The sequence below is a fragment of the Coloeus monedula genome (genome assembly GCF_965178545.1).
Source record: "Coloeus monedula genome assembly, contig: HAP1_SCAFFOLD_80, whole genome shotgun sequence".
Lineage (NCBI taxonomy): Eukaryota > Metazoa > Chordata > Aves > Passeriformes > Corvidae > Coloeus > Coloeus monedula.
The window spans coordinates 103,491-173,574 of record NW_028120818.1 but is presented as its reverse complement, the minus strand read 5'-3'; the positions used below and the strand labels follow the sequence as shown (position 1 = coordinate 173,574).

Genomic DNA, 70,084 nt, shown 5'->3' with positions numbered 1-70,084 from the left:
GGGTAAAACCAGCGAGCACACATTAAACACAGCAGAAACAAGACTGACTGACACCGTGGGGTTTGGGGTTTTACATAAATCCTATTGTTTTAGGTATTGAATCTGATTTTCTAAGGGGATACTATTTATTGGATCTAGATGGAGATGATCAATAATTGTGTATCTATAATAATAATCGAAATGATGTTCCTGACTTCTGGGAAGGGAAATGCGGTTTTCAAAGTCACTGCAAGATGTTGGCAGATGACAGAATGTAACCCCTGTAACAGCTTGTTTGCCAACACCAACCTCTGCAGAAAATCCAGTGCCATGGGGAGCTTCAGTCAGCAATTTGACAAAAATCTGGGAACACGTGTGGGAAGGAAAGAGCACCCAGGGCACCTGGACAGGGATGGAAGGAGAATATTCCTTACCATGGACACATCAGAACAATAGTGCTGAGAATTGTAACATTTCCAAAGCGGATCTGGAAATTACCTCAGGAAATATTGATCAGCTGACAGATTGCACTGATACCCCCTGGGGCTGTCAAATTCCAGCAGTATGGAATGGCCCTCAGACAGGACACTGGGAATGTTTCCAGCCAGTTCAGGGGTGTCTGGGCTGGGCAGGGAGCCCAGGCCTCCCACAGGACCCCTTAGAGGTGGGTATAAAATATCCAGATTTAACAAGGTCAAGGCCAAAGGATCCCAGGACCAAGGAAAAGTGGGATTGCCCTGGGACAGACACTTGAGCTGTTTGGAATGCTGAGGTCCAGCGGCTCCTGGCTGTGGCCCAGGCTCTGAGGCTGGGCTGTGTTTGTAGAAATGATTCTGCCTTTCTCAGGGACACGTGGGCTGAGCCAACAAACAAGGAGCCTTGGAGAGGCACAGAGTGTCAGCAGGACACGGTCAGATCCTTAGGAGCCCCAGGATGGGTGGGAAGGGATGGAATTTGGAGCACACGTTTGCCCCTGGGAGAATCAGGAGCACCACGGACACTGGGGGTATGAACGTTCCGTCCCTCGTGCAAGGAGTCACCACCGGGAACCCGACTGTGGGGAAAGGTTAAAGGGGATGGAACTGGGAAACATCCCAGTGTGGGAACTCCAGCGGGATGGATTTTAGAATCCATCTCTGCTCCGCAAAGATCTGCCTTTAGGAACAGACCAGCCCCACACCATTGGGCTCTGCAAATGGGAACTTCAGTGAATGCAGCTCCTTTGGGGTTTGCTGAAATAAAGGAACAATTGCCAGCCCCAGCTAAAATGACCTTCCAGAGCAGATTGGCTTTAGCCCTATTGCTGCTACATGGACAGGGAGTGTGTGGATTCTTGAACTGAAACAGCAACACTTGTTGTGTGCACATTCCAAATGTGATGCTGGATTGGATGATCAGGTAGAGAGGATAAAATCGGCTGCTGCATCCAGCAGGGAATTAAGGGGAGGGTTAGGCAGTAACTGGATAAAATATTTAGAGGACTTGGATTTTCCCTGACTGATGGTTGGTGTCACTTTTGCAAAGTCTAACTGGGATCACAGCACTACTTGTGCTTATGACACTTGCTTTGAGCTGTGTAAAGAACATGGTTGTGAAAGCAGCTGAGAAACTCGTGGGATGTGAGTAAAGGAGCAGAGTGAGGCTTCTGAAGGCTTGAAGGGAAGAGAAGCTTCACAGCCCTCCAAGGGGGGGAAATTTGCCAGATGAAAAACCGTTTGCACCTGGTGGGTTCATACAATGCTTCTTCTCCAAAAGCCACTGGCCATGGACCCGCCCAAGGCTGATTCTGTGGGCAGCAACCAGCCCAGGTGTGCCAACTTTCACCAGTTCACCGGGCAGTCAGGGCTGGCTTTGGGGTCAGCGACCACCAGGGACCCCCAAGGAGACCCCCAGGGCAGAAGAAGGGATGTGCAAAGGGGTGGGGGAAATCTGCAATGATTTTGGGGCAATGATGATCGTGTGTGTGTTTCTGGTGGGACAATCTGGGAATGTGTCTGTGAAGCACAGTCTGCAAACAGGAACATTCCTGAACTCGGCACCCACGGCTTTGGGAGGGGCTCTCCCCTCGTGCATCCGGCCCAATAAAGAATGCTGCTGCTTCGTGCTGCGCTGGTGCTGAGGAGGTTTTGTTTCACTGAAGTTTTGGGAACACCTCTGTGCCTGTGTCACAGACCCCCAGAGCAGCTGTGATGTCAGGAAGGGGCTGTGTGACATCACAGAGTGGGCTGTGACATCACAGGGTATTGGTGTGTCATCACAGAGAGGGCTGGGCCATCCCAGAACAGGCTGTGACATCACAGGGTGGGTTGTGACATCACAGGGTATTTGTGTGACATCACAGAGTGGGCTGGGCCATCCCAGAACAGGCTGTGACATCACAGAGTGGGTTGTGACATCCCAGGGTGGCTGTATGACATCATAGAGTCTACTGTGACATCATGGAGCAGCTCTGTGACATCACAGAGTGGTGCTGTGACATCACAGATTGGGTCCTGACATCACAGGTCTGAGGTCAGACATCATCTAGCAGACTATGACATCACAGAACAATTGTGACATCACAGAGGAGGCTGTGACATCACAGGGTGCTGGTGTGACATCACAGTGCAGAGTTGTGATGTCATACATGAAATCCCTATTTGTGCTTGGTCTTTGCATATTAAGTGCTTTAATTAATTAATTTTGAGTTAAATATTTTTAGATTGAATCTTAAAATTAACCCATTAGCCCAGGTACAAAAATCCAGTTCCAGTATCAGTGTTTTCAATTGTTCAGGGTGGTTTATTGGGAGAGTTCACCCTTCCCAGTTGGAAATTCCCCAGTTAGAGATCACCAGCTTGCTCCCTTTTCAGGCTTCGGGCCACTTGTGCATTGTGGGAGTTGTCTTTCCTGTGTTTGCTGTGTACTTTTGCAGGTGTTTTGAGATGTGTTGGATGTATTTTAATACTTTTTTTAGGTGTTTTTACTTGCATTTGGTTCCAAGGCCAAAAATCCCAGTTCTAACAGCCAGCAGCTATTTTTAGCCCATAGCTGTTGCCCTGGGGGCAAGCTCCACGGCAACCTGGGTTTTGGTGGGGGCATTTTAGCCCCCTTGTCTCAACTAGTACCACCCCTCTGGCAGCAATGAGCCATTGGTGGATGGAGATGATCCATCAAAGGGAAAGCACCAATCGCTTTGGACCAAAGGGGCGGGCTGTGGGCGGGCTGTGGGTGGATAGGGGCGGAGCAAAGACACTATAAAAACAGCGAGGCAGGGAGGTGGGGCCTCTTTCCTCTCTTTTTCTCTGCGGGTTGTCTGTGGTAGATGTCGGTGCTGGGCATTCAAAGCCTTACTCCTTTTAAGGAGCCTTTAGTAATTTTTTTACTTTTGGACCAGCCAAAAGCCAGTCCAGCACTGCAAGTTCTTTTTCTCTACCTGAGGTCTAGTGCTGTCTCAGCCAGAAGATCTCAAATCCCTGCGCTCCTGGGGCATACCATCTACCGAGCCATAGGATCTCAAATTTTTATATTTTTCTAATTTCTGTAATTTTTCAATTTTTCTGTTTTCAATGAATTAATCTTTTTAAGAGTTGTCTCATTTCTCACATGTGACATCACAGATAGTTCTGTGACATCACAGGGTGCTTGTGTGACATCACAGAGGGGTCGGGTGACATCCCAGAAGAGGCTGTGACATCACAGAGTGGGTTGTGACATCACAGGGTGGCTGTATGACATCAGAGAGCCTACTGTGACATCATGGAACAGCTCCATGACATCACAGAATGATGCTGTGACATCAGAGAGTGGTGCTGTGACATCAGAGAGTGGCTATGACATCACAGGGTTGCTATGTGACATCACAGAGTGAGCTGTGACATCGCAGACATGGCTGTGATATCAGAGGGCAGAGGTCTGACATCATAGAGTGGACTATGACATCACTGAGTGGTTGTGACACCCCAGGGTGGCTGTGTGACATCCCAGGGTGGCTGTGTGACATCCCAGGGGGTTGGATGCCATGGCAACCCTCAGCAGTTCCAGTGCCCTTGGAAACCCCCCCAGGCCCCATTGCTGCAGTCAGGCTCCGTGGCCACTTGCCCGCAGAGCTGTGGCTGCCCTCGGCTGCCATGGCAGCCCTCAGGACAGAGCGGTGCCGGGCTGGTGCCAGCTACAATTGCAGTGACACTCGCTGATGCCCTCAGGTGCCACGGCAGCGGCCACAGGGACCCGTTCCTCACTTTGGTGCCACGGACACCAACGCTTGGCCCCGCTGCCATGGGCATTGGCACGGTCACCTGCACTCAGGGCCCGTGGCCGGGCACTGCTGCCATGGACACGGGCACGCAGCCCTGGGCCACAGGCGGCTGCCGTGGCCACCAGCCCAAGGTCCCGTGGCCAGGGCCGGGGCCATGGAAAGGAACCCGTGGAGCCGTGGTGATGCTGGGTGGCCATGGGGTGCTGCTGTGGGCTGGGCCACAGGGAATTTCCTTGCCAGCCCTTTCTCTGGGGCTGTGTTTGGCTCTGTGCTGAGCACAGCGTTGCTCGCACTGAGATGGTTTTGTTCTTGCTCAGCTTGCACAGAGCCAAGGCCTTTCCTGCCCCTCGTCCGGCCATGCTGGGGAGGGGCTGGGGTGCGGGGCAGCTTGGCAGGGGTCACAGCCAGGACAGCTGACCCCAACTGACCCCAGGCATATCCCAGGCCACAGGACATCATGGCCAGGGTATAAAGTGGGGGGAACAAGGAGCAAGGGGGGACATTTGGAGTGAGGGTTTTTGTCTTCCCAGGTAACACTCAGGCAGGATGGGGCCCTGTTTTGCTGGTGGGCAGGGTCAGCACCAAAGACACAGACACCAACTGAAGGGGTTGTGTAATTTATAAAATGCAAATCTGCAAAAAGTCACAGAAGCATAAGCTCAGCAAACACATATCATTAGCAAAGAATCACAGCAGGAGCAGCTCAGCAATGCCCCCAATCATCCCTGCCAAAGATTGCCTGCAGTGATTAACCAAGATGCAGCCCCAGTTCCCCTCAGACTTTACCAGCACCCAGAGCCACCCATCAGCTGGGGGAAGCTGTCCCAGCCAAGGACTGGAGAGCCACTCGCGGACACTGGGAATTCCTGCAGCTGCCTCCAGCCACAGCTGAGGCTCCAACCCCGCTGGGAGAGGGCCCAGCTTTGACAGTGTTGGAGAAACAAACTGACAGCACTTCTAGAGCAGGAACATCTGCTTTCATCCTCCTCTTGGCTTCCTCCTAAGCCTGGCCAGGGCTCAAGGAGGAGCCAAGGCAGCTGACTTTGACCATACAGCCCCAAACAAGGCCAGATGTGGGATTTCATGGCCTTGTCCCAGCCGCCCGCAGTGCCCAGGCCGTGCTGGCCGTGCTCAGAGCTGGGCCCAAAGCTGCTGTGGCCTCCTCTGTGCCCTTCACGCCTTTCAGCGCTTTGAAACAGCCAAGAGCTTTCTCCAAGAGTGCAATGAAGCAGCTGTTCCTGCTCCCAGCTCTCGCCCTTCCCAGTCTCTGCCCTTGGCTGCTTTTGTCCCTCTTGCTGTGCCCTCTGTGCCCCCGGGGCTCGGTGGCTGCTGCCCAGGGCTGTGGCACTGGCACAGATCCAGTGCTCGAGAACCTCCTTTCTCTGCCCTTGGAGCCGCCTGCTCAGAGCAGCCTTTTCCACCTGGAAGCTCCACATGGACAGGGAGTGCCCACCTCATTGATCATTGAAGAGCTCTTCCAAGGACGGCCTGGCCAAGGCTGCTTCCCACACAGGATTCCTCTGCAGGACTGCGGAAAGCTGAGAGGCAGCTCTGGCTTCTCCACTTTTCCTGTGCTAAAGCTGCCTGGCAGAAGAAATGGAGGGACAGCTGTGGTGGCACAATCCCTCCTGGCCCAGGGCCCAGCGCTGGGAAGGTCTTTCCGTGCCGAGGCTTTGCTGCGGCCAAGGAAAGCTCCTGGCTCAGGGTCACCTTTCCTGCTGGGCCAGAGCCCCCGAGTGGCCCAGCAGCAGCAGAGAATTCCAGCACAGCCCCGGCATGGGCAGGGCGGCCCTGGGCGGGCTGCGGGAGCCGGCAGCGCCTGAGCTCAGAGCAGCTGAGCCCGGGGGCTCTTGGCCAAGGCCGAGGCCCAGCGAGCATTTCTCAGCTCGCAGGGCGGCCTGGAAAGGTGCTGGGGGGGATCATTCACCCCCCAGGGCGGTCCCAGTGGCTCCCAGGATTTCCATGTCCGTGCTCCCAGCGCTGCTCCCAGCCCTGATCCGTGGGGATGGCAATGTCCCGCTCCCTTCCCGGGGCAGGCTCACACCTGAGCCAGGTGTGCAGGGCAGGACCTTGCCCTGAGCCCAAGCCCTGTCCCCCCTGCAAGATCTGCTTCCCATCGGCCTCTTCCTCCTGCGGCCCCAAGCCCAGCTCGGTGCTGAACGAAGGGCGCTGGGCCGGGGTCATCCCCCGGCGGGGGCTGCGCACCCCCTCTGCCCCCTCCCCAAATTCCCTCCCGGGGCAGCAGGGGCTGCCTCAGGAGCCCTGGGGCTCCTGGGGCTCCGTGCTTTCCTTCCTAAAGAAGAGAACCATCCTTCCCATCCAGGCTCCCATGGCCAAAACTGAGATTTACCTCCCAAATTCTGTCTGTCCAAGGATTGCTCCCAGACAAAAGCTGCCATGAGAGACAGGTCTGGCTGCCCTCGCCCATGGTGGCCACCTCTCATCTTCTCCAAAACTCTTGTACTTTGTGCTTTTCTTTCATGTGGAATAAACCCATCCTTCTCAACAAGGTGCCCATGGCCAAAATTGGGATTCCACCTCCCAGATTCCCAATATCCAAGGGCTGCTCCCAGAGAAACCTGCCAGGACAGACAGATGTGGCTGGCCTTGGCCTCTGGTGGCTGTGTCTCATCTGCCCCTGAAACCCTGGGGCTCGGGGCTGCCCTTCCTCTGGAGACCACTGTGACCCTGCGTGGCCTCGTGGAACCCAGGGGCCGTTGTGACCCTGCAGGGCTGGTGGCACCAAGGGGACCATTGTGACCCTGTGGCTTTCCATGGAACCAAGGGGCCACTGTGGCACTGCTGGCCCCAAAGAACCGAGGGGCCTTTGTGAGAGGGCAGCTGAGGAGGCCCAGAGTGGACACCAGGAGAAAGGAATTTCCCTCCCAGGCAGGGCTGGGGTGCAACACGTCCCCCAGAAGGAGTCTGGAGCAGCCCAAGGCTTTGTGTGCCCAGGCAGAGGCAGGCAGGACGCAGAGCTGCCAGCAAAGGAAGGGGCCAGCCAGGTGGGGCAGCCGGGGGGATGAGGACAGCCTGCAGGGACAGAGGCGCAGGGCAGGGACACCGTGGGACAGCGTGGGCTGCAGAGGGCAGAGGGATGGGCAGCAGCTGCAAGGCCCTGACAGAGCCAACTTGTGCAGCCCTTTGGCCACGGCTGCTGGCCCTGGCCTGAGGCCAGGAGGGGACAAGTGACCCTTGCAGCCCTGGGGCCTCAGTGCCTCCTTGTCCCTGCCCAGCAGCCTGGCAGGGGCCGCCCCATGGTGCTGCCCTGGGCACTGCACATCCCCACATCCCAGTGCCCTGGGAAGAGCCCTGAGCACTGAGGGAGGGACAGGATCTGCCTTGCCAGGGGCTGGGGCTCAGGCCTTGGCCCTTTGCACTCATGGAACACAGCCAGCTTTGCTCAGCACCAGAGACACCTTTCCCTTGCTTGTCCCCTCCTGCCATCGCTGCCTCCAGAGTTCTGCTCTCACTGGAACCTGGGGACACTTTCACGTGAGTTGTGTCCCTCACTGGGACCCATTAAAAGTTAAAGAAACTTTGGACTTCGAATCTGACTTTGAGTTCTTGGGAAGTTTTTTGAAGACACTCTGAGGGACTGAGTCTGATGTGAACAACACCAAAGCCCCGAGAGGGTCATTAAAATCCTTGTGCTGCTGCTGTGCTGCTGAGCTGGGCTGGGCTCCTGGCACAGAGGGAACTCTCAAGCTCCTGGCAACCAAGGAGAGCTTCAAAGAGGCAGCTCTGCTGAGGAGCAGCTCCTCTGCCAGCCCAGCAGGGCTGAGGGCACTGCCTGCAGGTACCTGGGAGGAGTGAGCAGAGAGCTGGCTAAAGCAGCTGGGAGGGCAGCTCTGAACTCATTCCTGGAGAAACCTTCCCAGCGTGGGACACAGTGAGTCTCTGGCTGCAGGGATCCTCTAGAGCTGGCCCATGGCACGGCTGCCATGGCTGTGAGGATGGCTCTGCTGCCGTTCCTGCCTTGGGGGAGGATGTGCTGCAGAGCGGGGCTGCCCTGGGCACCGTCAGAGGGACAGGGCAGGACGGCTCCTGCTGCCAGGGCCGGCTGCAGGCTGTGAAGGTGGGCAGCAGCCAGGGGTGCCCAGGGCTGTCCTGCAGAGCAGCTCCTGCAGCCCTGAGGGCTCTTTGCCAGGCCAGGGCATCTGCCACCTGCCAGGGGCAGCTCTCAGCCTGCCTGGCAGCTCCCCATGGGCGGTGCAGGGGAGCTGTGGCTGCAAGGAGTGACTCCTGCAGGGCAGGTCCTGCTGCTGTGGAGAGGCTGCTGTGGGGGCCAGGGCTGCTCAGAGCTCCAGCTCATGCCCAGCTCATTCCTGAGGGGATTTTCATGAGCACATTCAGGGCAGGAGATTCCTGCTTGAGTCTCTGCTTTCCTCAGTTTGTGCTCCCACTTTTCCCAGGCTCAGCTTGGTGGGAATGGAAACTCAGCTGTGCAGGTGGAGCAGGGGCTGAGGCTCTTAAACCATCCCACTGAGGATTCCTGGGAGCCTCAGCAAGTGCCTGCACCTCCGCGGCCTCCAGATCCAGCCAGCATCACCTTTCCATGGTGCCCAGGCCCGGGGGAGCTGCTCTTTAATCCCCTCAGCCCCGAGCGGCTGCCGGGCAGGGCTGGCCCAGGGGCTGGGCTGGGCTCCGGCAGCAGCGGCAGGGACGGAGCCCGGGCCGCAGGAGCAGCTCCCGGCTGGGACAGCTCCAGCAGCAGAGCCGTGGGCAGGGAGGGAGGGAGGCAGCGCTGAGGGCAGCCCTGCTGAGGGGAGCTGTGGCAGCTGCCGGGCCTGCCCTGCAGTGCAGACACCGCCCTGAGCAGCGCAGCCCCGGTGTCCCCTCGCAGCCAGCACAGCCCTCAGCCCGGGGGCTCGGGGCCCTCAGCCCGGGGGCTCGGGGCCCTCAGCCCGGGGGCTCGGGGCCCTCGGTGCCCTCCTGGGCCGGCAGAGCAGCACCAGAGATGAAGGGCATCTCTGCGGCCGCGGGCCCGTTCCTGCTGCCCGGGGCCTGAGGGCGACTGTCCTGCCCTGGTGCTGCCCGGGAGGGGCTGGGCAGCGCTGCGCAGGGAAAGGCTTTTCCTCAGGGCCCGGCTCTCTCTCCTTGCCCTGCTCAGCTGCTCCTGGCGCTGCTCAGGGGCTCTCTGGGAATGGCAGCTCGAGCTGCAGGCTCAGGCCCAGCCCTGGGGCTCCTCCTGTGCAGGCTGAGCACAGCAATGGGGTGTCCCAGCTCCCTGTGCCCCGGGAGCTCTGGGCACGCCGGGCTGGGAGGCTGGCAATGAGCCGGCTCTCCTCCAGCAGGGCCATGGACAGGACCCTCGCTGTGCCCTCGGGATGCCATCCCAGCTGTGAGCTGCCTTCCAGGGGACACTGGGGCCGGGAGTGTCCTTGGCCAGCAGTGGGGCTGAGACTCTGAGAAAGGCTGAGCCACTTTGCTCTGCTGTGGGTCCCTCTGCTCTCAGCTGTGCCAGGCTGATTTTCAGGGGAACACAGTGACTGCCCTCGATCTCAGGAGGGGCAGCTGGGGACAGATGGAGCGACAGAGCAGCTTCCCTCACCCTTCTCTGAGTTACAGCCAATGCTCTTGCCTTGCACAGCTCTCTCTGCTCTCCCTGGGCACGGCAGGAAACCCTCTCAAAGTGCCTTTGGCCGTCACCGTTCCTTAGCCCTGGCACAGGAGATGCTGCCCAGCTCCTCTGCCTCAGGAGCACTTTGGGCTGATGGAGTCCAGCCCCAGGACCGGCCCCTGTCCCCATTCCCATGTCCCCGCTGAAGCAGAGCAGAGCTGACTCCTCGCTGTCCATGGGCACAGCCCCTGCTCGTCACAGCAACGGGGCCAGATCCCAGCAGAGCTCCAGGCACGGGGCTGAGGGAAGGGCTCTGAGAAAAGGAAAACTGGGGGGCAGGGCCAGGAGAAAGGGCTTGGACATTGCTCAGCAAAGTCTCCCCTGACTCCTCACTGTCTCGTCCTTCAACAGCACTCCATGGCCAGAGGCTCAAAATGTGCAACAGCAGCTCCATCAGCCCCTTCCTCCTGCTGGCATTGGCAGACACGCGGCAGCTGCAGCTCCTGCACTTCTGCCTCTTCCTGGGCATCTCCCTGGCTGCCCTCCTGGGCAGCGGCCTCATCATCAGCGCCGGAGCCTGCGGCCAGCACCTGCACAGCCCCATGTTCTTCTTCCTGCTCAGCCTGGCCCTCACCGACCTGGGCTCCATCTGCACCACTGTCCCCAAGGCCATGCACAATTCCCTCTGGGGCACCAGCCACATCTCCTACTCAGCATGTGCTGCTCACGTGTTTTTCTTTCTGTTCTTCCTCTCAGCAGAGGATTTCCTCCTCACCATCATGTGCTACGAGCGCTACGTGTCCATCTGCAAAGCCCTGCACTACGGGACCCTCCTGGGCAGCAGAGCTTGTGCCCACATGGCAGCAGCTGCCTGGGCCAGTGCCTTTCTCTACGCTCTCATGCACACGGCCAATACATTTTCCCTGCCCCTGGGCCAGGGCAATGCCCTGGGCCAGTTCTTCTGTGAAATCCCACACATCCTCAAGCTCTCCTGCTCCAAATCCCACCTCAGGGAACTTGGGCTCATCACTGTCAGTGCCTGTTTGCTCTTTGGCTGTTTTGTGTTCATTGTTTTCTCCTATGTGCAGATCTTCAGGGCTGTGCTGAGGATCCCCTCTGAGCAGGGCCGGCACAAAGCCTTTTCCACGTGCCTCCCTCACCTGGCCGTGCTCTCTCTGTTCCTCAGCACTGTTATGTTTGCCCACCTGAAGCCCCCCTCCATCTCCTCCCATCCCTGGATGTGGCCCTGTCAGTTCTGTACTTGGTGGTGCCTCCAGCCCTGAACCCCCTCATCTACAGCCTGAGGAACCAGGAGCTCAGGGATGCCCTGAGGAAAGTGAGGACTGGATACTTTTCACAAGTTAAAATCTTTCTATTTCCTTCTGCCATGCGAGGAAAATTATGACTAGGATGCTTCTCAGAAGCAATAAACTCTCTCTTTTCTGCTCCAGAACCTTCAGAATGTAACTCTTTACAATCTTGGCCTCTTTTTCCTCTTTGTCCATATTTTCATTGGTGCTTTTTCTTATTCTTTTTCTGGTGTTATTCTGCTTTTTATAAAGTACTGTAGTACTACTCCTTGCATTTCTGCATGAACATCTACCTTTCTTTTGAAACACAAAGACTTTCAGGAGGCTTCTTCCCTGTGCATTTGAATCAAAACAAGGGGCTGTCCTGACCTTTGTGTCCAAGGTTTGTTCCTCAGCCCTTCTCTGGCTCTGCAGGGGCAGTGCCTGTGGGCAGAGCTGGAGGGAAGAGACTCCCAGCACAGCAGCACGGCCAGGGACAATGGCCCAGCCTCTTCCCACCTCTGCTCTTCCCAGCTCCACACTCCCTTTCCCAGCCCTTCTGAGGGTGCAAGGCTGGAGTGCTCGGGCAGCTCGGTCACTGTCCTGCTGCGTGTCCGTGCTGTGAGCACAGGCAGGGACAGGCCACGGGCACTGCTGGGACACAGCCGGGCTCCAGCACAGCAGCTCCATCAGCAAAGGGCATCTCCTGGGGCCAGGGCAGGAAGGCTTTGCTCTCCTCCAGAGCTGCTGTCAGGAATGTGCCCCAGGAATGCCCTGGCAAAGCAAACCCCAGTGCCCAGGGGCAGGGGGGAGTGTGCAGGGGGGGCAGGCAGCAGTGTCCTGGCACTGCCAGAGCTCCTGGGATGGACCTGAGGGAGCAGCAGAGCAGGGCCTGGGCTGTGCCTTTGTTCCGGGCACAGCCTGGGAAGGTGCCCAGGGCAAGTGTCCCACACCAGCCCCTGCCACCAGCAATCCCAGCACTGGCCTCTGCCCTCCCCTGCAGGAGGTTGTTTGTCCCTGCACAGAGGGACACCAAGTGACCAGGCCAGCAGTCCGTGTTTGCTGTGTCCTGAGGAGCCTTCAGCAGTGCATCGAGTGGGTGTGGGGAGATGAACCCGAGTGAGCACAAACACCATCAGCAGCACTCGGGGCTGGCACAATTCCAGGGGCACAAACTGTGCCCTGAGGCCACTTCACTCCCAGAGTAATGTCCTCTGGGAAAGCACCTGTTATAAACATATAGTATTGGCTTCTCGCAAAGTATTAAAGTAGATATTATATAATGTTAGAAATGCTTTTTGCTGTGTGGATGTAGTTTTCTCTCGTTTTAGCAAGAATGTTAGCAAGTGTGAGCAAGTAAGATAACCTCCAAGGGAGCAGAGGATGAGGCCCAAGGAGCTGCTAATCAACACTTTGTCCAGAGAACAAAAGGGCCCAAAGGCTGCTCCGCCTGGAGAACGGGCAGCCGGGAGGATCCGAGAGCCGCTATCACCGCTCTGCCCGGGGGGCAAAGAGGCCCAAAGCTGCAATCAGCCCTGACTGTCTGGAGAATTAAGAGATCCACCCCACCATCGACTCTTACCTAGCGGGCCCAACCCCAAGAATCAAAAGAAATAAAACCACAAGGCAGAAGACTACGCATGCTCTAAAAAGGCGGACCCAAGGAGTGGCCATGCAGATCAATTCCTGGAAAAGTTTTAATAGGAATAGAGAACAGACAGTAAAAATGGTATAAAAGAGACTCACCTCGGGCATCAGGTGTGCTCTTGGCAGAGCGCCAAGGCACCTGGCCGTTATCCCTTTGCTTTATTTTAAGTGTCTCTTATTGTCTTTATATTAAACTCTTTAAATTCTAACAGGAGAGTGAACCTCGCTTTTCACAGCACCTGAATTCTTTGCTGGGCTGTGCTGAGAACTGCATGGAGAGAAGTGTCCAGGGCAGGGAGGCTCCAGGGAAAGTGCTCAGGACAGCCAAGGGCTGCACAGAGAGACACCGGAGTGGTGGGTCTGTGGGGAGAAATCACAGCTGCCTCCCTTGGGAATCGCCCCCAGGACCTGGACAGGCCTGTGCTGTGTTCTGGGCACTGACCTGGAACCGAGGGATGTGGAAAAGGCCTCTGGTGTCAGGGACGTTGGGAAGGCTGGGCAGGCACTGGCATTTGTCCCTCAGGGATTCCATGAGGGTCCTGCCAAGATGAGCTCTGCTCCTCCTTGGAGCCCTTCATGGGCACAGAGGGCTGAGAGACCTTTCCAGGACAGGCTCAGGCCAAGGAGCCCTTGAGTCTCTCAGCCCCCCGTCGGTGCCTGCTGGAATTCAATCCCCCTCCCCATCCCGCAGCAGCCCCGCATTTCCCTCCTCCAGCCTTGCTCTCCAGCACAGCCACGGGGGCTCTTCGGGCTCTCGGCTTTTCCTGCAGCCACCGAGGCCAGCTGAGCTCTGCCTTCCCCACACTCAGCCCTGCCCAGCGCAGGCAATGCCCAGAAATTCCCTGTGTGTCCCTGGCCTTGCTGTCAGCCCCGGCAGCGGCTCCGTGGCCCCTCTGTGCCCCGCTGCCCCAGCCATGGTGCCCCAGCCCCTGTGCAGGCCCAGCCCAGGACAGGAGCGCTGCGGGTGGGAACGGCCCCTGGGCCCTGCTGCCCACAGCAGCCTTGGGGCTCTGCGCTGTTGAGCTTTGGACGGGGTACCCTTCCTTCCCGGACCAGGGTGAGAGAGCAGAGGAGGCTGCTGTTCTGCTGAGTTCTGTATTTCATAGTCTCACAGCTTTCTTGAAGGCAGAGTTCAAAGGGGGTTACATGATAAAGGCAAGCAGCAACAGCAACAACAGGCAAAACAGCTTCTTCTTCTTCTTCTGTATGCTCTATATGCTTTATATGCTCTATATGCTCTATACTCTATATGCTCTAGACTCTATATTTTTTCTTGCAGAAGTGTGGATTATATTTGTTAATTGACCAATAAGATTAACACACGATTCCAGTTTTCCTTTTCTTAACCGATCCTGGTCTAATTCTAACAGTCGTAAGCCTCACACCAGTGTTACACAGGTATTACACAGATTTGTGGATGCAGTTTCTATCAGCTCTTACTGTTTACGTGAACGCTCTATCTAAAAAATGTGAACAGTGTCATTCTATCCATATTTTGTCTAAAGTAAAGAATTCTGTGAAAAGGTAACCCTGCTGCAGTAAGAACTGTGTTTAAGGTCTCTGCTGCAGCTTTTCAATGTTTAAGGCACTTAGCATATATTTCTACTAAAGGTTAAAAAATCTGTATTTCTATTTCACTTTGGTGTGACTTCATGTATCTCAGCTTGTCCAAAGGTTTTAATTCAACCCCTGTGCTTTGGCTTCCCTCTGGGCCTGAGTCCAGAGGAGCTTTCACTTCAACAAAACAGAACACTTACAGGAAAAGTAAATGGAGTGGGAACTCATGAGAGATTGAATTTTCTCTGATTCAACTCAAGGATTGATGCCATAGACTTCTGAGTGGAAGAATAATTAATTCATTCTCCTTGAGACAATAAATCAAGAGAATAAATTAGACTTTTGTATCAGGTATGAGTGAAGAGATTGCATCCAACACAAGTTTTTCCTGTAGGATTTTTATTTTATTTTTTATTTTCTCAGGAGATTGTATCAAGGCAGAAGAATTAAATTCAAGATATTTGTAGCAAAGAGATCTCTGCTGAACTGATTGTTCCAAATAAACATATCCCTTACCCCATATTTCCATGACCAGAAGTTTTTCTAATTTTGGACTCTAGTATATTGTACTGTATGTGTATTCAGAATACTTTGCAACAGTTAAATTTGCTTAAATTTCATTTCAGACATTTACTTAATTTTAAGAATTTGCCTCATTTCAGCCATCTTTTAAAAAGTATTTTCACACTTTCATTTTTTTTGTCTGTTACCTTTTCAGTGAGGAGGACCATCATTTGGGTTTTCTCTTGGTACCTCACTAATGCACTCTGAGAGCCATGTTCTGTGTTATTAATGTAGTAGTGATCCGGGGTTCATGGATGGCTACTGCAGGAAACTTGATGGCCAGTAGTGAAAACAGCAAAAATAATGATGAGAGGAGCCACAGACGTTCTGCTGTCTGAGAACTGTGAACTGCCAAAATCAAAAAGGTCAGTGCTCTTCTGGTTCAGAATGCCCTTCAGTTGGAGCTGGAACATACTTTGGGCTAAGAGCCTGAGCACAAGAGGCTGTAGCACCTATTTGGTTCAGCAGTTCCCTATTGCCCTACTCCATACTCCACTGCATTCCAGCATGTGATTTGCTGAGCTGTAGACTGTCCCTGAGTGGTGTGATTGCCTGGAATGCTTGAAAATTTGGCTTCACATTCCTCCGTTTCTTTTCAGCATTTTCTCTGTTGCCCTCGTTGCCTCACACCAGCCCCTGTTTTACTTCTAGATGGAGAACAAGGTTACAAACTACAACTTCTCTTCCTATGTACTTAGAGGGGTTCTCACCTGTAATAATAAATGAAATAGGTTTCATTCCTTTTGATTCCTCCTGGTATGATGCAAAGAAAGGAAAGGTAGCTGGAACTATGGCTTTTTCGGGTGGCTGTTATACCAGAGCCCTGCATCTGTATTAGGGATATTCGTGTTGGCCAGACTGTCTCAGCAGAAAGAGGGAGGAGTGCAATATTAATGTCAGGAGCTCATCCCTGTCCGTGATTTATTAAAAGAAGCCTAGCTTCATGTCTTAGGCCCTGAATGAAATACCTGCAGTTTGGCTGCCTGAGTTTGTATCTATGGATCCCACTTCTGTGCAATGTCTGAAGGCCAGGGAACTGCCTTTGTTACCTCTCCTACTGGCACTGCTACAGGAGAAGGAAAGAAATCCAACTAATTTTGAATCAGCTAACGTGTCCCTTTTGGATACAGAATTCACTGAGAGCCATAAATACAGTGTGTGGCTTTAATAAAGCACAAATGTGAATTTTAAACCACACCTGGCATTGATGTTGCTTGGACTGAATGTGTGCACAGCCCAATGTTTCTCCTCATTGTCCCTGTTATGAATTTCTGCCATTTTTCCTCTTCATTCCTGTCTGAACAAAAGCAGACTTTGTGCCACTGAGTTGAGAACGTTATAAATAAGGTATGTAATTCGTGCTATTATGTATAAAATTGGAGTGTAATCAGACCCTACAGAGACCGAGTTTCAAAATCCCTTCAGCAGCCTGGCTGAGAGAAAAATTTCACAACACTAAAAGAAGTTCTCTCACAATAAGTGAGGATTCCACCCAGGTGGGGTTAGATCTTATCACCGGGACATTTGCACCATAACGACTTGATTGCCACCTTCTGATATCTACATCTCATCTGATAAGGAATCGGACATCCCGGGAACTAAAAATAACTGTTCCAGGAAGAAGAGATGGCCCATTCATCAGCAGAAATGGCCCACTCATCACCCAGGATGGACAATTCCTGGGATCCAGGAAAGGCTTTGTGCAGCCCAACTCCGGGACAAGAAAACTTCATGAATATGCTAAAATGACGAGAAGAATAGAATTAATTCGGACTCTGCCCAAAAAATGTATAAGAAGGGACCAACCAAAGCAGCATCCGTGAACTTGGGAGGTCTGGTGCGACTGAGATCAGATCTATGCGTGTTCACCCAGCTCCGACCCCGGGCTCGGAGCTGCTTTTCTCCATCGTGGCTTTTAAAACCGATATTTCGGTCACATAATAAATGTCATTTCTTTATAAATTTTGATTGGGCAATTTTGTTTATCTTAAGAACATCCTTCTCAGGCATCAGGAAACTGCCCCATCTCTTTGTTCACCATCTCGAGTGCTTTTCTCACTCAGAGAGGATGGTAACACCACAGGGATTTGTGTACTGACTCTGAGCAGCAAGCTTTGGCCCTGGTGAAGCTGAAGGACCATAAGGCAAGGCAGGAATTTGTTAAGAAGTTCTCACTAATCCCTGGATTTGAAGGAATGATGGAATAAATGGCAAACCTTTTGCTTCAGGCACTGGAGCAGATGATTTTTCTAACAAATAATATTGGTTTGAGCGTTACTGAGCTCATTCACCTTGTGAGGGATTTTTTCTTTAAAAAAACATTGATTTCTTTGTACCTTAACTGCACAGCTTTTGAACAGCTGGGTGCTTTTGTGTTCCTTCTCCCGTTTATGATGTCAGTGTGCTTTTTACTGCATATCCAAGAACAGCTTTTAATTTTTCTCATTTTTAGCTTCACTTCCTAGTTTTTACAGTTAAGTGCATTTTTTATGTTGTAGGTCACCTGTCACATTTCCCTCGGGCAGTATCTGTACACTGCAAGTGATTCAACCTCTCTCTTTCTGTTCCATCTCATGCTAATGGCTGGGAGATGTTATCTGGGTTAGCCAGGCTAAGGAACATCCTGTTCTTGCTTGATTTTCTTGAGCTGAGAACCTTCTGGCTATCTCACTGCTCCTTGGAGTATTATGTTGCTCTGGGTTCTGCAGATAGTTATCTGAGGTGTGAACTGGCCAGATGAGTTGCTGCCCTTTGTAAATGGCTCTGTTTAAATTTCTGTGCTATCTTGGACACCGCTTAAGGTGTTGGGTCCCTCTTGCCTCAGGTGCTGTAAATGGGAAGATGAGAAATTCCTTCCCATCACTGATGAAAGTCCTGGCCAACCTCTGTATAAGGGGAGATCTGTAATGTGATGAATTTCCTTTGCTGCAGTGTCTGTGCCAGGCTTTTCTCCCTTGTGTTTGATCGTTTATAACATACACAGATACATGTTTTACTTAGGGAAAATCTGGGAGCATGGTGTGTTCATAGCTACTCGGTAACATATTTTCAGTATATATAACACGTGAATGGAAAAGGGGAAGTGCAGCACAATGAGTGTGTTTTGGGTATCTCCTGCAGATGTTGAATCTGGCCATAAGAAGAGATTTCTAAGAAAGTTTTATTAATGAACGTTGCATCATTGCTTTTTTTATGCTTGCAGCTGCTCAGAGGGAAGGAAAGTCCCACGTCTCTCTTACACTTGTTGAAACACAGCATGATTTGTTGGTGTATATAAATTTAAGCTAGCTATTTCTCATTTGACTTCATTTTGCTTTGTGCCAAGGTCCTCTGGAGTAACTGAAACAAAAGTAAAATGCCTGTTCTGATGGAATGATTGAATAAAATGTAAAAGGATAGCAACAGTCAAATTAGATCCCCTTGCTGCTCATTGCCAGGAAGAGCTGGTTCATTAAACCAAAGCAGGATGGAAGTGATGAGCAATGTGCTTGCTTAAAGGATTCCTCCCTTGAGAGGGTGATGGTGTCACCTGGATCCTTGAGATCATCATCTGCTGCTTGCTGACTGCCTCTGAGGAACAAGCCTCAATGTCATCTTACCTGTCTGTGACCCATCGGCCTCGGGAAACAGCTGCTTTCTCTCATGCTGCACTGGTTTGGAAAGGAAGGAAGAGGCAGGAAAATTGTGACTTTCACCTGTGTGAGTACTTTGGTGGGAACAAGATTGTGTCTTTCTATGTAAGAAAGTGTGTGTGTGTCTCTCTTAAAAAGTCTGGTGCTTGTTATCTTTGCTAAGCAATTGCAAAGAACCAATGAAATAGAGAGACAGTGTTGTGGTGGATATTAACTTTTAATGAGCTTACAGAATAGAGCCTTTCATAATCGGAATTCCTTAGCTCTACAGAGATAATGAAAATAAGAATGTAGTGAAGTTGCTATATACACTAGCAGATGATTTCCAAACACTGAAACCCAAAGGATTTAAAATTTATTCTGCTAAGAAATTGCTTGGGACATGCAACTCTTGGACAGGAACTACATTTCATACTAAGTAGACATCATCTGGTTATGTTGAAATGTAAAGACTCAATTGGGGTCTTGCAGAAAGCAGTGGTAGAAGTACTGTTGGCTTTGCTAAACGCAGACCTGGGGCAGTGGGAACTATCCTGGTGCTGGCAGACAACAAGGTCTGCATGGAGGCGGGGGTGGGGGAAATCACGGGTAGGGCTTGGCCCCAGTATTTTCAGAACTATAAAGGACTTGGAATGGCCTGGGAAATTCTGTTCCGGGTAGAGCTGATGATGGGATGGGTCAGCATTTAGGAAATGCTGATTAAATGAAGGGCACGCAGGGAGTTGAAGACATTGTGTTAAGGTGAGGAACAAGACCGGGACACCGCGCTGGGGCCCCGCGCACTTTTCCAGCCCGGCCGCCCCCACGGGCCGGGCCCCGCGGCTCCCGCTGCCGCCCCCCAGCACGGGGCTGTGTCCCAGACCCCACGGTCCAGCCCGAGGGTTGGGGGCGGCAGCGGAGCTGCTGGACGGAGCTTCCAGCCCCGCCAGCCGCAGCTCCGATCCCTTGGGCCGTGACGCCGGGGACGGGTGTCCGTCGGCACTCGGGGTCTGTCAGCTTTTGCAATGCAGAGGGAGAAACTGAGTCCCAAGGGGTGTCGGTTTCCATCAATCGCTATTTCTCCTCTCTTTTCCATGACGGATTTCACAGCGCTTCCTTTCGCCCCAGAGATTTGGAAAACAAAATTCCCGGCTGCCCCGGATCCCTGCAGCTCTCCACAGCTCCAGCCTCGTCCCTCCTCTCCGTTTCCTTCTCTCCAGTCTCTCCCGCCTGGCCCTGCCGGCTCGGAGGAAGGAGATTCCCCCGGCACCCCCTGCCTCCTCCTCCTGTCCCGTGGGGCGCAGTTGGTGCTTCTGGAGCCGCCTGCCCGCGCAGCCGGACCCGCCCTGCGGCCGCTCAGCGCTGCAGCCGAGGGAATGAATTGCAGGCACCGCTGCGCTGGGCTGGCCCTGGCCGGGTGCCCGGGGCCACCAAAGCCGCTCTGGCACTCTGCTCACAGCTGCAGCACACAGAGCACTGAAGGAAAGGCTCGTGGGCTGGGATCGGGGCAGGGAGAGTACACTCATTGCTCACTGCCAGGGCCACAACAGACCCAAGCTGGGGAAATTAATGGAATTTATTTCCAAACCAATCACACCAGGACAAGGAGAACTAAAACAAATCCTAAAGAAACACCTTCCCCACCCCTCCCTCCTTCCCGGGCTCCCAGTCTCCGCCCGCAGTCCCTCCTCTGCCCTCCCTGCACGGCAATCGTGTCACCAGCCATGAACTTGGCTTTTGCCTCATCCCGGGATCTCTTCCCGGACAGGAAGAACTTTCCCCAGCACAGATTCAGGCTGTGGCAGCCTTTGAGGCTCAGGGTGTTTCTCCTGCAGCTCCTTGCAGGTCTCCTCTCCCCGTGCCGGCTCTCCTGCGCCACAGAACTCTGCCGGCTGCAGCTTTGCAAATGTCAGGTCCAGGTCTGGATGTTCCTGCACGATTTGCTCGAGGTCCTTGGGGGCTGCATCCGATCCACTGTTGTTGTGTTCCCCCTCGGCACGGAGCCCATGGATCTGATGGCCCCTGGCCAGGGCCTGGCACAGGAGGTGGAACCTGGGTGCTGCTGCAGCGGCGCCGGGGGAGCCCCAGGACTCGCTGTGGCCGCTGTGGCAGCCGCAGCACAGCCCGTTCCCAGCGAGGAGCCCAGGGCTCCGTGGGGCTCTGCAGGACCTCGGCCCTGGGGCTCGTCTGCATCAGCCCGGGCAGCTGGGCTGGACTTGGCTTCCTTTGTGTCTCTGGCTGCCCTGGCACAGCAGCTGCCCAGCGCCCAGGGGACAGCAATGGGAGCGGGGCAGGTCGGGGTGAGCTTCAGTGTCTGTGCCCGGCAGAAATGCCAAAGCCTTCCCTAAGGAGCAGCGAGTGCTGCCAGAGCACAGGATGCTGCTGCTGCTGCTGCTGCTGCTGAGCACGGGACGGCCCCAGGGCTGATGCCAGACAAAGCCGGGATGGGAGCCACAAACAACGGGAGGAGGGGGGGAGGGGCAGGAGAGGACGAGGAAGAGCGAGGGGGGAGGGCGGATGGAGGAGCAGGAGCGGGAGGAAGAGGAGAGATAAAAGGGGAGGGGCGGGAGGAAGAGGAGAGATAAAAGGGGAGGAGCGGGAGGAAGAGGCAGGACAGAGGAGGCAGGAAGAGGAGCCTCCACGTGCATCCATCGCTCTCTGTGTCCGCAGCTCTCGGCCTCGCTCCCCCCATCCCGCAGGTGACCGGGTAGGGACAGCTCGCCCCAAATATCTTGGGCAGTCACTGGGGTTATTTTTGGGAGAGGGGATTTTTGGAGCTTGGAGGACTCCAGCACCGAGCCCCAAATATCTTTGTTGGTTCCTGGGGGAAGGGGGTTTGGTGGGGCGGGGGGGGGAGGCGGATGTTTGGATCTTACAGGGCTCCAAATGTGAGTCGGAAATGCCCCTTGGGGGATATTGGGGAGCCCCCGGCACGCGGGGTTTTTGGGGTCCCGGTGGCGGCTGCCGGGAGAAATGGGATGGGGCGGGATGGGGCCCGGGAAGGGTGGGGTGTGGATTGGGGGGTGGGATGAAGTGTGGCGGAGGGGGATGGGCGGGATGGGGCCTGGGCTGAGGCAGCCGAAGGTTGGGGATGATGAGGCCGGGGGGACCCCACTCCTGAGGGGCGTGCGGGGTATCCGGCAGCTCGGAGGGAGTTTTGGGGCACCCCTAATCCTGAGGGGGTGGTGCCGGCAGCGGGGGACACGTGGCTCCGGCAGCTCTGGCCCCAGCTGAGCCCCCCCCGCCGCCAGCGCCCCCCGGAGCGGAATTTGGGGAGGGGGAGGTGGGGGCGGCCAGGCCGGGCCCCCCCGCGCTGTCCCGGCGGGGGCCGAGTGCGGGCGGGAGCCCCGCGGGGCCCGGCCCTGCCCGGGCACGGCTGATGCCGCCCGCCCGCGCTCCGCACTGGTCCGGACTGGTGCTCCCAGTGCCGTGCGGGGCGGGGCCGCTCTGGGGACCCCCCAGGGCACAGCGCGGCTGCTTTGGGGCTGTGGGCAGCGCCCGGCGCTGGGCATGGGGCGTGTGGGGGCAGCTGGGGCCGCACTGGTGGCACTGGTGGTGCTGGGAGCCCCCCCGGCCGCGGGCGAGGAGCTCTGGGATGGGGGGGGGGGGGGGGGGGGGGGGGAAGGGAGACCCGTTTTAAAGAGGGGGAGAGCAGTGAAAAGGGGATCGGACTCCCCAGACTGAGTGGGAGAGGGAACTGAGAGCCCCAAACCAGGTACGTGGGACACGGAGGCTTTGGGGGAAGATGAGAAAGGAGAGGGGGATATCGGAGAGAGGGAGGAAAAAGGGAGTGGGACCCTTCCCCTTCGTGGGGTCCGTTGGTGGATGAGGATTGGGGGATGATGGGAAAAGGGTGGAGGAGGGGAAAGATGGGGGGTGGGACCTCCAGAGGAGTGGGAGGGGTTCTGGAGAAGCCCAAAGTTGCCATCATTGCAGGGGACTGATCTCCTGTGGGAAGAGCTTTGGCCGGAGCACGGAGCTGATCTCCCAGCACAGGATCCAAGTGGGGGAGAAGTCCTGTGTCTGCCCAAGCTTTGCCCAGAGGTGCCATCTCAGAGGAGAGAGACCCTACAGGGGCCAGGAGGGCAGGAAAAGCTTTCATAGGAGCTCCAGCCTCCCCAGACACCAGGGGATCCACACTGGGGAGCCCCTATGGATGCCCAGACTCTGGGAAGGGCTTCACCGTGAGCTCCAAGCCCCTGGAACACCCGTAGGAGCCACCTGGAGGAGGGTCCCTACAAGTTCTCGGCTGCAGGAAGAGCCCCAAGGAGCCCAGGTCCCTCCAGAACCACCACCTGAAGCAGAAGGTGGTGACAACTCTCCATCCCAGGGCCCTGGGAACACTCTGGGGTCTCCGGGCTGACCTCTCCCAACAAGAACTCACAGCAGCCCTCGTCCTGCCCCTAAAATCCCTTGGGATCTCCCATCAGTCTCTGCATTCCCCGCTCCCCTCTCCATCCTGACATGAGACCAGAGGGGTGGAAGTCTCCACCCAGGGTGACCACAACACCCAAGTTTTTATCTCCACCCACCAATTTTGCATCTTTTCCCTTGGCCAGGTTACCCCAGGGCGTGGGAGCAGCCCAGAGCCCTGCACTGCCCATCCCGACCTGTCCTGGCTCCATTCCCATTCCTCCCGTGGGATGTGAGGGGCTTGGGGAACAGGGGAGGAGGGATGGAAGAGAAGAAGGGGGGAAGAAGAAGCAGGAGAAAGGATGGAGAGAGGAGGAGCAGGAGGTGGGATTAGGGAGAAGGAGGAGGACAGATGAAGGAAGACGAGAAGAAGGTGGAGGAAGAGGAGGGAGCTCGTGGGTCCAGCGGTCCCAGAATTTGCAGGCCCCTCACCCCAAGGAGCATCGACCCCCCCATCCCACAGGTGATGGGGAGGGGGAGCTTGGCCCAAATATCCTGGGGAGTCCCTGGGCCAGTGTTTGTGGGGGGGATGTTTGGATCTTGCAGGAGTCCAGAGCTGAGCTGTAGGTGCCCCTTGAGGGGATACTGGGGGGTCCCCAGGCGGTGTTTTTGGGGGGTCCCTGTGCTGGCTGCTGGCAGAGCCTCAGTGGGGGGTGATGGGATGTCAGGTCCACCCCATGCTGGTGGGTCAGGCACGGCCACCTCCAGCCCGGAGCCAGGGGGCTGCGGGACCCCTTGGGAGAGCCGGAGGGGGAACCTCGGGAGCCCCAGAGTGGGACGAGCAGAGAGGGGCAGTACCGGGAGCAGGGGAGCCCCGGCAGTCTGGAGGAGCGAACCCCTGTGACCCCCAGGGCCCCAAAGTGGGGAGCCCAGAGAGGGGGGAGCGCCGCCATTCGCGGGACCCTCAACAGCCTGGAGAGGGACAGGGGGGACTCCTTGGACCCCCTGCACCCCGAAGCAGAGAATAAGGGGAGAAGGGACCTGGGGACCCCATAACCCCCAGCATCCCTAAGTGGGGAGACCAAAGAGGGGAGCTGTTGGATTCCTGGGACTCCCAGCAGCCTGGGGAGGGTGGAGACCAAGGAGAGAGGGGGACCCCAATAAAAGAGGGACCCCAGCAGCTGGGACAGGGGGGAACCCGCAAACACCAAAGGGGAGAGACCAGAGACAGGGAACTGCTGAGAGGCTTTTTCAGAGCAGATTTTTATGGACACACAGTGCCCAGTGACTTCTAGAGATGGACTTGGGCAGAGGGACCTTCAAACTCAATGTGCTCATCTCTTGTTTTCCTCCAAACCAGGATTTCCCATTCCCAACCCTTGGCCAGATGAAGGAGGAGGCTGTGAGGAAGAGGAAGATGCCCTGGGAGCCCCAGGCAGGTGAGGAGGAAGTCAGTGCCCCTTTCCCCTCTCTCCTGCTCCATCTCCCAGCCCAGCATCGCCCCCGGCTGCAGGACAACCCCGCTGCCGACGCCGTCCTGCCGGGGACGGACTGGGGGGATCTCCTTGCCCTTCTCTGTGGCACGGAGGCAAATCCCATCCTCTCCTTGTCCTTCCTCCCCAGACAAGGAGCTGAGCACGGAGCCCAGGGAGGACAAATCCCCGCGGCAGAACCTGGTGGAAGAGGCCATTTTGAGCGGCTCCACGGCGCAGGAATCCAACGGGGAGGAAAAGCCCCGGAGATCCCGCAGGAGGAGGGGCTGCAAACGCAGCCCAGGGTGCTCTGAGGAGGAAAGACCCACCCTGTGCCGGGAAGGCGGCCGGAGATGCAGCCAGAGGTCAGAGCTGGTGGTTCATGAGCAGCTTCACGATGGGGAGAAGCCCCACAAGTGTGGGGAATGTGGGAAGAGCTTCAGGTGGAGCTCCCACCTGATCATCCACCAGCGCATCCACACCGGGGAGAGGCCCTACGAGTGCTCTGAGTGTGGGAAGAGGTTTCACACCAGCTCCAATCTCCTCCAGCACCAGCGGATTCACACGGATGCGAGGCCCTTCCGCTGCCCTGAATGCAGGAAGGGCTTCAAGCAAAACTCCGCCCTCGTCAGGCACCGGCGCATCCACACCGGGGAGAGGCCCTACGAGTGTCCCGAGTGTGGGAAGAGGTTTCACACCAGCTCCAGTCTTCTCTTGCACCAGCGGATTCACACGGATGACAGACCCTTCTGCTGCCCCGACTGCAGGAAGGGATTCAAGCAAAACTCCCACCTCATCACCCACCGGCGCATCCACACCGGGGAGAGGCCCTACGAGTGTCCCAAGTGTGGGAAGAGCTTCTCACAGAGCTCTACCTTGACCCAACACCAACGGAGGCACCGCTAAGGGAAGCCCTGCGAGTGCCCCGACTGTGGCAAGAGCTTTGTCCTCTGCTCCAACTCCATCTCCCATCAGAGGAGCCACGTTTGGCAGAGCCCTGGTGACCCACATTCCCTGTGATCCAGGTTGGGAAGAGCCCTGGCTGGTGCTCTCCACGTTCTCCTGGATCCCTGTAGGCACCTGGGTGAACGCAGGGGCAGGAACATCCATCGGGACTCAGATCAACATTGGAGATTCATTGGGAAGAGCTGATTTTTTACCTTTACACCCTAAATTTTCATCCGCTCTGTCCAATTGTTTTCTCTGGTGGTATCAAGCAACCCTGGATGATCTTGGAGATCTTCTGCAGACTAAGTAACTTCTGTGTTAATCCTACTGAAACAACCAAAATTGGGGTAAAAATAAAGAAATTAAACAAAGAGATCTAAAGTTCCACCATTTTACCAGAATTTGGGGGTGAATTTGGGGTTCAGGGGAATATTTGGGAGGATCTGAGTGTTGTGGGGTCTGAAGCTGGGCAGATTGGGGCCACAATCTTGTAGTTGGGCTGACAAAACATGTTCACCTGAGCCCATCTGTTCTCCAGGAATTCCAGTTGTCTGTTCCAGTCCCTGGCCTGGGTCTCCCCCTTTGGGTTGTGACCTCCCAAGTGCCCAAATCGCTGCTGAAGTGCCTGAGCTGCTCTGGGCTGTGGATGTTCCTGTGCCCCAGCCTGTCCTGGTCAGTGCCATGGTGGGTGGAAGGGTGTCTGGGGGCTCCTTGGGGGACTGGGAGGGGCTTTTGTGTCTCTTGAGGGCATTGGTGGTGCTTGGAGGGGCCTTTTGGGGTGGTCTCTGAGAGAGTTTTGGTGATCTTGGCTGGGCTGTGTGGCTTGGAGAGAATTTTGTGGTTCTTGGGGTCATTTATGATGCAGGGAGTGGTTGGGGGAGTTCCTGGCCAGGAGCTGTGGGGTGGTTTGAGGGGTCTGGGAGTGGCTGTGGGGCTGGGAGGGGGTTTTAGGGCAGTTGTGCTCTCTCCCCCAGACCCCCAAAGCTGCCACCAGACCCCACCCCCAAGATGCTGCTGGGGGTCGGGGGCTTCATGTTGGGGTTCATCTTCCTGGTGCTGCGGGAGAAGGTGGGGGAGCGTCCCCAGGGGCCGTGTGTGTCCCCCCAGAGCAGGTGTGACCCCCCCATCCCGGTGTCATCCCCGTTTCCCTGCCCACAGGGCTCCTGAGCCAGCCCCTGCTGCCCCGGGAGGGAATTTGGGGAGGGAGCAGAGGGGGTGCGCAGCCCCCGCCGGGGGATGACCCCGGCCCAGCGCCCTTCGTTCAGCACCGAGCTGGGCTTGGGGCCGCAGGAGGAAGAGGCCGATGGGAAGCAGATCCTGCAGGGGGGACAGGGCTTGGGCTCAGGGCAAGGTCCTGCCCTGCACACCTGGCTCACGTGTGAGCCTGCCCCGGGAAGGGAGCGGGACATTGCCATCCCCACGGATCAGGGCTGGGAGCAGCGCTGGGAGCACGGACATGGAAATCCTGGGAGCCACTGGGACCGCCCTGGGGGGTGAATGATCCCCCCCAGCACCTTTCCAGGCCGCCCTGCGAGCTGAGAAATGCTCGCTGGGCCTCGGCCTTGGCCAAGAGCCCCCGGGCTCAGCTGCTCTGAGCTCAGGCGCTGCCGGCTCCCGCAGCCCGCCCAGGGCCGCCCTGCCCGTGCCGGGGCTGTGCTGGAATTCTCTGCTGCTGCTGGGCCACTCGGGGGCTCTGGCCCAGCAGGAAAGGTGACCCTGAGCCAGGAGCTTTCCTTGGCCGCAGCAAAGCCTCGGCACGGAAAGACCTTCCCAGCGCTGGGCCCTGGGCCGGGAGGGATTGTGCCACCAGAGCTGTCCCTCCATTTCTTCTGCCAGGCAGCTTTAGCACAGGAAAAGTGGAGAAGCCAGAGCTGCCTCTCAGCTTTCCGCAGTCCTGCAGAGGAATCCTGTGTGGGAAGCAGCCTGGGAACAGGGTTGAGGTGCCAGGGCAGGGGAATTGAGAGCCCTTTCCTCCGCCGTGGGCCCAGGCTCTGGCCCTTGCCCTTTGCAATGGCCCTGCAGCTGCCAGAGGGGCCTTTTTGGCTCAGCTGAGAGCAGTCCTGCTGCAAGGCTGTCCTCGAGCTGCTTGGGCTGCACATGTGCCCAGGGAATGCTCATTGCTTGCAGTCTCAGGCGCTGTGGGTGTGCAGGTGTAACTACTGCAGGAGGGAACAGCTCTGCTGGGGGCAGTTCTCTTTTTCTTGGTGGTTTTTCTGTTGAAGGAACGTTCCCTGCCAGCTGTGGGCAGAGCTGTGTAGCTGTATGTGCCACTTGTGTGTGGCACTGTGGCTCAGGAGGTGGCCAAGGGGAGCTTGGCCGAGGTGTGGGCAGAGGAATGGCCATCAGGCCAGGCTGGGGGGTCAGCGGCCGGTCAGTTGCGTTGCGTGGCCGCGGCTCTGGAGGCTTGTGTGGGAGCGTGTGCAGGGCTGGAAGGCTGGGGCTGCCGCCGCTGTGTCCCAGAGCCGGGAAGGCCGGGGCTGGCCCGGCCCTGGCCCGGCCCCGCCAGCTCTGGCAGCTGCCGGCGGGGACACAAAGGGCAGCTCCGAGCTGCGGCCGCTGCGCTGCGGCCGCACAAAGGCAGCGCCCGCAGAGCTCCAGGGCAAGGTCCTGGCCCTGGCTCGGGGCTGGGCCGGGGCCAGCGGCAGAAAATCAACTTGCAGCTTGGGCCCCGCAGCAGGGAGGAGCAGCAATTGCTGGCTGAGAGAGACTCTTGCCAAGGGCCTGCGGGGCCGGGCCCCAGGGAACGGCTTCCCGCTGCCCGAGGGCAGGCTGAGATGGGATGTGGGGCAGCAATGGTTCCCTGGCAGGGCGCTCAGGGCCTGGCACAGGCTGGCCCCAGAAGCTGCGGCTGCCCCCGCATCCCTGCAAGTGTCCCAGGCCGGCTCGGCCATTGGGGCTTCCTGCCCAGGAGGGCTGGGCTGGGCTGGGGCTGCTGAGGGCGGGATGGGCTCTGCCTGAGACAGCTGAAGGCTGCGCATGATGAGGCCGGGGGGACCCCGTTCCTCAGTGGGTTCTGGGGTATCCCACATTCCTGAAGGGATGTCAGGGTATGTCCCGTTCCTGAGGCAGTTTTGGGGTCCCCCCAATGCTTCGGGAGAGGTTCTGAGAGGGGGGCTCTGGTACTTGGAAGGGGGACCTATTGTCAGGGATGTGGGGAGCCCATTTTGGGAAGGATGCTGCTGTTTCTGGCAATGTTGAGAGGTTCTGAATGGGCTGTGGGGCCCTGGCTCTCATTTTGGGACTTGAGGTGAGCCCATGGACACAGCAAGGGCTGAGGAGAGGTTCCAAGCTCCCATTTGGGATGGAGGGATTGAGCGGGTGCCTGCAATCAACTCAATGCCAGCCCCAATGTGTCGATGGCAGCCCCAAATGGCTCGATCCGTCAGCCCCAAGGCCCGGCTGTGGGGAGTCAGGAAGCACAGAAGGGGAATTGGTGTCCAGGAGGGGTGGGATGGGATGGGATGGGATGGGATGGGATGGGATGGGATGGGATGGGGTGGGATGGGGATGGGATGGGATGGGATGGGATGGGATGGGATGGGATGGGATGGGATGGGATGGGATGGGGTGGGATGGGGATGGGATTGGATGGGATGGGATGGGATGGGATGGGATGGGATGGGATGGGATGGGATGGGGTGGGATGGGGATGGGATGGGATGGGATGGGATGGGATGGGATGGGATGGGATGGGATGGGATGGGATGGGATGGGATGGGGATGGGATGGGGATGGGATGGGATGGGATGGGATGGGATGGGATGGGATGGGATGGGGTGGGATGGGGATGGGATGGGATGGGATGGGATGGGATGGGATGGGATGGGATGGGATGGGATGGGATGGGATGGGATGGGATGGGATGGGGGTGGCATTGTGGGGGTGGGATGAAGTTTGGGATTGATGGGGTGGTTTGGGCACTTGGAGTGGGGCATTTCAGGAAGGGAAAGAAGGAGCTGCTTTTGGGGAGGCTCCTGCTGCTTTTTGACAATTTTGGGGCCTCTAGGTGGCTTCTGGGAGGTTGCAGTGAATTTGGGGAAGGTGCCAAAACCCCCTGCAATTTGGGGGGCTGAGGTGAAGTCCCCACATTTTGGGAGGGTGAGGGGATCCCAATTGGGAGGGGGTCCTGCTGCTTTGCACCCCTTAAGTGGGGTGAGAATTGGGCAAGGAAGGAAGGAAGGAAGGAACAAGGAAAGGAAGGAAGAAAAGAAAAATAGAAGAAAGAAAAAAAGAAAGAAGGAAAGAGAGCAACAAGAAATAATAAAAAAGAAAAAAAAAGAAAAAAATTAAAAATGAAGGAAGGAAGCAAGAAAGATATAATAAAAATGAAAAAAAAGAAAAGAAGAAAGGAAGAAGATCAAAAGACATATAAAAAAGGAAATGAAAGTGATTAAAAAAGAAAAGAATTAGAAAGAAAGCAAGACTAAATAACATGAAACCAACAAGGAAAAATTATTTAAAAAGAAAAGAAAAATCATTAAAAAGATGAAGCAAGGAAGCAAAAAGATAATAAAAATGAAAGAAAGGAAGAAAAGAGGAAAGAAAGAAAGTGAAAGAAAAGAAAAATTAACAAGAAAATGAAAAAAGTGAAGAAATTAGAAAAGAAGAAAGAAACAAAGAAATGAACAAAGAAAGCAAGAGTACATAACATGAAACCAACAGAAAAATAAAAGGAAAAGAAAAAAAAAGAAGAAAGAAAGAAGCAAGGAAGAAAGAAAAAAAGAACAGAAAGACACAAGAAAAAAACAAAAGAAGAACAGAAAGAAAGCCAAAAGAGAATGAAGGAAAACACAAAGCAACAAAAAAAATTTAAAAGAAAGAAAAAAAGATAAAAGAGTGAAGTATGAAGAAAGCAAGCTAAAAGAAATCAACACGAAAATTTAAAAAGCAAAGGAAAGTAAAAGATAAAGGAAAGACTCAATAATGTGAGACCAAGAAGAAAAATGAAAAAATAAAATGAAGAAAGCAGCAAGAAACAATTAAAGAACCAAGAGAAATATTGAAAAATGAAGAAATAAAGAAAAAAGCAAGAAGGTAATAAAAATGAAAGAAGGAAAGGAAGAAAAAAAGAAAGACTGAAAACATGAAACCAACAAGAAAATAAATGTTAAGAAAAGTCAAAAAAAGAAGAAAGAAACAAGGAAGAAAGAAAATGACAGAAAGAAAGACATGAGAAAAAATAAAAGAACAAGAGAACCAAAGAAAGCAGAAAAAGAAAGAAAGATGAAAAACAGAAAGCAACAAAGACAAGAAAAAGAAAAAAGGTAAAAAAATGAAGGAAAGAAAAAAGAAGGAAAGAAAATGAAAAGAAATCCACAAGAAAATTTAAAAAGTTAAGAAAAAGAGAAGAAGAAAGAAAGACTAAGTAATGTGAAACAAAAAAACTTTAAAAAAAAAAGAGGAAAGAACCAAAAAAGAAGGAGAAAAGAAAAAAAAGAAAGAAAGACACAAGAAAAAATAAAAGAAAGAAGAAAGAAAGAAAGAAGAAAGCAACAAAAAAATAGGAAAAAGAAAGAAAAAAGATGAAAGAATGAAGAAAGAAAGCAAGCTAAAAGAAATCCAGGAGAAAATGAAACCCTTGTGCCACTGCGGGACCTTGTGCAGCCAAGGAGAGCATTGTGAGAGTGCGGGGCCACGGAACCAAGGGACCATTGGGACCTTGTGGGGCCTCCTGGACTCAAGGGACCATTGCCACACTGTGGGGCCTCATGGAATGAAGGGTCCATTGTGCCACTGCAGAGCCAAGGACACCATGGTTACACTGCGGGGCCATGGAACCAAGGCACCATTGGGACACCCCGTGGCCTCATCCTCTGGAATTCCAACACATCTGAGGGATGGCAGCACCTGCAGGCAGCATGGAAGGATTCTGGGGAGAGCCTTTGATCCCTGCTCCAAAGGAAATCAGAGAAAGAGCCCTGCTCAGATCAAGGCACCTTTTCCTTTTCCTTTTCCTTTTCCTTTTCCTTTTCCTTTTCCTTTTCCTTTTCCTTTTCCTTTCCCTTTCCCTTTCCCTTTCCCTTTCCCTTTTCCTTTTCCTTTCAAGGTGTAAACTGTTGACCTGCCTGTAAGGTGCAGCAAAAGCTTTGCAGGGTTTGGTTCAAGGTCCCCAAGGCTGGAACAGGGAAGTGTTGGAGTCCCTTCTAAGAGAAGGCTTGGAGTCTTTGTGCCATGACTGCCTGGGATGCATGGAACAAGTGTGTTCTGGCAGACTCTGGGACCTCGAGAGCAATCCCATGCAGGAGCCAGCACTGGCCCTGCACCCTGGTGGGAGCAGCGTGGTGCGGATGGGAAACGGGCAGCTGGGTGTGCAGTGGCAACCTCGAGCCAGGTCCTAGAAGGCCAGGCTTTAGCTTTGAACAGAGCAGCACAAAAAGCAGAATGAATGACCTTGCCTAGAAATCCCTGAAGGACAAAGGGTGACCATATGGACTGATTTGAACTCTGGGTTTGCAATAATACACGCCCAGGGAGCCACATGGAAGGAAAGGGCACAGAGGTCTCCAGTGAGCACAAAAAGAAATCAGTCCCCTACTGCAGAGTGTGCCAAAGCCAAAAGAAGTGGCCCTGGTGCCCTTGTAAAGCCCATGGGTTTGGAGACTCCCCAGGTAATCCAGGGAATCCATTGGCTGACCAAACAGCTCAAGAGGGGGCTGCAAAAGCTCTCCTTGCACTAATACCTAGCAAAAACTGGAATGTTCTGCAACACAAACCAGATTCCAGTGATCAGGACAGGCAGTCAGCCCCAGCAGCAGCAGCAGCTACGGAAAATCCCAGCAGGTGATTGGTAACCCCGTGTGGGCAGGTAATTGTAGCTCCACAATTAATGTAGAACGGAACTAAAACATCAGCAAACACAGGAGGAAATGGAGAATCTGGTGGCCAGCTTACAAAGGCATCTAGTAAGCACCAAAATGGCAAAAAATGATAGATCAGTTGTTGAGAAAGATGGGATTGGTTTTGAAGGAAGAAGGCTGCCTGCAGGGCTGGTTAAATGGGAATCACCAGGTGATTTTGGCCAACTGATTTTGCAGAAGTGCCCAGGCAGAAGGGGACTGACACATTTTGGCATTGATGGATCCTTTTTCTGGATGGCCAGAAGCTTTCCCATGTGGCACCAACAAGACAAGGGAAGGCTCAGAAGTTTTGCAGAAATGAATATTTAATAGCACTGGGACTAACTCTTGTAAGCCTTAAAAGGTGCATGGTTCTCAACAGATCATTGGGGCTGGACTCGCCTGTACATCCTTTCCAACCAGGAGATGCGGTGTGCACCAGAACCTGGAATTTTGGAACAATCCAGCCAAAGTGGAAGGGACCATCTCAAGTCCTCCTGGTAACCTACCCTGCACTCAAGGTAGAAGGAATCCAACTCGGGCTTCATCACATGTGGGTAAAACCAGCGAGCACACATTAAACACAGCAGAAACAAGACTGACTGACACCGTGGGGTTTGGGGTTTTACATAAATCCTATTGTTTTAGGTATTGAATATGATTTTCTAAGGGGATACTATTTATTGGATCTGGATAAAGATGATCAATAATTGTGTATTTATAATAATAATAGAAACAATGTTCCTGACTTCTGGGAAGGGAAATGCGGTTTTCAAAGTCAGTTCAAGGTGTTGGCAGATGACAGAATGTAACCCCTGTAACAGCTTGTTTGCCAACACCAGCCTCTGCAGAAAATCCAGTGCCATGGGGAGCTTCAGTCAACAATTTGACAAAAATCTGGGAACACGTGTGGGAAGGAAATAGCACCCAGGGCACCTGGACAGGGATGGAAGGAGAATATTCCTTACCATGGACACATCAGAACAATAGTGCTGAGAATTGTAACATCTCCAAAGCGGATCTGGAAATTACATCAGGAAATATTGATCAGCTGACAGATTGCACTGATACCCCCTGGGGCTGTCAAATTCCAGCAGTCTGGAATGGCCCTCAGACAGGACACTGGGAATGTTTCCAGCCAGTTCAGGGGTGTCTGGGCTGGGCAGGGAGCCCAGGCCTCCCACAGGACCCCTTAGAGGTGGGTATAAAATATCCAGATTTAACAAGGTCAAGGCCAAAGGATCCCAGGACCAAGGAAAAGTGGGATTGCCCTGGGACAGACACTTGAGCTGTTTGGAATGCTGAGGTCCAGCGGCTCCTGGCTGTGGCCCAGGCTCTGAGGCTGGGCTGTGTTTGTAGAAATGATTCTGCCTTTCTCAGGGACACCTGGGCTGAGCCAACAAACAAGGAGCCTTGGAGAGGCACAGAGTGTCAGCAGGACACGGTCAGATCCTTAGGAGCCCCAGGATGGGTGGGAAGGGATGGAATTTGGAGCACACGTTTGCCCCTGGGAGAATCAGGAGCACCACGGACACTGGGGGTATGAACGTTCCGTCCCTCGTGCAAGGAGTCACCACTGGGAACCCGACTGTGGGGAAAGGTTAAAGGGGATGGAACTGGGAAACATCCCAGTGCGGGAACTCCAGCGGGATGGATTTTAGAATCCATCTCTGCTCCGCAAAGATCTGCCTTTAGGAACAGACCAGCCCCACACCATTGGGCTCTGCCAATGGGAACTTCAGTGAATGCAGCTCCTTTGGGGTTTGCTGAAATAAAGGAACAATTGCCAGCCCCAGCTAAAATGACCTTCCAGAGCAGATTGGCTTTAGCCCTATTGCTGCTACATGGACAGGGAGTGTGTGGATTCTTGAACTGAAACAGCAACACTTGTTGTGTGCACATTCCAAATGTGATGCTGGGTTGGATGATCAGGTAGAGAGGATAAAATTGGTTGCTGCATCCAGCAGGGAATTAAGGGGAGGGTTAGACAGTAACTGTTTGGATAAAATATTTAGAGGACTTGGATTTTCCCTGACTGATGGTTGGCCTCACTTTTGCAAAGTCTAACTGGGATCACAGCACTACTTGTGCTTATGACACTTGCTTTGAGCTGTGTAAAGAACATGGCTGTGAAAGCAGCTGAGAAACTCGTGGGGTGTGAGTAAAGGAGCAGAGTGAGGCTTCTGAAAGCTTGAAGGGAAGAGAAGCTTCACAGCCCTCCAAGGGGGGGAAATTTGCCAGATGAAAAACCGTTTGCACCTGGTGGGTTCATACAATGCTTCTTCTCCAAAAGCCACTGGCCATGGACCCGCCCAAGGCTGATTCTGTAGGCAGCAACCAGCCCAGGTGTGCCAACTTTCACCAGTTCACCGGGCAGTCAGGGCTGGCTTTGGGGTCAGCGACCACCAGGGACCCCCAAGGAGACCCCCAGGGCAGAAGAAGGGATGTGCAAAGGGGTGGGGGAAATCTGCAATGATTTTGGGGCAATGATGATCGTGTGTGTGTTTCTGGTGGGACAATCTGGGAATGTGTCTGTGAAGCACAGTCTGCAAACAGGAACATTCCTGAACTCGGCACCCACGGCTTTGGGAGGGGCTCTCCCCTCGTGCATCCGGCCCAATAAAGAATGCTGCTGCTTCGTGCTGCGCTGGTGCTGAGGAGGTTTTGTTTCACTGAAGTTTTGGTAACACCTCTGTGCCTGTGTCACAGACCCACAGAGCAGCTGTGATGTCAGGAAGGGGCTGTGTGACATCACAGAGTGAGCTGTGACATCACAGGGTATTGGTGTGACGTCACAGAGAGGGCTGGGCCATCCCAGAACAGGCTGTGACATCACAGAGTGGCTGTATGACATCATGGAGTCAGCTGTGTGATGTCACAGAAAGGCCTGTGACATCACAGGTGGTGTGTGACATCACAGAGTGGCAATGACATCGCATAGTGAGCTATGTGACCTCACAGAGTGAGCTGTGACAGCACAGACATGGCTGTGATATCACAGAGCAGAAGTCTGACATCATAGAGTGGACTATGACATCACTGAGTGGTTGTGACATCACAGAATGGGTTGTGACATCCCAGGGTGGCTGTGTGACATCCCAGGGGGTTGGATGCCATGGCAACCCTCAGCAGTTCCAGTTCCCTTGGAAACCCCCCCAGGCCCCATTGCTGCAGTCAGGCTCCGTGGCCACTTGCCCGCAGAGCTGTGGCTGCCCTCGGCTGCCATGGCAGCCCTCAGGACAGAGCGGTGCCGGGCTGGTGCCAGCTACAATTGCAGTGACACTCGCTGATGCCCTCAGGTGCCACGGCAGCGGCCACAGGGACCCGTTCCTCACTTTGGTGCCACGGACACCAACGCTTGGCCCCGCTGCCATGGGCATTGGCACGGTCACCTGCACTCAGGGCCCGTGGCCGGGCACTGCTGCCATGGACACGGGCACGCAGCCCTGGGCCACAGGCGGCTGCCGTGGCCACCAGCCCAAGGTCCCGTGGCCAGGGCCGGGGCCATGGAAAGGAACCCGTGGAGCCGTGGTGATGCTGGGTGGCCATGGGGTGCTGCTGTGGGCTGGGCCAGAGGGAATTTCCTTGCCAGCCCTTTCTCTGGGGCTGTGTTGGGCTCTGTGCTGAGCACAGCGTTGCTCACACTGAGATGGTTTTGTTCTTGCTCAGCTTGCACAGAGCCAAGGCCTTTCCTGCCCCTCGTCCGGCCACGCTGGTGAGGGGCTGGGGGTGCGGGGCAGCTTGGCAGGGGTCACAGCCAGGACAGCTGACCCCAACTGACCCCAGGCATATCCCAGACCACAGGACATCATGGCCAGGGTATAAAGTGGGGGGAACAAGGAGGAAGGGGGGACATTTGGAGTGAGGGGTTTTGTCTTCCCAGGTAACACTCAGGCAGGATGGGGCCCTGTTTTGCTGGTGGGCAGGGTCAGCACCAAAGACACAGACACCAACTGAAGGGGTTGTGCCATTTATAAAATGCAAATCTGCAAAAAGTCACAAAAGCATAAGCTCAGCAAAGCACATAATCATTAGCAAAGAATCACAGCAGGAGCAGCTCAGCAATGCCCCCAATCATCCCTGCCAAAGATTGCCTGCAGTGATTAACCAAGATGCAGCCCCAGTTCCCCTCAGACTTTAGCATCACCCAGAGCCACCCATCAGCTGGGGGAAGCTGTCCCAGCCAAGGACTGGAGAGCCACTCGCGGACACTGGGAATTCCTGCAGCTGCCTCCAGCCACAGCTGAGGCTCCAACCCCGCTGGGAGAGGGCCCAGCTTTGACAGTGCTGGAGAAACAAACTGACAGCACTTCTAGTGCAGGAACATCTGCTTTCATCCTCCTCTTGCCTTCCTCCTAAGCCTGGCCAGGGCTCAAGGAGGAGCCAAGGCAGCTGCCTTTGACCATACAGCCCCAAACAAGGCCAGATGTGGGATTTCATGTCCGGTTTCTAAATACAGAAAGGTAAATCTGTGTTTCACCAATGCCTGGTTACATAGAACATATTGTTAAAAGTACTTTGTTAATGAGTTAATGAGTGGGATACAAATATAACATTTGGTTTGAATGTTCATCAGGAGGTCAGCTGTGGCCCAGGGCCTGTTGTTCAGGCCTCACTCAGGGCCTGGTGTTCAGGCCTTGGAATTTCAATCAGTGCTTTGACCTAGACATGAACTGCAACCTTCATAACAATTCTTCTAATAATGGAGTCTTAGATTTAGGTATCAGGCATAAAGGCATCACCTCTTGTTCTCCAATTAAGTGCTGCTCAAGGTCATCACTCAGAGCTATAATTCACATTCCTTTTAAAACATGCCTCATTAGTTGCTATTCTCTGTTCTTTATCAAATCCCCCTTTTTCGTGAGACTGTGTCTCTTTTTAGACAAGTCTCAGTGCTCCATTTCCCAGCACAAAGTGTCACAACAGCTCTAACATGGAATCATAACACACCAAGTGCTCACACTGCAGTGATTACAGTGACTGCCACAAATGCATTTCGCAGCAGCCTCCAGTTTGGCAGCCCCAAAGCCAATCCCAGCAAGGAGAATTTTCTTCTTTCTGCCACTCTTCCACTGCTCTTCCCATCAAGGTGATTCCTGACTGTTGGACTTCAAACCCATCACTGATACCAGTGCAGCATTCCTGTCCTAGAATAGCCCAGGCTCCTCCTTGGCCAGCAGGCAGATAATCCAAGGCCATGCGGGTCTGCAGAGCCCCCGTTCGTGTTTGTGGGAGCTCACAGGATGTGCTGTTGGATATTTTAACAGTATCATTTGCTGCTTCTTCTAATAATCGATTCAGCTCGTTAATGTGAACTCCACAGGACGAGGCAGCGCATGTGGGGCACAGGGTGAACCAGAATCTTTGGCTTTCTGAAATCCAAGGCACTCTTTGGGTGGAAAATGTTCTCTTAACATATAACTCTTCCTTGCAGTTGTTGCTGAAGCACCCTAAAGGGAGGCATCACTCTTTTTCCTCAGTCTCATTGGGGTTAGGAACAATAATTCCATTGTCCATGGAGCTGGCACCTTTTTAATTCCAGAATAATGCCCCCAAGGTCCTTTGCTGTTCAGCTTTACCGCCGTGTCGGGGGTAACAAGGCTTGGTGGGGTCCTTTCCCCTTCGGCTGGAGAGGTGCCGGGTCCCAGTCCCTGAGGGGCACCCAGGCTCCTGGCTGGAATCCGTGTGGAAGTCACTCAGAGTCACATCAGCCTTCACATGGAGCCCCGTGGATCAGAGCATTTTCCAGAGGGGCCGTGGGGGCAAACAGGGAGATTGGGTCTGGCAGGATCTGTGAAACAATATCCTGTAACATCTCCTTGTTCTCACACAGAACACTTGGCTGCAGGGACACATTCCCATCGTTCCTGCCCGGGTTCCAGGGTTCAAACAGTGCTGTCTTTCCCCGGAGCTGTTCCTTCAGCTGCCTCGGGAGGGCCATTGGGCCTCTGGACCCACACTCGGGCTCCATTATTAGGACTGCTGGATCCAAACCCTTTCTCTCCACCGACAGTGGTCATTTGAGGTGGATCTCCTTTTTTCACAATTGTTTATAAACCTGCAGTATCAGTAATTGTGCCGGCCTGTCATGGAGTTAAATAATCCAATCTTGTTCACTATTGTTTACCAGAATTCCTTTGATTTCTCCTTGATAATCTGCATCAATTCCTCCTCCCATGACATGAACACTTTGCAAGGCCAAGCTCCAGCAAGCAGTTATCAAACCAAAGTGTCCCGGAGGAATCTGAATTCCTATTCCTGCATTGATAACTCTCCCTTGCTCCTGATTTATCCCAATTAATCCTAATGCAGGAAGGCCCAGCCCTGCAGCCTCTGGGGTGGCCCTGTCAGGGCCCATCGCACCCAGAACGATTTCCCAGGAAGTCCAAGTCTCCCTGTCCATGGGTGGATTTGCAGACTGGGTGCAGCCGGGCACACCCAGGGGTTTCCATTTCCCCAGCGGGCCCATTGTTAAGGCTATGGAGCACATCTGGGAGATGGGTTCTCCATCAGGACGGGTTCCCATCTCCGCATTTTTTCAGCTGCTCTTTTAACAACCCCTTCATCTGCTCAACCAATCCTGCAGCTTGTGCATAGCCTGGGATATGAAAAACCCAGCAGTCTTCATCACTCTCTTTTTCACAGGAACAGACAAAGCATTCCAGATCACAGTATCAGCAAACCCTATAAAAACAGCCAATTCCATCCCTTCCTCCTTTATTCATTGTATGCAATCTCACAGAGTTTACCAGTAACCTTTGGGTCCTGGCCAACCATTTTCTGGAGGGTATTTAGTGTTACATCTAATTATATAGTAGTATTATATAATAATAATAGTGTTACATCTAAAGAATTCGTATTGTCAGCACTATTTCACATTATTATTTATATACAATATAAATATTCTTTTATATATATATCAACTAGGATATTATTATTAGTTCACTTGCACAAAGACATTTGAGCTCAAGATTAAAAACTTCTTCTATTGCTCCATGTGGGAGCATTCCAACAACAATTGTTCCTTCTGTTGGTGCTGCTTCCAATACGCTGTTAACAAAATCCATCCTCCTCTTCCCAAACCCACAAGCTCTTTTCCTTTTTCCATATCCAATTTTGGGATGCATTTTAAGACATCCAGCGCTTCAGCTCCTTTTAACCAACTGCCCCACTGCTCGCACGGTGCTCCGACCGCAGCCCACTCCAGAGCCAGCGAACTCCAGGGAAGCTCTTCCCATCTGGGATTTCGGACAGGACTGATTCCTTACATTTACATTTAAAAAGTGACATTTTGGTGCAATCCGGCCAGACTACGCCAGTTTTGTTGTACCAGTGGGCAGGGCCAGCACCAAAGACACAGACACCAACTGAAGGAACTGTGTCATTTGCTACAGCTCAAAGCAGCAAAGAATCTCAGCAGGAGCAGCTCAGCAATGCCCCCAGTCATCCCTGCCAAAGATTGCCTGCAGTGATTAACCAAGATGCAGCCTCAGTTCCCCTCAGACTTTAGCATCACCCAGAGCCACCCATCAGCTGGGGGAAGCTGTCCCAGCCAAGGACTGGAGAGCCACTCGCGGACACTGGGAATTCCTGCAGCTGCCTCCAGCCACAGCTGAGGCTCCAACCCCGCTGGGAGAGGGCCCAGCTTTGACAGTGCTGGAGAAACAAACTGACAGCACTTCTAGTGCGGGAACATCTGCTTTCATCCTCCTCTTGGCTTCCTCCTAAGCCTGGCCAGGGCTCAAGGAGGAGCCAAGGCAGCTGCCTTTGACCATACAGCCCCAAACAAGGCCAGATGTGGGATTTCATGGCCTTGTCTGGTGTCTAAACACAGAAAGGTCAATACATGTTTCACTAATGAGAGGATACATCAATCACAACACTAATGATCATGCATATTTCGGTAATGAGCAGATACAAAGATAACCTTTGGTTGGAAGGTTCATCCAGAGGTCACCTTTGGCTCAGGGCCTCTTGTCCAGGCCTTGGCACTTCAGGGATGTGGTTTAGTGCTGGGCTTGACAGTGCTGGGTTAATGGTTGGACTCGATGAGCTCAGAGGTCTTTTCCAACAGGAAGGATTCTGTCATTCCAGGATTCTGTCTGCTGCATTCAGCCAGGTCCATGGCACCAGCATTACTTTGGTCAAAAGTCTCCTCTTGCTCAGCTCTTGTGGCCTAAGGCTTCAGCTCCTTCAGCTCCTGGTGCTGAGCTGCTCATGCTGAACGAGATGACTCGGAGAGAAGAATACAGTTCATCCAATTCCTTCTGGCACACGGAGAGGGGAGGCTGTGAAAACAGGAGCATTGTTTGCTGTGGCCTCCTCTGTGCCCTTCACGCCTTTCAGCGCTTTGAAACAGCCAAGAGCTTTCTCCAAGAGTGTAATGGAGCAGCTGTTCCTGCTCCCAGCTCTCGCCCTTCCCAGTCTCTGCCCTTGGCTGCTTTTGTCCCTCTTGCTGTGCCCTCTGTGCCCCCGGGGCTCGGTGGCTGCTGCCCAGGGCTGTGGCACTGGCACAGATCCAGTGCTCGAGACCCTCCTTTCTCTGCCCTCGGAGCTGCCTGCTCACAGCAGCCTTTTCCATCTGCAAGCTCCACATGGACAGGGAGTGCCCACCTCTGCTCCTTGCACACCCTCCAGGAGCCCAGGGCTGCCATCTGCAGTCCCTGCTGGCACTGAGGGCTCCCAGGTGCCCCAGGCTGCTGTGACACCGCTGCCAACGGGAGGGAACAGCGGCAGGGGCTGTGCTGAAAGTCAGCTCCATTTGCTGCTGCTGCTGCTGCTGTGGGGGTCATTTGTCCAGCCCTGCCCCAGAGCCAGGGATCAGATCCAGGCCCTGCTGCTGCTCCCTCGGGATCAGGCACAGTTTGGGTGTTGCTGTCAGTGCCAGCAGGAGCGGGCGCTGGAGCAGCGGGTGCTGACAGTGCCCCGAGCCCCGGGGCCCGAGGGGTGCCTGGGCTGCGGGGCTGGCAGGGAGCTGCCCCTTGTTCTCCCTGTGCCTCACGCAGAGCTGGGCCACTCACAAGTGGGGCAGCACAGCAAACAGGGAGCCTGCGAGTCTCTGCCAGCCCTGTCTGCTCAGAGATTGGGCCTTGGAGCTGCAGGGGGACAAAGGCAGCTGCTTCTGCTCCCTCTGCATGTCCCCATGTTCAGCAGTGCTGCTCCATCATTTAGGATATGTTTTCTGTTTAAATAATTAGAAAAACAAAAAAGAAAAAACCCAGAAAATATTATGAAACATAAAACCAAAACCCAAATGTGGAGTGAAAAGTCTTTTGTAACTCTAAATTAAGAGGTAACTGATCTTTTCAAAAAGACAACTCAGGTATTTGTAAATATGCTGAGGGCATTGATCCATCTTACTGACCTCAGCAGTCCTTTGTTAAAGATTTTGGGCTTTGTTTCCAACATTGTTATTTTAAATTGTGGTTGAAGCAATAGGAAATTGCTTGTGCCCTGCCAGCTCCGAGCAGGACTGGCAATCTAAACTCTGTCCCACCCCAACTCATGGAGAAGATGCCCTTCCTTCTCACCCTGCAATGAGCTGCACATTCCCTTGGAAATTGTCAGGGGGTTCTTAAAGACACCAAGTCCCACTCAGGGCTTTTTGCTCTGCTTTGGTCGTGGAGAAGGGCGATTCTTCATCCATCAGCTCCAGACTGCACTGCCTCAGGAACACGGCCCACTCGCCAGGTTGGGCCCACTCGCGGCACTTCCAGAGGAGGAAGAAAGTGCAATGGCACAATTCCAGCCCAAAAGGAAGGAAGAGTGGGACAGACAGAACACCCTGTGCAGATCCAGGCGTTCAGCTGGGACTGTGCAGAGTTTGGGTTCTTGCCAGTGGGATGTGTGTCCCTGACTGCAATCTCTTGGCCTGCACCAGAGTCTCACTCACCTGCAAAAGCAGAAAGCTCCGTCGCTGTGCTCGCAAGGGGCTCGTCTGATGCAAAGCTGTCAGAGCCCTGTGAGGGGAGAGCGGGCCCAGCCGTGCCCAGGGCTGAGCCCCAGCAGAGCCCTGGCAGAGCCCGGAGCAGCCTCAGCATCGGCAGAGCCCGGCTGTGAGGAGAGAAAGCAGAACCCGCCCGTCAGCTGAAGCCTCCTGTCCCCTTGTCCCAGCCGCTCGCAGTGCCCAGGCCGTGCTGGCCGTGCTCAGAGCTGGGCCCAAAGCTGCCCAGCATTGCTGCCTTTGGGAGCAGAGCAGCAGGGCAGGACATGTGCCCAGCCTGCAGCCAGCCATGGCACAGCCACCTCCTCAGCAGCTGCCCAGAGCCCAAAAGCAGCTTGGCAGCCACTGAAGAATTCCCTGCAGCCGCCCCAGCAAAGGGGGAACCTTTGGTGCCCGGCCAGGCCGTGCCATGCCCAGCTCTGGCAGCATCCCCCTGGCTCTGGACTCACCTGCACACTGGCCGTGGAGCGTGTCTTTGGAGAAGGTGCCACAATCAAAGGCCATCATCTTCAGCTGCCGCTGGCCAGCTCCAGGAAGAGGTTGTCGGCCTTGAGCTCGGCCTTGGTGGCTCCAGCAGCAGCAGCCCCACCTGCTACAGCTTCTCCAGGGGCTCCTTCTCCTTCCCTGGGGCCACACCAGGCTCTCAGCGTTCTGCCCAGGGCCCCAGCAGACAATCAATGAACCAGACAAGCAAAACCAGAGGGGATGGTGGCCACCAGTGCTTGCCAGAGCAGGCCTCCAGCTCAGCTGCAGCCCAAGAGCTGCGTGTTCCCTTCTGATGCTCCCTGCTCAGAGCTACAGGCAGGACAAAAGAGTCTGCTTTGCTTTGCCACTGATTGCCAAGAGATGGGTGGGGCTGTTCCCTGCCAGGCCCCTGGATCACACTGTGCCCGTGGCTCTCTGCCATCCTCTAGGGCACATGAACACCCTGCAGCCAAGGGTCACGGAAGAGCTCTTCCAAGGACGGCCTGGCCAAGGGCTGCATGGACAAGCACCTCTTCAGAACATCCTGGCACTCTGGGCACAGAAAGCAGAAACCACCAGTCAGCTGCAGAAGGATCCCGCCCGCTTTGCCCCCTGTTCCCGTGCCCAGGCCATGCTGGCTGTGCCCAGAGCTGTGCCTAAACTTGCCCATGCATTCTGTGCTTTGGAGGCAGCAGGAGAGCAGGACATGTGCCACCTGCTCAGAGCTGCCAGAGCAGGATGCTCCTGAGCCCGCTGCTGCCTCCCAGCACTGCTATTCCCCCCGTGCCGCAGAGATGAGGTAGCCACCTGGAGAGAGCCGTCGTGGGAACAGGATCCGCCCCCAGATGATCTCCTGGCCCCTCCTGAACGGGTGCTTCCCCACCACCAGGTGGTACAGCAGGAGGCCCAGGGACCAGATCGTCGCTGCCTCGCCGTGGTAGCGTTGGTGGTGGATCCACTCGGGTGGGCTGTACAACAGGGTTCCTGTGGAACACAGACCGAGTCCATCAGGGGATGCTGCTGCTCCCAGAGCCTCGCCCCAGCATCCCTGGGCACGCAGGGGCTGCACCAGTGGCACATGGGGTGACCCGCTGCCCTCCTGCCAGCACCTGTGACTTGTGTACAAACTTGGGGTTGGAAAAGAGGCCACTGGTGTTGGAAAAGGGCAGTGGAAGCCCTGGGGAGGCCCAACCATGACATGCAAATGAAAAACCCACCCAGTGGTGGCGAAACCCCACTCTCCTCCCTGCCTCCAGCGCCCCAAGAAACATCAAGAAGCCAAGGCAAACCAGGGCAGCAGAACAGTCCAGGCCCTTCCTCACCTGCACACCAAACCGGCCGGTGCACGGGGTCTGACCCCCCTCTCTGCTACCCCCACGGGAGATTTTGTTGGGCTGGCTGCCCCCGTTCCAGCCCCAGCCCAGGGCAGAGTGGGTGCTGAAGGCTGGCAGCAGGGCTGGGAACTGCCCCCTCCCAGCCCCACCCTAAAGCAACTTGGCTTAAGAATTAATCCCATCCCGGCAACAATGAGGGAAAGCCGCGGTGCCACACCCAGGCTGGGCCATGAGATGCCCAGGAGCATCCCCTGGGAGGGCTCACCTGCAAACTGAGTGTAGGCTGTGTCCTGGAGGAAGGCGCCGCAGCCAAAGTCGATCAGTTTCAGCTGCCCGGTGGCCAGGTCGAGCACGATGTTCTCGGGCTTGATGTCCCGGTGCAGGACCCCGCAGCTGGTGCAGTGCCGCACGGCCTCCAGCACCTGGCCGAACAGCCCCCGCGCCTCCTCCTCGGGCAGGAACCTCCGCTCCGCCAGCAAACCCGACAGGTCCTGACACCGCTCCGGACGCTCCAGCACCAGCAAGAAGCTGCTGGGCAGCTCAACCCACTCCAGGAGCCGGATGACACCACGGAACCCAGTGGACACCTTGTCCAGCAGCACGATCTCCAGGGGCGCACGGGCGCCGTCGGGCTGCGGGAGGAGCACGGTGCCGTCAGCGGGGCTGAGGCCGTGCCAGGGCTCTGGGACCCCTCACCCAGCCCGGGACGCTCTGCGCCCCCCGCTCAGCCCCCGCCCGCTCTCCCTCCGGGGCTCCCGGCGGCTCCCACCCCGCCGGGCCCCGGCTCCTCGCCGCCCGGCACGCCCCGGCTCTGCCGCTGGCCCCGCTCACTCACCAGCTCGCCCCAGTGCCGGACGCGGTCCCGCGGCACGCATTTGATGGCCACCTGCGAGCAAGGGGCAGCAGCGGGCTGAGCTCACCGCCCGCCCCGCCGCACCCCGGCCTTCTCCTCCTCCGCCCTCCTCCTGCACCCTCCTTCTCCTCCTCCTCCGCCCTCCTCCTCCTGCACCCTCCTTCTCCTCCTGCACCCTCCTCCTCCTCCGCCGGCCCCGCCACTCACCGGGGCGCCGTCCGCGAGCCGCGTGCCCGAGAAGACGCTGCCGAAGCCGCCGCTGCCCAGCAGCGAACCCACCCGGTACCGCTCCTGCAGGGCCTCCTGCGCCTTCCCTGCGGGCGACACGCGGCCGTCAGCGCTCGGCCCGGGGCCAGACACGGCTCCCGACCGCCCCCCGACCGCCCCAGCCCGGGCATCCCCATCCGAACGGAACACCGGCGGCTCGGGGCCGGCGGCCGCGCTGCCGAGCGGCGGAGCTCGGGCCGGGGAAGCCGCAGCGGAGGCGGCGGGAGCGGCCGCGCCCCGTGTGTCCTCCGCGGGCCCCGGGAGGAGCCGGGGCCGGCGCCGAGGGCGGAGCCGAGGGCGGAGCCGGACTCCGCGTCGGGGCCGGGGCCGGGGCCGGAGCCGGGACAGGCGGAGCCAAAGGGTGGCGATGCCGCCCCAGCCCCGGGCACCGATGCCCGCCCGGCAGCGCCACAGCCACAGCGAGAGCCGGGCGGAGGCGAGACCGCGGCGGGACGCCCGGGGCCGGGGAGGGGGCGGCCCCGCCCGGGGCCTGGGGCGGGCCTGGGCCATGGCCCGGCCCGGCAGGGGGAGGGGGAGAGACCGGGAGAGGAGGGGGTCACCGGGAATGGGACACCGAGAGAGGAGGGGGACACCGGGAACGGGAGGCGCGGGGAAGGTGCGGAACAGAGGGAGAGGAGGAGCAAGAGCAAGAAACGGAGAGAGTCTGTAGAGTCCCTTGTGATCGCTGCTGCCGCTGCTGCCGCTGCTGCCGCTGCTGCCGCTGCTGCCGCTGCTGCCGCTGCTGCCGCTGCTGCCGCTGCAACTGAAGCGCCGGGGCCGTTTGTCCGAGTGTCCGAGTGTCCGAGTGTCCGCGTGTCCGTTCCCCGCTCGCCCCACGCTCCCCACGGCCGAGCCCCGCTCGCCCCGGGGGCAGCCCCTGAGTCTGTGCAAACACGGGAACTTTGCCGTGTCCAGCCCGGATCCAGAGTCCTGGCTCCTGCACGGTGGCAGAGGAATCCCCTCGGCTGCTGCTGTGCCTTGTCCCTGCTGAGGGTCAGACACTGCCGGGCCACATTCCCTGCCTGTAGAATTCGTGCCCCACCCAAGCTCTGCACTTTTGTCTCCAGCATTGCTTTCCAATAAAAACAGGGGAAGGCAAACTGTGTGCAGCTCACGGTACTTCAGAGTGTCTAAAACTTGCTAAGGCACAGATCTTAGAGGTGAGATCCATTTGGAATGCATGGGATGGAGAAGCAGTGCAACATGAAAAAGGGGAGCACAGAAATAGAGAGGAAAACACCTCGGATTGTTTCTTTCCATTTTCATTTCACTTCTGGAAAGCTGTTTCAGTTTTCTGGGAATCTTCTCTGCAGTCCTGTCTGCTCTTTTCAAGAATCTTTCTGGGAGAATGAGGTGCAGCCCCTGTCACAAGATGTGCCACCAACTGCAGCTTCTCTTGGCTTCCCACACTGTGAGTGCAGCACGAGTGCTGCAGCAAAGCAGGACAAATGTTGGGAGAAGTTTACAAATTGTCCTTTCTTTTCCCTGTGGGCTGGGCAGTTGTGCCATTGGTGAGGTTTTCATTGTGGCTGTTCTAACCTAAGAAATCAGGAGGTGGAACCAGGAATTGTTAGGCACTGCAACCCTGGCTGAACTCAGAGAAAGAATCCCCAGAGCCTGCAGCCAGAAATGGAGAGCTGTGTGATAATCATTCCCACATCTCCGTGGACATCTGGAAAGTGATCTAGAACATGAAAATGGGCTGACAGAGGTACTTTGTTTCTGTGTTCAGTTTAGATCAGTCTACATCTCTTGCACTGCTATAAATCAAGAGCACAATCAGTTCATGCAAGCTGGACCTCTCAGACACTGAAATAATCTGAAAAGGAGAAATGCAGGGAATGATTTTGTGAACTTTGTCTGGAAGAAGGGTGATTTTTTCTAATAATTTCTAATCCATTTCCTCTGCTTTTATCCTTCCTAACAAGGCCATTTGCATCCCAGATCAAATGAGAACCCTGAGCTTGTGGAAGTGCCTGAAAGATGCCCTGTTCTTCTGCAGGGACACTCAGGCTGTAACAGGAGCCGAGCCCTTTCTTGGGAAGCCTCCTCCCAGCTGGAATTTGTGCCGTGCTGGGAGAGCAGGAGGGGGAGAGCGATGGGATGGGCGCTGTGTGGGAGGAGCAGGAGGTTTGGGCCGCAGGACGTTCCCTCTGCGCCGCTGCCCCGCAATTGGCGGCCGTGCCCAGGGCTCCAGGCTTCTGAGCATTTCAATCTCTGCTAATCATGATGCCTGTGACAAAAATACTGAGTTCACTGTCACGAAAGCACCGTGGGTAGTGCTGATCGAAAGAGGCAATTGCGGTTTTCTGATAAAGTTCAGGTGGCAACCAGAAGAGGGGCAAGAGCAGCCGCGATCTCCAGTTCCCATGGCAAAGGCAACAACAGCCCCGTGCTGTCAGCTCAGGGGGAGTAAAACCGTGCTGAGAGCAGCGCTGGAAGCCGATCCTTCCTTTTTTCTCTGAAGGCTGGCTCAGGGCAGCACAGCCGGGCCCTGAGGAATCGGGGCTGTTTGGGGGTGATGGTTGCTCTGCTCCAGAACTCCCCTGGAAAAAGCCCTTGGGAAGCCGAGGCGGGAGCGGGCGGGAAGGGCCGGCGCTGCTGCTGCTCGTGCCCGGCAGCCCCGGCCGGGCCGGGCCGGCGCCCGCTGCGCTGCGGCTCCTGCTGCTGCCAGAGCCGGGCGGGACTCGGGGACAGGGAACGGGCCCGGGGGACAGCAAAGGCTCGGGGGCTGCAGGGATGTTCGCGCTCGGGCCAGCGCCGGCACAGAGCTTCGGCCTCGGCATTAACCCCGAGGGAAACGCTGCGGAAAGGCTCCGGTTCAGCCTTTCTGTGCTCGTTGCTGTGAAGTGCCCGAAATAAAAGGAGAACAAGCAGGGCCTGACCCCTTCTCCTTGGGAGGAGCCCCGTGCCTGGGGCTGTGAGGGGCTGTGAGGGGCCATGAGGGGCTGTGAGGGGCCGTGAGGGGCTGAGAGGGGCTGAGAGGGGCTGTGAGGGGCCGAGAGGGGCCGAGAGGGGCTGAGAGGAGCGTCAGCCCTGGCAGGAGGATGTCCTGCCATGTCCCTCCCTCCTTCCTTTTCTCTTGTTGCCTTTTTTTTTTTCTTTTCTCTTTCTCTCTCTTTTTCTCTTGTTGGAGAGGATCAAAGTTTGGTAAGAAAGTTTCACAGGTATGTAGGCTTGGCAGAAGGATCTCCAAATGTAGAAATGAAAGCAAGTTTTGATATAGAGTAAAAGATGTTTTGCTGAACCAGTGATCACTGAATAGCTGAGAAGGCAAAGGTTGGAGATGAGTTGGAAGGAGATTTTTAGAAATAGGACAAAGGCATGTGACTACGAACAAAGATGTGTTTTTCACCAAGTAAATGAGTCTCAAGAAGAGCATAAGTAAATAGAAAACAGGTTTTTACCAAAAAGAAAGATATGGCAGGCAAACAAGAAATGTTGATGTAGCAAGAAGAAGAGAGGTCTGAGAATTTTCCACTGTAAGCTTAAATTGTAACTTACTTACTCTTGTGATTGGATAATAATGACTATAATATGGTGTCGTGGGTTCGGTTTGTAACCGGGCAGAAACACCAATTTAGTGTAGTGGTTTGGTCCAAAATACTCATTACTGTTTATCTGCTGTGAGATAAGAATTAGGAGAAATGCAAAGCAGGCACCAAACTTGGAAGAATATAAAGAAGTTTATTAACAAATCTAAAAGAGGGAAGAAGGAAAAAAAAAAATTATACCACTTTCAGAACTCTCCTCCTCCTCCCACCTTCCTCCCTTCTCCCACTGACAATGTGAAAAGACAACCCTTGAGATGTTCAGTCTGTTACCACTTCCATAATAACCTTGTTCAGTCCATTTACAAAGAGAAGTCTCTTCTTGCTCATGCTATGAATGAAAACATTATCACAACGAGCCAGCCGCCCACTTCCAAATATTGTTCAGTCCATTTAGGAAGAGGAGTCTCTCTGCTCGCATGTGAGTCCCTTCCCCCGACTTGCAGCTTTTCCTGCAACTGCTTTCGAGGGTCCACTCTTGAAGTTTTTTGGGGTACAATTTTAAGGTTGAGCCGTTCAGAAACAAAAACAGAGGCCCTTCTCCTTCCCTGGGAGCAAAGGGTCTTCCTCATCTTCATCGTTAAGACTATCTCTGGGAGCATCTCTAGGTACTGAGGTTTTCTCCTTTCCCGTTTGGAGCAAAAGTCCTCATCTGGTTCATCTCTAGGAACTGAGGTTTTCTCCTTTCCCGTTTGGAGCAAAAGTCCTCATCTGGTTCATCTCTCCCTGTCCAAACTTCTCATGAAATTACAGCTGCGTCAGCATCTGCCTATCTTGGCGCAGGTGCTTTTGCTTACGAGTTGAACACTCCACCCCCCATATCTTCATGAAATTACAACAGGATACACTGATATATCATAGCTTCACAACAGAATTTCAGCTTTAAGCATCTCCTCTCTCTCTTCCCTCAGGTTTCCAGCTCTTCACAGCAATAAAAAGGGTTAATCTCACCTCGGCCTTGCAGCTTTGCAGCTGGAATGTTGAATTTTTTCTTATCGCAGTGGAGAGGGGGGAGAGCCGAGCTGCTCAGGCTGCCCACGGCAAGGCAGTGGGGGGGGTTCCACGGCTGGAACAGGTCCATGGCTTCAGGATGGCCGTGGCCCGGCCCGGCCTGGCCCAAGCAGGGCCTGGCCGGGCCTGCTGGCCCCCACACGGGGCCCGCAGCCACCTGTGCCAGCGCCGGAAACAAGAGAGAGCTTGGAGGGGGAGTTTGCCTATTCTTAAATGTGGATCACAGAGGTGTTCACAACTTTAAGTGGTTTAGAGAATTGTCCATATTCAAACTGGCCGCTGATAGGTTCTGTCAGTTCCCAGAGGAAACTGTAAGCACCCCTTAGCAAGGACGTCCCTTCCGGGACTATGCTTGCTAACCTATGACATATGGTGATGGTAGTAGCTATGATAGGCTATAGGCAAATGTAAAGGTACTGTGTGTGGTGCTTATGGGTTGTTATGTATTAAGATACTCAGCAAAGAAAAGTATCTGATGCTTTGTAACTTGAGTAGCAAGCGGCTTCAGGTATGCCTACAGCTGGAGCTGGCAGCTGTAGGGCTGGCTCTGGATACCCACTCCCTGAGCTGCTGTAACTTCGCCTATGCAATAAACAGCTTTCAAGAGAGCCGCCTGAAGTCCAGACATCCTTTGTGAACCCTTCTCCTATAGGACAGATTTATTGTAGCACTGTGATTAAGCCTGCAAGCTGTAGCTAAAATTAGCCTTTAGGTTTAGAGGTATATACACTGAGTGCTTCCGAATAAAATCCTAGATTAACCCGCATTTTTGTTGGTGGTGTCCCTGATCTCTTCATGTGTCACAACGAGCAGCCAGCCTGAACAGGTCAGCTGGAGGACAGAATGACAAAGATGAAGATAATGAAGAAGTGAAGAGACTCCCTACACAGAATTACCTGAAAAGGACAGCCCTGCTCCATGAAAGAGTAGCGCTGTGAAGCAAGATATCGACTTCAGAGACGTGACATGTAGGACAGGCTGTTGGGGGGATATGAGAAATTTCTGGATGTTGAAGTGTATATAAACTGTTCCGGTTTGGCCAAATTTAGAAATATATCCTCTGAGAGAATGCACAACCACTCCTCCCCCACCAGGTTCAGGAAAAAATAAATTTTCCTCAAAGAAAAGTGAAGAACATAAAACTATTTATTTAACAAACACATGGGAAAGGAAAATAATGTTAACTGGTAAAATCTTTCGCTGTAGAGGAAAAACCTGGGAAAGTGTTCGAGTCCTCCCTTTGGTCTCCTCGGAGCTGGGGCTTGGGCCGGGGCCAGGCCCTCTGTGCTCGGTGGAAAGTCCTCCTGATGTGCTCTGATGTTAAAGCAATCAAGCAGTCCAGTAGAAAAGGGAGAAAATCCAAAATTCCAGGGTGTTGAGAGTCTTTCTGAAGAATGGCTAAAAAGCAAAGGTCATGATAACACAGGAGGCTTAGAAAAGATGCAGACACTGAGTCCTTGAGCAAGAAGTTGCATAGATAACAGAATGTGCATTCAGATAAGAAAGAAGATAGAAACCATATGGAAGAGAAGGATAAGACCACCGTGTTTGCAGATCCCACGGAATAGCTCCCACCAATGAGGAGCTCAACTTTTGCAATATGTATGAGCTAATTAAAGGTACTATAAGTAAGTGTAGTTTTGAAAAATAAATCGAGACTTGCTGAACATCATGCCTTGAGTGCTTGTCTCCCGCGACTCCACCCAACATCTGGCACCCGAACAGGAGAAGTTGCCCTTGCCTTATGCGATGGGGGAGTTGCGTTGGGGTCGGGTCCCGCAGCTAGACGGACGGCGAAAGAGGTCGCGTATACTGCAGCGATTTCCTCCGCGCCCGAGCGACCGCACAGGCGGGCTCGCCGATACGTGCTGCCGAAGCCTGGAGGGGCTAGCAACGGTACCGACGTAAGTATGGAAAGACAAGCAGCACAGGAACTTTTCAAGGCTTTTTTGCTTAAGCGTAATTTTAAAGGGATTGATCTTGATAAAGACCTCCCCGCTCTTTTAACGCATGCGCGCTCTTACGGTTTTTTCGCTGACCCCCACTCCATTCATGAATTAAGTCAGTGGCGCGCGTATAGTGACAAACTCTGGGATCTTGTCTTAGATGACGATAAGCCAGCTAAAAAGATGGCTAAACTATGGAGAGTTGTTTATAATGAACTTTTAATGGTACAGGCAGAAAAGAAAGCCGCAGAAAAGATTAAAGTTGCACAGGACCGTAATCGTCTTTACGGGGAACATGGTCCCTCTCCCTTCTCTGGTCCGCCTAATCCCCCCACCTTTGCTACGGTTCACGTACCCCCTGAGGCTCTTGCCTCTGAGTTGCCTTCCGCGCCTCCCCCCCCCCCCCCCCTCCTGCTCCTCCCACGCCTTCCTTGCCGCAGCCTGCTCCTCCGCCCTTGCCTCACCCGTCTCCGCCGGACTGTTCTCGCTCGCGAAACCCCTGTGTTAGCCCTGAGCCTGTCCCTGGGGCAGAGTCTGACCTCGCGGAGGCCATGGCTAGGGGCCATCGAGAACTTTGGGCTGCGGTTGCTCGTGAGGGCTTACAAAAGGGTGATTCTGACATGCTGGCGGCTGCTCAGGACAGCATAGCGTTCCCTGTCTTATTTGTCCCTAATCCGCAAGGGGGCGGCAATATCGCGCAGGTGACTAATCTGGATTGGAAGCTGTTAGCTCAGCTACGAGCAACGGTGGGGAATTACGGTGTCACCAGTGAACCAGTTAAACAGATGCTTGATTATATTTTTAACGCTTTTACCCTTCTTCCTGCTGACATTAAAGGCATTACTAAGCTCATGTATACCCCGCATCAGCGACTGCTTTTTGAGGCTCGCTGGAGGGAGGAGGCAGCTGTTAGTGCAGATCTCGCTAGACCCCAGGGAGATCCGTTAGCAGATATCACTGTAGATGAACTTCTAGGACAAGGTCAACATATGAGGGTTGAGGCTCAGGCTGCACTAGGCCCTGCTAAATTGCGGGAAGCTATGGCAGTTGCTAAGAAAGCTATGGATAAAGTCCGAGCCCCGGGTGGGATCCCTATGTATATGAACATTAAGCAAGGCAGAGAGGAATCTTTAGGCTCTTTTGTTGACAAAGTTATGGAAGCCATCTCAAAAGCTGGGGTTCAAGAGCATATGCATGACCCGTTACTTAAGCAATGCCTTTTACAAAATGGCAACCAAGCCACCCGTGCTCTTATTACTTCCACCCCAGGGGATTGGACTGTCCAGCAACTTTTAGAGAAAGCTGCGACCATGCCCACTGGCTCGCAACTATTCTTAGCACAAGCCTTAGCAAAATTAGATGAAGGGTTTAAAGAACAGGCTATTAGCTCTCAAAATCAGGTTATGGCAGCCCTTGCTCCTCTCCAAGCGGCAGCAGCACGTCCCCGCCCAGCTCCAGGTGGCCCCATGAAGTGTTATCGCTGTGAGACACCCAGTCATATTCGTCAGGAATGTACAGCCGCAAGAATTTAGCGACCCAGCGCGAACAGCGGCCGCGCGACGACACAAGTAACCGCTCCAGCACCTCTACCTGTCCCCGCCCAGCGACAAGCGGAAGTCTCGGCCTGGACCTGGCAGCCTCAGTAGATACCGAGTTGCTAACATCAGAAATCCATCGCATTCCCACTGGTGTCATCGGACCTGTGTACATTAATGGCCAAGCTATGGGAGAACTTATTGTAAGTCGTTCATCTGCAATTACAATGGGACTCCTAGTAGAGACTGGTCTTGTTGATGCTGACTCCGCTGGAGAAATTTTTATTTTAGCACATACCGATTATCCTCCCGTTAAGATCCCGGCAGGACAAAAGTTAGCACAACTAGTACCATTACCACATCTGGCTTCAAGCATTCCACCTGTTTGTGATGCACCTAGGTGTCAGCCAAGTCCTGGCTCTACTGGATCTCTGACCTTACTCACTATTGATCTCACCTCCCGCCCACGGAAGCGTTGTCTCCTGCTGCATCAGGCAGAGTCCATCACCTTGGAACCTATCCTCAACCCCCGACGCCCATGCCTTGGGTGCGCTACAAAGACCCCAAGACGGGACTTTGGCAGGATCCTGTAAAAACCTTGTACTGGGGAAGAGGTTACTTATGTGTGTCCACTCCGACAGGTCCCCTATGGGTTCCGGCCAAATGGACTAAGCCTGTTGTCACTGATGAGCAACCCACAACAGAGGAAGAAAAGAAGGGTACAGAGGAAAATATCACAGATCCTGCAGGAAGTTGAGCAGCGGTTTTGCATTACCTTCCTTGTGGACTCTGAACAGGAGATAGAGGGTTATCTCCTCCCACATTTGCAGAGACACTTTTTGCGCTTTTGCCAGTCTAGTTGCTTTGCATGTAATTGTAATAATCATAAGGCGTGGGTAAAATTGCTTTGCGGAGGCTGTAATTTACAGTGGTGGGTCCACCAGCAACATCTATCAGAAGGGTTTTGGTGTCAGTCTTGCAGTTTTCACTGGCACCGTGAGACAGCTCAAGGAGCATTAGTACAACTCACAGGCAAAAATATCATTGACAGTTTGCAATTAGTTGAAAATCTTGAAGATCTGCGGCTAAGAGAATTAGCGTGGTCAGTACAGCATTTAGCAAAAAAGATCTTAGCCGATAGCTACTCTGTAGTTTTGCAATCCTCGTGCCAACCAAATATCGGGGTTCCCATTCAGTGGCAAGTTGACCCAAGAAAGTGGGATCATGTTTGCCGGCGGTTTAAGCATCGTGCTGCTAATCGCAGGCTCAGTAATGGGTCACCCCCTTTCCTATCCTCCTAAAGTGTTTGACCCTAGAGATAATATCTGGGTCTCCTTGGCACGTGAATTGAACACCACAACATTCTGTGCCTCCTTAGCCACACCCAGGACCCCATTTTTGACATGCTTAGTTGGAGTACCACTAACAGATAATACATGGCGTAACTTCGTAATCGAGACCCAGAACCAGTTCAAAATTATTAGACCATTAAAATCCACAATGAATATTACCACTGGCCTACAAGAGTATGATAGCTGGGATGATAAACTCCCGGTGGGCCCTGAGCCACAAGAGATAGAACTAGTTGATTCTCTTAACGCTACAGCCTGTATTTATATTAATAGTTCACGTGATTTATGCCAAGAGGGCAGCCTTAATGGCTGTCGACTGAATGAATCCAACCCCACCTTGATTTATCCTATTGGCAATGCTTCACAGTGGGATTTAGAATGGTGCAACGTTACCGTGAGAAATCGATCTCTTGCAGCCCCTGGAACGTTTTTCCCTCGAAAGTTACCCAGAGGGTTTTTCCTAATTTGTGGGAATCGTGCCTGGTCAGGTATTCCATCCAGGCCTGTAGGTGGGCCCTGTACCTTTGGCCAACTGAGTCTTGCACTTCCACAGCACCATCCTAATGCTACACACCGAACACGATGGCGGAGGTCTTTAACAGAAACTATAACACCTGAATGTCAGGATGACCTCACGCTATGGAGCAAATCAGAAGTGCTTTTTACCTCCCTTTTTGTTCCTGGTGCAGCTGCGGCACGAGCCCATCGTCACTTAGAAAAACTGGCATGTTAGGTAGTTAAACAGGCAAACGGTACCAGCCGAGTGTTGTCTGAACTTGCAGAAGATCTGAGTTCAGTCCAACATGCCCTGCTTCAGAATAGAGCAGCTATAGATTTTCTACTCTTAGCCCACGGCCATGGCTGTGAAGACTTTGAAGGAATGTGCTGTATGGATCTTGAGGATCATTCTAAGTCCATCCACGCCGAAATTAAGAATTTGATTGAACACTCCCAAAAAATAAAAAAGGACTCCGGATTTTTCGGATTAGAAGGACTTACAGAGTGGATGGGCTTAGAAGGATGGATGAAAAGTGTGATTAAATCCTTAATGCTGTTGCTAATAATTGTTTTGCTTGGTTTACTTATGCTTAGCTGTATAATGTCATGTGTAAAAAATTTAATTTCGAAGTCAGTCAATATGACTATGATCATGCAAAAAGAAAACAGGGGAAGTGTTGAGAGTCTTTCTGAAGAATGGCTAAAAAGCAAAGGTCATGATAACACAGGAGGCTTAGAAAAGATGCAGACACTGAGTCCTTGAGCAAGAAGTTGCATAGATAACAGAATGTGCATTCAGATAAGAAAGAAGACAGAAACCATATGGAAGAGAAAGATAAGACCACCGTGTTTGCAGATCCCACGGAATAGCTCCCACCAATGAGGAGCTCGACTTTTGCAATATGTATGAGCTAATTAAAGGTACTATAAGTAAGTGTAGTTTTGAAAAATAAATCGAGACTTGCTGAACATCATGCCTTGAGTGCTTGTCTCCCGCGACTCCACCCGACATCCCGAATATTCCCCTGAACCCCAAATTCACCCCCAAATTCTGGTAAAATGGCACCGCTTTAGACCTCTTTGTTTAATTTATTTTTATGCCAATTTTTACTGTTTCAATGGGATTAACACAGAAATTACTTAGGCTGCAGAAGATCTCCAAGATCATCCAGGGTTGCTTGATACCACCAGAAGAAACAATTGTACAGAGTAGATGAAAAATTTAGGGTGTAAAGGTCAAAAATCAGCTCTTCCCATTGAATCTCCAATGTTGATCTGAGTCCCGATGGATGTTCCTGCCCCTGCGTTCACCCAGGTGCCTACGGGGATCCAGGAGAACGTGGAGAGCACCAGCCAGGGCTCTTCCCAACCTGGATCACAGGGAATGTGGGTCACCAGGGCTCTGCCAAACGTGGCTCCTCTGATGGGAGATGGAGTTGGAGCAGAGGACAAAGCTCTTGCCACAGTCGGGGCACTCGCAGGGCTTCCCTTAGCGGTGCCTCCGTTGGTGTTTGGCCAAGGTAGAGCTCTGTGAGAAGCTCTTCCCGCACTGGGGACACTCGTAGGGCCTCTCCCCGGTGTGGATGCGCTGGTGCCTGATGAGGTGGGAGTTTCGTTTGAAGCCCTCCCTGCATTCGGGGCAGCGGAAGGGCCTCTCATCCGTGTGAATCCGCTGGTGCCGGAGGAGATGGGAGCTGGTGTGAAACCTCTTCCCACATTCCCCACACTCGTAGGGCCTCTCCCCTGTGTGGATCATCTGGTGGCGGATCAGGTGGGAGCTCCGGCTGAAGCTCTTCCCACATTCCCCACACGTGTGGAGCTTCTCCCCATTGTGAAGCTGCTCATGAACCACCAGCTCTGACCTCTGGCTGCATCTCCGGCCGCCTTCCCGGCACAGGGTGGGTCTTTCCTCCTCAGAGCACCCTGGGCTGCGTTTGCAGCCCCTCCTCCTGCAGAATCTCCGGGGCTTTTCCTCCCCATTGGATTCCAGCGCCGTGGAGCCGCTCAAAACGGCCTCTTCCACCAGGTTCTGCCGCGGGGATTTGTCCTCCCTGGGCTCCGTGCTCAGCTCCTTGTCTGGGGAGGAAGGACAAGGAGAGGATGGGATTTGCCTCCGGGCCACAGGGAAGGGGAAGGAGATCCCCCCAGTCCGTCCCCGGCAGGACGGCGTCGGCAGCGGGGTTGTCCTGCAGCCGGGGGCGATGCTGGGCTGGGAGATGGAGCAGGAGAGAGGGGAAAGGGGCACTGACTTCCTCCTCACCTGCCTCGGGCTCCCGGGGCATTTTCCTCTTCCTCACAGCCTCCTCCTTCATCTGGCCAAGGGCTGGGAATGGGAAATCCTGGTTTGGGGAAAACAAGGGATGAGCACATTGAGTTTAAGGTCCCTCTGCCCAAGTCCATCTCTAGAAGTCACTGGGCACTGTGTGTCCATAAAAATCTGCTCTGAAAAAGCCTCTCAGGAGTTCCCTGTCTCTGGTCTCTCCCCTTTGTCTTTGGGGGTCCCCTCTGTCCCAGCTGCTGGGGTCCCTCTTTCATTGGGAGTCCTCCTCTCTCCTTGGTCTCCCCCCTCCCCAGGCTGCTGGGAGTCCAGGAATCCAAAAGCTCCCCCCTTTGGTCTCCCCACTTAGGGACGCTGGGGGTTATGGGGTCCCCAGGTCCCTTCTCCCCTTATTCTCTGCTTCGGGGTGCAGGGGGTCCAAGGAGTCCCCCCTGCCCCTCTCCAGGCTGTTGAGGGTCCCGCGAATGGCGGCGCTCCCCCCTCTCTGGGCTCCCCACTTTGGGGCCCTGGGGGTCACAGGGGTTCGCTCCTCCAGACTGCCGGGGCTCCCCTGCTCCCGGTACTGCCCCTCTCTGCTCGTCCCACTCTGGGGCTCCCGAGGTTCCCCCTCCGGCTCTCCCAAGGGGTCCCGCAGCCCCCTGGCTCCGGGCTGGAGGTGGCCGTGCCTGACCCGGGCAGACCCAACCCCCACCACGGGGCGTACCCCACATCCCCCTGCCCGCTGCCAGGGCTCTGCTGGCACCGCCACCGGGACCCCCAGAAACACCTCCTGGGGACCCCAATGTCCTCACAAGGGGCATTTTCTGCTCAGCTTTGGAGTTCTTCATTCTCCAAACATCCCCCCAAAAAACCCAACCCAGGGAACCCCCCGGGATATCTGGGCCGAGCTCCCCCTCCCCGGGCACCTGCGGGATGGGGGGCGATGATCCCACGGGTGGGGGGCTGTGAATTCAGGGAGCGCTCAACCTCATCTGGGGAGTGACTGGGTCTGAACTGGGGGCAACTGGGTTCAACTGGAACCACACTGGAAGATAATGGGAGCAGCTGTGCCCATGCTGGGGTCATACTGGGATCCTACTGGAACTGACTGGGATGATACTGGGAGTATCTGAGAGGGACTGTGATCATACTGGAATCAGACTGCAAGGGACTGGAAAGGTGCTGGACATGACTGGAACCATACTGGAGGTGACTGGGAGCAACAGAGACCATGCTGGGAGCAAATGGGATCGTATTTGGAGGAACTTGGAGTGACTGGATTCATACTGGGAGCAACTGGGCCCACACTGGGAGTGACAGGGAGGCACTCTGGGCATGACTGGAATAATACTGGGAGTACCTGGAGTGACTGGGATCATACTGGGGGTGATTGGGTGCAACTGGGATCATACTGGCATTGAGAGGGAGCAGCTGGGATCACATTTGGGGACACTGGGACCATACTGGAAGTGACTGGAACCATACTGGCAGTGACTACGGGTCCTACTGGGATCATGCTGGGAGCCACTGGGATTACAGTGGGTGTGAATGGAACCTGACTGGGGGTTACTGGGAGCTGCTGGGCCCATGCTGGGAGGAAAATGTGGACACATTGGGAGTAACTGGGATCAACTGGAAGGTACTGGAACCACGCTGAGGGGACTGAGACCACAACTGGCATCATACTGGGAGCAACTGGGACCACACTTTGGGCAACTGCAAGAAACTGGGATCATGCTGGAAGACCCTGGAAGTAACTGGGAAAGACTGGGATCATTCTGCGGTAACTGGAACCTTACTGGAGCAACTGGGAGTGCCTGGGAATGACTACAAGCATGCTGAGGGCAACTGGGATATACTGGGAGTGTCTGTAACCATACTGGGGGTGACTGGAACCACACTGGGAACAGCTGGGATCATGCTGGGGGGAAATGAGACCACGCTGGATGCACCTGGGAGCAACTGGATCTATGCTGGGGGCAACTGGGCATATCTGGGACTATTCAAGGGGCAACTGGGATCATACTGGGAGGAACTGGGAACAACTGGAACTATGCTGGGGGCAACTGGGATCATACCGGTATCACAGTGGGTCCATGCTGGGTGAGACTGGCATCATACTGAGGGTGACTGGAATCATACTGGGATTGACTGGGAGTGGCTGTGAGCAACTGGAATCGTGCTGAAAGCAGCTGGGAAGAATTGGGAAGGAGTGGGAGCATGCTGGGGGTGACTGGGATATACTGGGAGAGACAGGGAGTCACGAGGATCATAATGGAGGCTACTGGGCTCATGCTGGCATTGACAGGGAGCAACTGGGATCACAGTGGGGGCCACTGGCATCATACTGGGGGTGACTGGGATCATCCTGGGATTATAGTGGGTGTCAATGGGGGTTACTGGGAGCGACCAGGCCCATGCTGAGAGCCTACTGGGGATGCACTGGGAGGAACTGGGAATGATAGGATGCATGCTGGTGACAACTGGGATGTACTGGCAGTGACTGGGATAAATCTGGGGGCAACTGATCCATGCTGAGGTAACTGGGAGTGCCTGGGAATGACCACAAGAATATTCAGGGCAACTGGGATATACTGGGAGTGCCTGAGACCATGCGGGTGGTGACTGGGACCACACTGGGTGTGACTGGGAATGTGCTGGGGAAAACTGGGACCATGCTGGGGGAAACTGGGAGCAATTGTGAGTGACTGGGGCCCTGCTGGGAGAGACTGGCATCATACTGGGAGTGACTGGGACTATCCTGGGGCAACTGCGAGAACTGGGAACACACTGGACAAAAGTGGGAAGAACTGGGAGCAACTGAGACTGTGCTGGGGGCAAATTGCATCATAATGGGGAGTGACTGGGAGTGACTGGGTTCATACTGGGAGTAACAGGGATTCTGCAGGGAGTGAGGGGAAGTGACCAGGATCATACTGGGCCTGACTGGGCTCATACTGGGACTGATGAGGAAACTGAAACCACTCGGGGAGGGAACTGCGCTCATACTGGGAGCAGCCATTTCCCAGCCCCGGGACCCCCGAGCCCCTTTCCGGCCCCGGGACCCCCGAGCCCCTTTCCCAGCCCCGGGACCCCTGAGCCCCTTTCCAGCCCCGGGACCCCCGAGCCCCTTTCCAGCCCCGGCACCCCCGAGCCCCTTTCCAGCCCCGGGACCCCCGAGCCCCTTTCCCGGCCCCGGGACCCCCGAGCCCCTTTCCCGGCCGTGCCGCCCCTGCAGCCCCCAGACCCCCCCGCCGGGGTCCCGCCAATCCCAGGGGTCCCCCCTCTCGGGCTCCCCGCTTTGGCCTTCTGGGGCTCTCCTCTCTCCGGGGTCCCGCTTAGGGAAGCCGCGGCTCTCCCGGGGCTCCCCAAAACCGGTGTCCCCCCGCCCCCGCCGGCCCCGCGCCGTCCCCACGGGGCCCCGGCAGAGCTCGGAGGGCCCGGCCCGGGAAGCCCAACCCCCACCGCGGGGGGACCCGCATCCCCCCGCCCCCGCCGGGGCTCTGCCGCCACCGCCACCCCCAAAAACACCTCCCGGGACCCCCCGATATCCGCCCCCGCCGGGGCATCTGCGGCTCGCCTTTGGAGTCCCGCAAGCTCCAAACATCGCGCCGCCCGCCCCGACAGACAGCATGAAACAGCGAGCCCCAAATCGATTCCCTGCGAGCTCCAAATATCCCTCCCCTCTCCAAAAACACCGCCCGGCATGTTTGGGCCGAGCTCCCCCTCCCCGGGCACCTGCGGGATGCGGGGCGGGCGATGCTCCCGGCCCGAGCGGCTGCGGATCCAGAGAGCGCTGCCCGCACCTGGAGCCTCCTCCGCCTGCTCCGGCTCCTCCTTCTTCCCCCCGTGCCTCCTCTTCCTCCTCCTCTGGCCCGCCTCCTCCTCCTCCTGCCCTTCCTCCGTGCCTGCGGCCGCGGCCCGGGAGCTCTCGGGGCAGCGGGGCCGGGCCGGGCCACGATGGGAAAGGGCTGGGTCACCCCAGAGCGAGCTGGGGCAGCGGAGCTTTGGGGCAACAGCGGCAAAGGGGTGCGAGAGGGGGGATCCGGGCAGGTGGGACAGCGGCAAAGGGCTTCCAGTGGGGTCCCCCAGTTAAGCCCAGCACCCCAAAGCCCGTCCGAGCCCTCCCCGTTCCCTCCCCAGCCCCGGCTGAGTGCGGGGCTCAGCCCAGGAGCCGTCGCCGTTCGGGGCTCCCCCGAGTGCAGCAAACGGGAGAGTGCCCCCCGGGTGAAATGTTGGGGTTCGCTCTACCATCGGCGCTTTAAGATGCCCCGGTAAAGTCGGTGCCCACTGTAACTCCCGTTAAAAGGGCAACACCACTCCCGTTGATTCCGGCAGCGGAGCCCCGGGGGGAGTTGGGGGTCCCGGCAGGGTTTGGGGGTCCCGGCAGGGTTTGGGGGTACCTGGGTGGTGCCGATGATGGCGATGGGGACCCCGTGCTGGGTCTGAACATTCGCGAGGGGCTCCTGGGGGGGTTTTGTGGGTCCCGGGGGTTTTTGGCGTCCCGGTGTTTTTTGGGGTTCCCGAGGGGAGTTTTCAGGGGTCTCAAAGTGGGGGTTTGGGCGATCACAAGGGGAATATTTGGGTGTCCCAAGGCTGTTTTGGGGTCCCTGCCGGTGATGGAGATGGGGACCCCGTGCCAGGTATAAACTTTCTCAAGAGGGTCCGGGGGGTGTTGGGAGGTCCTGTGGGAATTTTGGTGTCCTGAGAGGGTTTTGGGGGGTCTGTATGGGGCTTTGCGGTCCTGGGGAGTTTTTGGAGGGTCCCGGGGATATTTTCGGGGTCCCAGGAGAGGTTGGGGTTCCCCGGGGGGGGTGTTGGGGATTCCCGGGAGGTTTTGGGGTACCTGGGCGATGCCGGTGACAGAGCTGGGGACCCCGTGCCGGGTATGAACCTTCTCGCTGCGCACGGGCAGCGTCAGCGTGTTCAGGGAGATCCTGGGGGGCCCGGGGGGTTCACCCCAAATCCCAGGGGACCCCAAATGCTGAGGGACCCCTGAACTCCCCTCACCGCTGGATCTGCTGCAGGCAGGGGGGCACCAGCACTCGGCCCCCACCCCCCACTCTGACGGGGGGGCTGCAGAAGAAATCTGGGGGGCACAGACGGGTGAATGGGAACACCTGGGACCATGGTGGGATCATAGTGGGATCATCCTGGGAGTGACTGGGATCATACTGAGTGTAACTGAAAGTGACTGGGATCATACTGGGGGTGACTGGGAGCCCCAGGGCCCATGCTGGGAGTGACCTGGGCCCCACCCCGGGTGGAACTGGTGGAACTGGCCCAGCCGGGGCTCAGGGTTGTTCTCCCCCAGGGCTGCTGCCACCCCCGGCCCCAGAGAGCCGAGGGACAGGGGACAGCCGAGGGACAGGGGACAGCCAGGGAACACGGCCTGGCGCAGGGACACTGTGCTCCAGCACTCTGGGCTGTTGTGCCCGGGGCGTTGCCCTTGGGCTCCCAGGACAGGCAGAGGGGGCAGAATCCCCTCCAGGAGCTGTTGTTGGCTCGAAGCTTTGGTGTTGGACATTCTCAACCACTCAGTGATTTCATAGTCTCCTCTATGATGTCAGACCTCTGCCCAGTGATATCACAGCCTTATCTGCGATGTCACAGCTCACTCTATGATGTCACATAGCAACCCTGTGATGTCATAGCCACTCTGTGATGTCACACCACCTGTGATGTCACAGTCCTCTCTGTGATATCACACAGCTGCTCTGTGATGTCACAGCTGACTCTCTGATGTCATACAGCCGCCCTGTGATGTCACAGCCTGTTCTGGGATGTCACACGACCACTCTGTGATGTCACACCAGCACCCTGTGATGTCACAACCTGCTTTGTGATGTCACAAGTGCTCTGTTATGTCAGTCTGCTAGATGATATCTGACCTCTGCCCTGTGATGTCATAGCCCAATCTGTGATGCCACAGCACCACTCTGTGATGCCACAGAACCACTCTGTGATGTCACAAAGGTGCTCCATGATGTCACAGTAGACTCTATGATGTCATACAGCCACCCTGTGATGTCACAGCCAACTCTGTGATGTCACACAGCCCCTTCCTGACATCACAGCTGCTCTGGGGGTCTGTGACACAGGCACAGAGGTGTTCCCAAAACTTCAGTGAAACAAAACCTCCTCAGCACCAGCGCAGCACGAAGCAGCAGCATTCTTTATTGGGCCGGATGCACGAGGGGAGAGCCCCTCCCAAAGCCGTGGGTGCCGAGTTCAGGAATGTTCCTGTTTGCAGACTGTGCTTCACAGACACATTCCCAGATTGTCCCACCAGAAACACACACACGATCATCATTGCCCCAAAATCATTGCAGATTTCCCCCACCCCTTTGCACATCCCTTCTTCTGCCCTGGGGGTCTCCTTGGGGGTCCCTGGTGGTCGCTGACCCCAAAGCCAGCCCTGACTGCCCGGTGAACTGGTGAAAGTTGGCACACCTGGGCTGGTTGCTGCCCACAGAATCAGCCTTGGGCGGGTCCATGGCCAGTGGCTTTTGGAGAAGAAGCATTGTATGAACCCACCAGGTGCAAACGGTTTTTCATCTGGCAAATTTCCCCCCCTTGGAGGGCTGTGAAGCTTCTCTTCCCTTCAAGCCTTCAGAAGCCTCACTCTGCTCCTTTACTCACATCCCACGAGTTCCTCAGCTGCTTTCACAACCATGTTCTTTACACAGCTCAAAGCAAGTGTCATAAGCACAAGTAGTGCTGTGATCCCAGTTAGACTTTGCAAAAGTGAGGCCAACCATCAGTCAGGGAAAATCCAAGTCCTCTAAATATTTTATCCAAACAGTTACTCTCTAACCCTCCCCTTAATTCCCTGCTGGATGCAGCAACCAATTTTATCCTCTCTACCTGATCATCCAACCCAGCATCACATTTGGAATGTGCACACAACAAGTGTTGCTGTTTCAGTTCAAGAATCCACACACTCCCTGTCCATGTAGCAGCAATGGGGCTAAAGCCAATCTGCTCTGGAAGGTCATTTTAGCTGGGGCTGGCAATTGTTCCTTTGTTTCAGCAAACCCCAAAGGAGCTGCATTCACTGAAGTTCCCATTTGCAGAGCCCAATGGTGTGGGGCTGGTCTGTTCCTAAAGGCAGATCTTTGCGGAGCAGAGATGGATTCTAAAATCCATCCCGCTGGAGTTCCCGCACTGGGATGTTTCCCAGTTCCATCCCCTTTAACCTTTCCCCACAGTCGGGTTCCCGGTGGTGACTCCTTGCACGAGGGACGGAACGTTCATACCCCCAGTGTCCGTGGTGCTCCTGATTCTCCCAGGGGCAAACGTGTGCTCCAAATTCCATCCCTTCCCACCCATCCTGGGGCTCCTAAGGATCTGACCGTGTCCTGCTGACACTCTGTGCCTCTCCAAGGCTCCTTGTTTGTTGGCTCAGCCCAGGTGTCCCTGAGAAAGGCAGAATCATTTCTACAAACACAGCCCAGCCTCAGAGCCTGGGCCACAGCCAGGAGCCGCTGGACCTCAGCATTCCAAACAGCTCAAGTGTCTGTCCCAGGGCAATCCCACTTTTCCTTGGTCCTGGCATCCTTTGGCCTTGACCTTGTTAAATCTGGATATTTTATACCCACCTCTAAGGGGTCCTGTGGGAGGCCTGGGCTCCCTGCCCAGCCCAGACACCCCTGAACTGGCTGAAAACATTCCCAGTGTCCTGTCTGAGGGCCATTCCATACTGCTGGAATTTGACAGCCCCAGGGGGTATCAGTGCAATCTGTCAGCTGATCAATATTTCCTGAGGTAATTTCCAGATCCGCTTTGGAAATGTTACAATTCTCAGCACTATTGTTCTGATGTGTCCATGGTAAGGAATATTCTCCTTCCATCCCTGTCCAGGTGCCCTGGGTGCTATTTCCTTCCCACACGTGTTCCCAGATTTTTGTCAAATTGTTGACTGAAGCTCCCCATGGCACTGGATTTTCTGCAGAGGTTGGTGTTGGCAAACAAGCTGTTACAGGGGTTACATTCTGTCATCTGCCGCTGCCGGGGCTGACAGCGAGGCCAGGGACACACAGGGAATTTCTGGGCATTGCCTGCGCTGGGCAGGGCTGAGTGTGGGGAAGGCAGAGCTCAGCTGGCCTCGGTGGCTGCAGGAAAAGCCGAGAGCCCGAAGAGCCCCCGTGGCTGTGCTGGAGAGCAAGGCTGGAGGAGGGAAATGCGGGGCTGCTGCGGGATGGGGAGGGGGATTGAATTCCAGCAGGCACCGACGGGGGGCTGAGAGACTCAAGGGCTCCTTGGCCTGAGCCTGTCCTGGAAAGGTCTCTCAGCCCTCTATGCCCATGAAGGGCTCCAAGGAGGAGCAGAGCTCATCTTGGCAGGACCCTCATGGAATCCCTGAGGGACAAATGCCAGTGCCTGCCCAGCCTTCCCAACGTCCCTGACACCAGAGGCCTTTTCCACATCCCTCGGTTCCAGGTCAGTGCCCAGAACACAGCACAGCCTGTCCAGGTCCTGGGGGCGATTCCCAAGGGAGGCAGCTGTGATTTCTCCCCACAGACCCACCACTCCGGTGTCTCTCTGTGCAGCCCTTGGCTGTACTGAGCACTTTCCCTGGAGCCTCCCTGCCCTGGACATTTCTCTCCATGCAGTTCTCAGCACAGCAAAGAATTCAGGTGCTTTCCCAGAGGACATTACTCTGGCAGTGAAGTGGCCTCAGGGCACAGTTTGTGCCCCTGGAATTGTGCCAGCCCCGAGTGCTGCTGATGGTGTTTGTGCTCACTCGGGTTCATCTCCCCACACCCACTCGATGCACTGCTGAAGGCTCCTCAGGACACAGCAAACACGGACTGCTGGCCTGGTCACTTGGTGTCCCTCCGTGCAGGGACAAACAACCTCCTGCAGGGGAGGGCAGAGGCCAGTGCTGGGATTGCTGGTGGCAGGGGCTGGTGTGGGACACTTGCCCTGGGCACCTTCCCAGGCTGTGCCCGGAACAAAGGCACAGCCCAGGTCCTGCTCTGCTGCTCCCTCAGGTCCATCCCAGGAGCTCTGGCAGTGCCAGGACACTGCTGCCTGCCCCCCCTGCACACTCCCCCCTGCCCCTGGGCTCTGGGGTTTGCTTTGCCAGGGCATTCCTGGGGCACATTCCTGACAGCAGCTCTGGAGGAGAGCGAAGCCTTCCTGCCCTGCCCCCAGGAGATGCCCTTTGCTGATGGAGCTGCTGTGCTGGAGCCCGGCTGTGTCCCAGCAGTGCCCGTGGCCTGTCCCTGCCTGTGCTCACAGCACGGACACGCAGCAGGACAGTGACCGAGCTGCCCGAGCACTCCGGCCTTGCACCCTCAGAAGGGCTGGGAAAGGGAGTGTGGAGCTGGGAAGAGCAGAGGTGGGAAGAGGCTGGGCCATTGTCCCTGGCCGTGCTGCTGTGCTGGGAGTCTCTTCCCTCCAGCTCTGCCCACAGGCACTGCCCCTGCAGAGCCAGAGAAGGGCTGAGGAACAAACCTTGGACACAAAGGTCAGGACAGCCCCTTGTTTTGATTCAAATGCACAGGGAAGAAGCCTCCTGAAAGTCTTTGTGTTTCAAAAGAAAGGTAGATGTTCATGCAGAAATGCAAGGAGTAGTACTACAGTACTTTATAAGAAGCAGAATAACACCAGAAAAAGAATAAGAAAAAGCACCAATGAAAATATGGACAAAGAGGAAAAAGAGGCCAAGATTGTAAAGAGTTAAATTCTGAAGGTTCTGGAGCAGAAAAGAGAGAGTTTATTGCTTCTGAGAAGCATCCTAGTCATAATTTTCCTCGCATGGCAGAAGGAAATAGAAAGATTTTAACTTGTGAAAAGTATCCAGTCCTCACTTTCCTCAGGGCATCCCTGAGCTCCTGGTTCCTCAGGCTGTAGATGAGGGGGTTCAGGGCTGGAGGCACCACCGAGTACAGAACTGACAGGGCCACATCCAGGGATGGGAGGAGATGGAGGGGGGCTTCAGGTGGGCAAACATAACAGTGCTGAGGAACAGAGAGAGCACGGCCAGGTGAGGGAGGCACGTGGAAAAGGCTTTGTGCCGGCCCTGCTCAGAGGGGATCCTCAGCACAGCCCTGAAGATCTGCACATAGGAGAAAACAATGAACACAAAACAGCCAAAGAGCAAACAGCCACTGACAGCGATGAGCCCAAGTTCCCTGAGGTGGGATTTGGAGCAGGAGAGCTTGAGGATGTGTGGGATTTCACAGAAGAACTGGTCCAGGGCATTGCCCTGGCCCAGGGGCAGGGAAAATGTATTGGCCGTGTGCAGGAGAGCGTAGAGAAAGGCACTGGCCCAGGCAGCTGCTGCCATGTGGGCACAAGCTCTGCTGCCCAGGAGGGTCCCGTAGTGCAGGGCTTTGCAGATGGACACGTAGCGCTCGTAGCACATGATGGTGAGGAGGAAATCCTCTGCTGAGAGGAAGAAGAGAAAGAAAAACACGTGAGCAGCACATGCTGAGTAGGAGATGTGGCTGGTGCCCCAGAGGGAATTGTGCATGGCCTTGGGGACAGTGGTGCAGATGGAGCCCAGGTCGGTGAGGGCCAGGCTGAGCAGGAAGAAGAACATGGGGCTGTGCAGGTGCTGGCCGCAGGCTCCGGCGCTGATGATGAGGCCGCTGCCCAGGAGGGCAGCCAGGGAGATGCCCAGGAAGAGGCAGAAGTGCAGGAGCTGCAGCTGCCGCGTGTCTGCCAATGCCAGCAGGAGGAAGGGGCTGATGGAGCTGCTGTTGCACATTTTGAGCCTCTGGCCATGGAGTGCTGTTGAAGGACGAGACAGTGAGGAGTCAAGGGAGACTTTGCTGAGCAATGTCCAAGCCCTTTCTCCTGGCCCTGCCCCCCAGTTTTCCTTTTCTCAGAGCCCTTCCCTCAGCCCCGTGCCTGGAGCTCTGCTGGGATCTGGCCCCATTGCTGTGACGAGCAGGGGCTGTGCCCATGGACAGCGAGGAGTCAGCTCTGCTCTGCTTCAGCGGGGACATGGGAATGGGGACAGGGGCCGGTCCTGGGGCTGGACTCCATCAGCCCAAAGTGCTCCTGAGGCAGAGGAGCTGGGCAGCATCTCCTGTGCCAGGGCTAAGGAACGGTGACGGCCAAAGGCACTTTGAGAGGGTTTCCTGCTGTGCCCAGGGAGAGCAGAGAGAGCTGTGCAAGGCAAGAGCATTGGCTGTAACTCAGAGAAGGGTGAGGGGAGCTGCTCTGTCGCCCCATCTGTCCCCAGCTGCCCCTCCTGAGATCGAGGGCAGTCACTGTGTTCCCCTGAAAATCAGCCTGGCACAGCTGAGAGCAGAGGGACCCACAGCAGAGCAAAGTGGCTCAGCCTTTCTCAGAGTCTCAGCCCCACTGCTGGCCAAGGACACTCCCGGCCCCAGTGTCCCCTGGAAGGCAGCTCACAGCTGGGATGGCATCCCGAGGGCACAGCGAGGGTCCTGTCCATGGCCCTGCTGGAGGAGAGCCGGCTCATTGCCAGCCTCCCAGCCCGGCGTGCCCAGAGCTCCCGGGGCACAGGGAGCTGGGACACCCCATTGCTGTGCTCAGCCTGCACAGGAGGAGCCCCAGGGCTGGGCCTGAGCCTGCAGCTGGAGCTGCCATTCCCAGAGAGCCCCTGAGCAGCGCCAGGAGCAGCTGAGCAGGGCAAGGAGAGAGAGCCGGGCCCTGAGGAAAAGCCTTTCCCTGCGCAGCGCTGCCCAGCCCCTCCCGGGCAGCACCAGGGCAGGACAGTCGCCCTCAGGCCCCGGGCAGCAGGAACGGGCCCGCGGCCGCAGAGATGCCCTTCATCTCTGGTGCTGCTCTGCCGGCCCAGGAGGGCACCGAGGGCCCCGAGCCCCCGGGCTGAGGGCCCCGAGCCCCCGGGCTGAGGGCTGTGCTGGCTGCGAGGGGATACCGGGGCTGCGCTGCTCAGCGCGGTGTCTGCACTGCAGGGCAGGCCCGGCAGCTGCCACAGCTCCCCTCAGCAGGGCTGCCCTCAGCGCTGCCTCCCTCCCTCCCTGCCCACGGCTCTGCTGCTGGAGCTGTCCCAGCCGGGAGCTGCTCCTGCGGCCCGGGCTCCGTCCCTGCCGCTGCTGCCGGAGCCCAGCCCAGCCCCTGGGCCAGCCCTGCCCGGCAGCCGCTCGGGGCTGCGGGGATTAAAGAGCAGCTCCCCCGGGCCTGGGCACCATGGAAAGGTGATGCTGGCTGGATCTGGAGGCCGCGGAGGTGCAGGCACTTGCTGAGGCTCCCAGGAATCCTCAGTGGGATGGTTTAAGAGCCTCAGCCCCTGCTCCACCTGCACAGCTGAGTTTCCATTCCCACCAAGCTGAGCCTGGGAAAAGTGGGAGCACAAACTGAGGAAAGCAGAGACTCAAGCAGGAATCTCCTGCCCTGAATGTGCTCATGAAAATCCCCTCAGGAATGAGCTGGAGCTCTGAGCAGCCCTGGCCCCCACAGCAGCCTCTCCACAGCAGCAGGACCTGCCCTGCAGGAGTCACTCCTTGCAGCCACAGCTCCCCTGCACCGCCCATGGGGAGCTGCCAGGCAGGCTGAGAGCTGCCCCTGGCAGGTGGCAGATGCCCTGGCCTGGCAAAGAGCCCTCAGGGCTGCAGGAGCTGCTCTGCAGGACAGCCCTGGGCACCCCTGGCTGCTGCCCACCTTCACAGCCTGCAGCCGGCCCTGGCAGCAGGAGCCATCCTGCCCTGTCCCTCTGACGGTGCCCAGGGCAGCCCCGCTCTGCAGCACATCCTCCCCCAAGGCAGGAACGGCAGCAGAGCCATCCTCACAGCCATGGCAGCCGTGCCATGGGCCAGCTCTAGAGGATCCCTGCAGCCAGAGACTCACTGTGTCCCACGCTGGGAAGGTTTCTCCAGGAATGAGTTCAGAGCTGCCCTCCCAGCTGCTTTAGCCAGCTCTCTGCTCACTCCTCCCAGGTACCTGCAGGCAGTGCCCTCAGCCCTGCTGGGCTGGCAGAGGAGCTGCTCCTCAGCAGAGCTGCCTCTTTGAAGCTCTCCTTGGTTGCCAGGAGCTTGAGAGTTCCCTCTGTGCCAGGAGCCCAGCCCAGCTCA

The 70,084-nt window shown here is 55.4% G+C and overlaps 1 protein-coding gene and 1 pseudogene across 2 annotated transcripts; one reads left to right on the top strand and one right to left on the bottom strand.

Annotated features, from left to right (window-relative positions):
* Positions 1 to 10,213: 10,213 nt before the first annotated feature.
* LOC309585599 (olfactory receptor 14J1-like) lies at positions 10,214 to 43,820 on the top strand (annotated as a pseudogene). The gene is made up of 3 exons: positions 10,214 to 11,115; positions 43,354 to 43,427; positions 43,721 to 43,820. The product of its transcript is annotated as an olfactory receptor 14J1-like (transcript).
* A 23,119-nt stretch (positions 43,821 to 66,939) lies between these two features.
* On the bottom strand, positions 66,940 to 67,788 carry LOC309585594 (olfactory receptor 14J1-like; the record flags this gene model as incomplete). Its single annotated transcript, XM_082303539.1, has 1 exon — positions 66,940 to 67,788. One exon carries the CDS (start codon positions 67,786 to 67,788, stop codon positions 66,940 to 66,942), a length of 849 nt encoding a protein of 282 aa, XP_082159665.1.
* Positions 67,789 to 70,084: the final 2,296 nt, after the last annotated feature.